The sequence below is a fragment of the Ovis canadensis genome, chromosome 23, assembly GCF_042477335.2.
Source record: "Ovis canadensis isolate MfBH-ARS-UI-01 breed Bighorn chromosome 23, ARS-UI_OviCan_v2, whole genome shotgun sequence".
Lineage (NCBI taxonomy): Eukaryota > Metazoa > Chordata > Mammalia > Artiodactyla > Bovidae > Ovis > Ovis canadensis.
In genome coordinates, this window is record NC_091267.1 from 6315407 (window position 1) to 6385399 (window position 69993).

Sequence of the window (69993 nt, forward strand, 5' to 3'; positions counted from 1 at the left end):
AGGCAGTGCAGGGAAAACATGTCCTCTGGAATGGACTGACATATCTGGGGGACTCTTGGAATGGTGGCACGACGCTGGAGTCCTCTCGCCTTTCCTGTGGAGAGCGCCTCCTCTTGAGATGCGACGGGAACGCCAGGAATTCTTTCCCTACGAAACAGGGAAACGATCCCTCATCTCGAGCTAGGAGGCGGAAACGGGGCTCCCCTGGATGTGTGCGGGACCCTCGTGCTTCCTCTCGAGTGGAGACGGGTATGTCAGGGAACTTCTTGAGTTGCAGCAAGGGTGTGAAGGACCCTTTGGAAGTTCCAGTGGTTAGACGTGATTAGCCTCGAGAAGCCTCAGCGGAAATGGGCCTCATCTCGCCTGGAGGGCAAAACCTCCTGGATTTTCTCGAGTTGCGGCAGGTGCTCTCGACTTACGACGGGGACCTCAGGGACCCGCTCTGGTGGCCTCAGGAAAGGCCAGTCCCCATGCGAGTTCCTCGGGGGCCTCTCGGGATTCCTCTCCCGTCGATGCCGGGGCCTAAGACCTTGTGTGGAGTCGGGGCCGGAACCTGAGGATTCCTCTCCAGTGCTGACATGGATCTTGGGGTACTTCTGGAGTCTCCCTAGGGGAGTCAGTCCTCGTCTCGAATGCGGGCATGCACTTGCGCTTTCCTCCAGAGCGGTAGCAGCAGTGTCACGCAGTCCGCTTCGTGGATCAAAGGATCTATGGTTTTCCCTCGAGTCTTTTCCACGAGGCTTTCCCACGAGGCTTTCCCACAGGGCTGTCCCACGTGCACACGTGGTGTGAGTCGATCCTGGGCTTGAACGTCAAGGCAGTGCAGGGAAAACAGGTTCCTCTGGAATGGACTGACACATCTGGGGGACTCTTGGAATGGTGGCACGACGCTGGAGTTCCTCTCGCCTTTCCTGTGGAGAGCGCCTCCTCTTGAGATGCGACGGGAACGCCGTGAATTCTTTCCCTACGAAACAGGGAAAGGATCCCTCATCTCGAGCTAGGAGTCGGAAACGGAGCTCCCCTGGATGTGGGCGGGAAACCACGTGCTTCCTCTCGAGTGGAGACGGGTATGTCGGGGAACTTCTTGAGTTGCAGCAAGAGTGTGAAGGACCCTTTGGAATTTCCAGTGTTTAGATGTGATTGGCCTCGAGAAGCCTCAGCGGAAATGGGCCTAATCTCGCCTGGAAGGCAAAACCTAATGGATTTTCTCGAGTTGCGGCAGGTGCTCTCGACTTACGACGGGGACCTCAGGGACCCGCTCTGGTGGCCTCAGGAAAGGCCAGTCCCCATGCGAGTTCCTCGGGGGCCTCTCGGGATTCCTCTCCCGTCGATGCCGGGGCCTAAGACCTTGTGTGGAGTCGGGGCCGGAACCTGAGGATTCCTCTCCAGTGCTGACATGGATCTTGGGGTACTTCTGGAGTCTCCCTAGGGGAGTCAGTCCTCGTCTCGAATGCGGGCATGCACTTGCGCTTTCCTCCAGAGCGGTAGCAGCAGTGTCACGCAGTCCGCAGCGTGGATCAAAGGATCTATTGTTTTCCCTCGTGTCTTTCGCACGAGGCTTTCCCACGAGGCTTTCCCACAGGCCTGTCCCACGTGCACACGTGGTGGGAGTGGATCCTCGGCTTGAACGTCAAGGCAGTGCAGGAAAACATGTTCCTCTGGAATGGACTGACACATCTGGGGGACTCTTGGAATGGTGGCACGACCCTGGAGTTCCTCTCGCCTTTCCTGTGGAGAGCGCCTCCTCTTGAGATGCGACGGGAACGCCGGGAATTCTTTCCCTACGAAACAGGGAAAGGATCCCTCATCTCGAGCTAGGAGGCGGAAATGGGGCTCCCCTGGATGTGTGCGGGTCCCCACGTGCTTCCTCTCGAGTGGAGACGGGTATGTCGGGGAACTTCTTGAGTTGTAGCAAGGGTGTGAAGGACCCTTTGGAAGTTCCAGTGGTTAGATGTGATTAGCCTCGAGAAGCCTCAGCGGAAATGGGCCTCACTTCGCCTGGAGGGCAAAACCTCCTGGATTTTCTCGAGTTGCGGCATGTGCTCTCGACTTACGACGGGGACCTCGGGGACCCGCTCTGGTGACCTCAGGAAAGGCCAGTCCCCATGCGAGTTCCTCGGGGGCCTCTCGGGATTCCTCTCCCATCGATGCCGGGGCCTAAGACCTTGTGTGGAGTCGGGGCCGGAACCTGAGGATTCCTCTCCAGTGCTGACATGGATCTTGGGGTACTTCTGGAGTCTCCCCAGGGGAGTCAGTCCTCGTCTCGAATGCGGGCATGCACTTGCGCTTTCCTCCAGAGCGGTAGCAGCAGTGTCACGCAGTCCGCCGCGTGGATCAAAGGATCTATGGTTTTCCCTCGAGTCTTTCCCACGAGGCTTTCCCACGAGGTTTTCCCACAGGGCTGTCCCACGTGCACACGTGGTGGGAGTGGATCCTCGGCTTGAACGTCAAGGCAGTGCAGGGAAAACAGGTTCCTCTGGAATGGACTGACACATCTGGGGGACTCTTGGAATGGTGGCACGACCCTGGAGTTCCTCTCGCCTTTCCTGTGGAGAGCGCCTCCTCTTGAGATGCGACGGGAACGCCGGGAATTCTTTCCCTACGAAACAGGGAAAGGATACCTCATCTCGAGCTAGGAGGCGAAAACGGGGCTCCCCTGGATGTGTGCGGGACCCCACGTGCTTCCTCTCGAGTGGAGACGGGTATGTCGGGGAACTTCTTGAGTTGCAGCAAGGGTGTGAAGGACCCTTTGGAAGTTCCAGTGGTTAGACGTGATTCGCCTCGAGAAGCCTCATCGGAAATGGGCGTCATCTCGCCTGGAGGGCAAAACCTCCTGGATTTTCTCGAGTTGCGGCAGGTGCTCTCGAGTTACGACGGGGACCTCAGGGACCCGCTCTGGTGGCCTCAGGAAAGGCCAGTCCCCATGCGAGTTCCTCGGGGGCCTCTCGGGATACCTCTCCCGTCGATGCCGGGGCCTAAGACCTTGTGTGGAGTCGGGGCCGGAACCTGAGGATTCCTCTCCAGTGCTGACATGGATCTTGGGGTACTTCTGGAGTCTCCCCAGGGGAGTCAGTCCTCGTCTCGAATGCGGGCATGCACTTGCGCTTTCCTCCAGAGCGGTAGCAGCAGTGTCACGCAGTCCGCGGCGTGGATCAAAGGATCTATGGTTTTCCCACGAGTCTTTCCCACGAGGCTTTCCCACGAGGCTTTCCCACAGGGCTGTCCCACGTGCACACGTGGTGGGAGTCGATCCTCGGCTTGAACGTCAAGGCAGTGCAGGGAAAACAGGTTCCTCTGGAATGGACTGACACATCTGGGGGACTCTTGGAATGGTGGCACGAACCTGGAGTTCCTCTCGCCTTTCCTGTGCAGAGCGCCTCCTCTTGAGATGCGACGGGAATGCCGGGAATTCTTTCCCTACGAAACAGGGAAAGGATCCCTCATCTCGAGCTAGGAGGCGGAAAGGGGGCTCCCCTGGATGTGTGCGCGACCCCACGTGCTTCCTCTCGAGTGGAGACGGGTATGTCGGGGAACTTCTTGAGTTGCAGCAAGGCTGTGAAGGACCCTTTGGAAGTTCCAGTAGTTAGACGTGATTCGCCTCGAGAAGCCTCAGCGGAAATGGGCCTCATCTCGCCTGGATGGCAAAACCTCCTGGATTTTCTCGAGTTGCGGCAGGTGCTCTCGACTTACGACGGGGACCTCGGGGACCCGCTCTGGTGGCCTCAGGAAAGACCAGTCCCCATGCGAATTCCTCGGGGGCCTCTCGGGATTACTCTCCCGTCGATGCCGGGGCCTAAGACCTTGTGTGGAGTCGGGGCCGGAACCTGAGGATTCCTCTCCAGTGCTGACATGGATCTTGGGGTACTTCTGGAGTCTCCCCAGGGGAGTCAGTCCTCGTCTCGAATGCGGGCATGCACTTGCGCTTTCCTCCAGAGCGGTAGCAGCAGTGTCACGCAGTCCGCCGCGTGGATCAAAGGATCTATGGTTTTCCCTCGAGTCTTTCCCACGAGGCTTTCCCACGAGGCTTTCCCACAGGGCTGTCCCACGTGCACACGTGGTGGGAGTGGATCCTCGGCTTCAACGTCAAGGCAGTGCAGGGAAAACAGGTTCCTCTGGAATGGACTGACACATCAGGGGGACACTTGGAATGGTGGCATGACCCTGGAGTTCCTCTCGCCTTTCCTGTGGAGAGCGCCTCCTCTTGAGATGCGACGGGAACGCCGGGAATTCTTTCCCTTCGAAACAGGGAAAGGATCCCTCATCTCGAGCTAGGAGGCGGAAACGGGGCTCCCCTGGATGTGTGCGGGACACCATGTGCTTCCTCTCGAGTGGAGACGGGTATGTCGGGGAACTTCTTGAGTTGCAGCAAGGGTGTGAAGCACCCTTTGGAAGTTCCAGTGGTTAGACGTGATTAGCCTCGAGAAGCCTCAGCGGAAATGGGCCTCATCTCGCCTGGAGACAAAACCTCCTGGATTTTCCCGAGTTGCGGCAGGTGCTCTCGACTTACGACCGGGACCTCAGGGACCCGCTCTGGTGGCCTCAGGAAAGGCCAGTCCCCATGTGAGTTCCTCGGGGGCCTCTCGGGATACCTCTCCCGTCGATGCCGGGGCCTAAGACCTTGTGTGGAGTCGGGGCCGGGACCTGAGGATTCCTCTCCAGTGCTGACATGGATCTTGGGGTACTTCTGAAGTCTCCCCAGGGGAGTCAGTCCTCGTCTCGAATGCGGGCATGCACTTGCGATTTCCTCCAGAGCGGTAGCAGCAGTGTCACGCAGTCCGCCGCGTGGATCAAAGGATCTATTGTTTTCCCTCGTGTCTTTCCCACGAGGCTTTCCCACGAGGCTTTCCCACAGGGCTGTCCCACGTGCACACGTGGTGGGAGTGGATCCTCGGCTTGAACGTCAAGGCAGTGCAGGGAAAACAGGTTCCTCTGGAATGGACTGACACATCTGGGGGACTCTTGGAATGGTGGCACGACCCTGGAGTTCCTCTCGCCTTTCCTGTGGAGAGCGCCTCCTCTTGAGATGCGACGGGAACGCCGGGAATTCTTTCCCTACGAAACAGGGAAAGGATCCCTCATCTCGAGCTAGGAGGCGGAAACGGGGCTCCCCTGGATGTGTGCGGGACCCCACGTGCTTCCTCCCGAGTGGAGACGGGTATTTCGGGGAACTTCTTGAGTTGCAGCAAGGGTGTGAAGGACCCTTTGGAAGTTCCAGTTGTTAGACGTGATTAGCCTCGAGAAGCCTCAGCGGAAATGGGCCTCATCTCGCCTGGAGGGCAAAACCTCCTGGATTTTCTCGAGTTACGGCAGGTGCTCTCGACTTACGACGGGGACCTCAGGGACCCGCTCTGGTGGCCTCAGGAAAGGCCAGTCCCCATGCGAAATCCTCGGGGGCCTCTCGGGATTACTCTCCCGTCGATGCCGGGGCCTAAGACCTTGTGTGGAGTCGGGGCCGGAAACTGAGGATTCCTCTCCAGTGCTGACATGGATCTTGGGGTACTTCTGGAGTCTCCCCAGGTGAGTCAGTCCTCGTCTCGAATGCGGGCATGCACTTGCGCTTTCCTCCAGAGCGGTAGCAGCAGTGTCACGCAGTCCGCCGCGTGGATCAAAGGATCTATGGTTTTCCCTCGAGTTTTCCCACGAAGCTTTCCCACGAGGCTTTCCCACAGGGCTGTCCCACGTGCACACGTGGTGAGAGTCGATCCTCGGCTTGAACGTCAAGGCAGTGCAGGGAAAACAGGTTCCTCTGGAATGGACTGACACATCTGGGGGACTCTTGGAATGGTGGCATGACCCTGGAGTTCTTCTCGGCTTTCCTGTGGAGAGCGCCTCCTCTTGAGATGCGACGGGAACGCCGGGAATTCTTTCCCTACGAAACAGGGAAAGGATCCCTCATCTCGAGCTAGGAGGCGGAAACGGGGCTCCCCTGGATGTGTGCGGGACCCCACGTGCTTCCTCTCGAGTGGAGACGGGTATGTCGGGGAACTTCTTGAGTTGCAGCAAGGGTGTGAAGGACCCTTTGGAAGTTCCAGTGGTTAGACGTGATTAGCCTCGAGAAGCCTCAGCGGAAATGGGCCTCATCTCGCCTGGAGGGCAAAACCTCCTGGATTTTCTCGAGTTGCGGCAGGTGCTCTCGACTTACGACGGGGACCTCAGGGACCCGCTCTGGTGGCCTCAGGAAAGGCCAGTCCCCATGCGAGTTCCTCGGGGGCCTCTCGGGATCCCTCTCCCGACGATGCCGGGGCCTAAGACCTTGTGTGGAGTCGGGGCCGGAACCTGAGGATTCCTCTCCAGTGCTGACATGGATCTTGGGGTACTTCTGGAGTCTCCCCAGGGGAGTCAGTCCTCGTCTCGAATGCGGGCATGCACTTGCGCTTTCCTCCAGAGCGGTAGCAGCAGTGTCACGCAGTCCGCGGCGTGGATCAAAGGATCTATGGTTTTCCCTCGAGTCTTTCCCACGAGGCTTTCCCACGAGGCTTTCCCACAGGGCTGTCCCACGTGCACAAGTGGTGGGAGTGGATCCTCGGCTTGAACGTCAAGGCAGTGCAGGGAAAACAGGTTCCTCTTGAATGGACTGACACATCTGGGGGACTCTTGGAATGGTGGCACGACCCTGGAGTTCCTCTCGCCTTTCCTGTGGAGAGCGCCTCCTCTTGAGATGCGACGGGAACGCCGGGAATTCTTTCCCTACGAAACAGGGAAAGGATCCCTCATCTCGAGCTAGGAGGCGGAAACGGGGCTCCCCTGGATGTGTGCGGGACCCCACGTGCTTCCTCTCGAGTGGAGACGGGTATGTCGGGGAACTTCTTGAGTTGCAGCAAGGGTGTGAAGGACCCTTTGGAAGTTCCAGTGGTTAGACATGATTCACCTCGAGAAGCCTCAGCGGAAATGGGCCTCATCTCGCCTGGAGGGCAAAACCTCCTGGATTTTCTCGAGTTGCGGCAGGTGCTCTCGAGTTACGACGGGGACCTCAGGGACCCGCTCTGGTGGCCTCAGGAAAGGCCAGTCCCCATGCGAGTTCCTCGGGGGCCTCTCGGGATACCTCTCCCGTCGATGCCGGGGCCTAAGACCTTGTGTGGAGTCGGGGCCGGAACCTGAGGATTCCTCTCCAGTGCTGACATGGATCTTGGGGTACTTCTGGAGTCTCCCCAGGGGAGTCAGTCCTCGTCTCGAATGCGGGCATGCACTTGCGCTTTCCTCCAGAGCGGTAGCAGCAGTGTCACGCAGTCCGCGGCGTGGATCAAAGGATCTATGGTTTTCCCTCGAGTCTTTCCCACGAGGCTTTCCCACGAGGCTTTCCCACAGGGCTGTCCCACGTGCACACGTGGTGGGAGTGGATCCTCGGCTTGAACGTCAAGGCAGTGCAGGGAAAACAGGTTCCTCTGGAATGGACTGACACATCTGGGGGACACTTGGAATGGTGGCACGACCCTGGAGTTCCTCTCGCCTTTCCTGTGGAGAGCGCCTCCTCTTGAGATGCGACGGGAACGCCGGGAATTCTTTCCCTTCGAAACAGGGAAAGGATCCCTCATCTCGAGCTTGGAGGCGGAAACGGGGCTCCCCTGGATGTGTGCGGGACTCCATGTGCTTCCTCTCGAGTGGAGACGGGTATGTCGGGGAACTTCTTGAGTTGCAGCAAGGGTGTGAAGCACCCTTTGGAAGTTCCAGTGGTTAGACGTGATTAGCCTCGAGAAGCCTCAGCGGAAATGGGCCTCATCTCGCCTGGAGGGCAAAACCTAATGGATTTTCCCGAGTTGCGGCAGGTGCTCTCGACTTACGACGGGGACCTCAGGGACCCGCTCTGGTGGCCTCAGGAAAGGCCAGTCCCCATGCGAGTTCCTCGGGGGCCTCTCGGGATACCTCTCCCGTCGATGCCGGGGCCTAAGACCTTGTGTGGAGTCGGGGCCGGAACCTGAGGTTTCCTCTCCAGTGCTGACATGGATCTTGGGGTACTTCTGAAGTCTCCCCAGGGGAGTCAGTCCTCGTCTCGAATGCGGGCATGCACTTGCGCTTTCCTCCAGAGCGGTAGCAGCAGTGTAACGCAGTCCGCCGCGTGGATCAAAGGATCTATGGTTTTCCCTCGAGTCTTTCCCACGAGTCTTTCCCACGAGGCTTTCCCACAGGGCTGTCCCACGAGCACACGTGGTGGGAGTCGATCCTCGGCTTGAACGTCAAGGCAGTGCAGGGTAAACAGGTTCCTCTGGAATGGACTGACACATATGGGGTCTCTTGGGATGGTGGCACGACCGTGGAGTTCCTCTCGCCTTTCCTGTGGGAGCGCCTCCTCTTGAGATGCGACGGGAACGCCGGGAATTCTTTCCCTCCGAAACAGGGAAAGGATCCCTCATCTCGAGCTAGGAGGTGGAAACGGGGCTACCCTGGATGTGTGCGGGACCCTCGTGCTTCCTCTCGAGTGGAGACGGGTATGTCGGGGAACTTCTAGAGTTGCAGCAAGGGTGTGAAGGACCTTTTGGAAGTTCCAGTGGTTAGATGTGATTAGCCTCGTGAAGCCTCAGCGGAAATGGGCTTCATCTCGCCTGGAGGGCAAAATCTCCTGGATTTTCTCGAGTTGTGGCAGGTGCTCTCGACTTACGACGGGGACCTCAGGGACCCGCTCTGGTGGCCTCAGGAAAGGCCAGTCCCCATGCGAGTTCCTCGGGGGCCTCTCGGTATTCCTCTCCCGTCGATACCGGGGCCTAAGACCTTGTGTGGAGTCGGGGCCGGGACCTGAGGATTCCTCTCCAGTGCTGACATGGATCTTGGGGTACTTCTGGAGTCTCCCCAGGGGAGTCAGTCCTCGTCTCGAATGCGGGCATGCACTTGCGCTTTCCTCCAGAGCGGTAGCAGCAGTGTCACGCAGTCCGCCGCGTGGATCAAAGGATCTATGGTTTTCCCTCGAGTCTTTCCCACGAGGCTTTCCCACGAGGCTTTCCACAGGGCTGTCCCACGTGCACACGTGGTGGGACTCGATCCTCGGCTTGAACGTCAAGGCAGTGCAGGGAAAACATGTCCTCTGGAATGGACTGACATATCTGGGAGACTCTTTGAATGGTGGCACGACGCTGGAGTCCTCTCGCCTTTCCTGTGAAGAGCGCCTCCTCTTGAGATGCGACGGGAACGCCGGGAATTCTTTCCCTACGAAACAGGGAAAGGATCCCTCATCTCGAGCTAGGAGGCGGAAACGGGGCTCCCCTGGATGTGTGCGGGACCCTCGTGCTTCCTCTCGAGTGGAGACGGGTATGTCGGGGAACTTCTTGAGTTGCAGCAAGGGTGTGAAGGACCCTTTGGAAGTACCAGTGTTTAGCCGTGATTAGCCTCGAGAAGCCTCAGCGGAAATGGGCCTCATCTCGCCTGGAGGGCAAAACCTCCTGGATTTTCTCGAGTTGCGGCAGGTGCTCTCGACTTACGACGGGGACCTCAGAGACCCGCTCTGGTGGCCTCAGGAAAGGCCAGTCCCCATGCGAGTTCCTCGGGGGCCTCTCGGCATTCCTCTCCCGTCGATGCCGGGGCCTAAGACCTTGTGTGGAGTCGGTGCCGGAACCTGAGGTTTCCTCTCCAGTGCTGACATGGATCTTGGGGTACTTCTGGAGTCTCCCTAGGGGAGTCAGTCCTCGTCTCGAATGCGGGCATGCACTTGCGATTTCCTCCAGAGCGGTAGCAGCAGTGTCACCCAGTCCGCCGCGTGGATCAAAGGATCTATGGTTTTCCCTCGAGTCTTTCCCACGAGGCTTTCCCACGAGGCTTTCCCACAGGGCTGTCCCACGTGCACACGTGGTGGGAGTGGATCCTCGGCTTGAACGTCAAGGCAGTGCAGGGAAAACATGTTCCTCTGGAATGGACTGACACATCTGGGGGACTCTTGGAATGGTGTCACGACCCTGGAGTTCCTCTCGCCTTTCCTGTGGAGAGCGCCTCCTCTTGAGATGCGACGGGAACGCCGGGAATTCTTTCCCTACGAAACAGGGAAAGGATCCCTCATCTCGAGCTAGGAGGCGGAAACGGGGCTCCCCTGGATGTGTGCGGGACCCCACGTGCTTCCTCTCGAGTGGAGACGGGTATGTCGGGGAACTTCTTGTGTTGCAGCAAGGGTGTGAAGGACCCTTTGGAAGTTCCAGTGGTTAGACATGATTCACCTCGAGAAGCCTCAGCGGAAATGGGCCTCATCTCGCCTGGAGGGCAAAACCTCCTGGATTTTCTCGAGTTGGGGCAGGTGCTCTCGACTTACGACGGGGACCTCAGGGACCCGCTCTGGTGGCCTCAGGAAAGGCCAGTCCCCATGCGAATTCCTCGGGGGCCTCTCGGGATTACTCTCCCGTCGATGCCGGGGCCTAAGACCTTGTGTGGAGTCGTGGCCGGAACCTGAGGATTCCTCTCCAGTGCTGACATGGATCTTGGGGTATTTCTGGAGTCTACCCAGGGGAGTCAGTCCTCGTCTCGAATGCGGGCATGCATTTGCGCTTTCCTCCAAAGCGGTAGCAGCAGTGTCACGCAGTCCGCCGCGTGGATCAAAGGATCTAAGGTTTTCCCTCGAGTCTTTCCCACGAGGCTTTCCCACAGGGCTGTCCCACGTGCACACGTGGTGGGAGTGGATCCTCGGCTTGAACGTCAAGGCAGTGCAGGGAAAACAGGTTCCTCTGGAATAGACTGACACATCTGGGGGACACTTGGAATGGTGGCACGACCCTGGAGTTCCTCTCGCCTTTCCTGTGGAGAGCGCCTCCTCTTGAGATGCGACGGGAAAGCCGGGAATTCTTTCCCTACGAAACAGGGAAAGGATCCCTCATCTCGAGCTAGGAGGCGGAAACGGGGCTCCCCTGGATGTGTGCGGGACCCCACGTGCTTCCTCTCGAGTGGAGACGGGTATGTCGGGGAACTTCTTGAGTTGCAGCAAGGGTGTGAAGCACCCTTTGGAAGTTCCAGTGGTTAGACGTGATTGGCCTCGAGAAGCCTCAGCGGAAATGGGCCTCATCTCGCCTGGAGGGCAAAAGCTCCTGGATTTTCCCGAGTTGCGGCAGGTGCTCTCGACTTACGACGGGGACCTCAGGGACCCGCTCTGGTGGCCTCAGGAAAGGCCAGTCCCCATGCGAGTTCCTAGGGGGCCTCTTGGGATACCTCTCCCGTCGATGCCGGGGCCTAAGACCTTGTGTGGAGTCGGGGCCGGAACCTGAGGATTCCTCTCCCGTGCTGACATGGATCTTGGGGTACTTCTGGAGTCTCCCCAGGGGAGTCAGTCCTCGTCTCGAATGCGGGCATGCACTTGCGCTTTCCTCCAGAGCGGTAGCAGCAGTGTCACGCAGTCCGCCGCGTGGATCAAAGGATCTATGGTTTTCCCTCGAGTCTTTCCCACGAGGCTTTCCCACGAGGCTTTCCACAGGGCTGTCCCACGTGCACACGTGGTAGGACTCGATCCTCGGCTTGAACGTCAAGGCAGTGCAGGGAAAACATGTCCTCTGGAATGGACTGACATATCTGGGGGACTCTTTGAATGGTGGCACGACGCTGGAGTCCTCTCGCCTTTCCTGTGGAGAGCGCCTCCTCTTGAGATGCGACGGGAACGCCGGGAATTCTTTCCCTACGAAACAGGGAAAGGATCCCTCATCTCGAGCTAGGAGGCGGAAACGGGGCTCCCCTGGATGTGTGCGGGACCCTCGTGCTTCCTCTCGAGTGGAGACGTGTATGTCGGGGAACTTCTTGAGTTGCAGCAAGGGTGTGAAGGACCCTTTGGAAGTTCCAGTGGTTAGACGTGATTAGCCTCGAGAAGCCTCAGCGGAAATGGGCCTCATCTCGCCTGGAGGGCAAAACCTCCTGGATTTTCTCGAGTTGCGGCAGGTGCTCTCGACTTACGACGGGGACCTCAGGGACCCGCTCTGGTGGCCTCAGGAAAGGCCAGTCCCCATGCGAGTTCCTCGGGGGCCTCTCGGCATTCCTCTCCCGTCGATGCCGGGGCCTAAGACCTTGTGTGGAGTCGGTGCCGGAACCTGAGGATTCCTCTCCAGTGCTGACATGGATCTTGGGGTACTTCTGGAGTCTCCCTAGGGGAGTCAGTCCTCGTCTCGAATGCGGGCATGCACTTGCGATTTCCTCCAGAGCGGTAGCAGCAGTGTCACGCAGTCCGCCGCATGGATCAAAGGATCTATTGTTTTCCCTCGTGTCTTTCCCACGAGGCTTTCCCACGAGGCTTTCCCACAGGGCTGTCCCACGTGCACACGTGGTGGGAGTGGATCCTCGGTTTGAACGTCAAGGCAGTGCAGGGAAAACAGGTTCCTCTGGAATGGACTGACACATCTGGGGGACTCTTGGAATCTTGGCACGACCCTGGAGTTCCTCTCGCCTTTCCTGTGGAGAGCGCCTCCTCTTGAGATGCGAAGGGAACGCCGGGAATTCTTTCCCTACGAAACAGGGAAAGGATCCCTCATCTCGAGCTAGGAGGCGGAAACGGGGCTCCCCTGGATGTGTGCGGGACCCCACGTGCTTCCTCTCGAGTGGAGACGGGTATGTCGGGGAACTTCTTGAGTTGCAGCAAGGGTGTGAAGGACCCTTTGGAAGTTCCACCGGTTAGACGTGATTAGCCTCGAGAAACCTCAGCGGAAATGGGCCTCATCTCGCCTGGAGGGCAAAACCTCCTGGATTTTCTCGAGTTACGGCAGGTGCTCTCGACTTACGACGGGGACCTCAGGGACCCGCTCTGGTGGCCTCAGGAAAGGCCAGTCCCCATGCGAGTTCCTCGGGGGCCTCTCGGGATTACTCTCCCGTCGATGCCGGGGCCTAAGACCTTGTGTGGAGTCGGGGCCGGAAACTGAGGATTCCTCTCCAGTGCTGACATGGATCTTGGGGTACTTCTGGAGTCTCCCCAGGGGAGTCAGTCCTCGTCTCGAATGCGGGCATGCACTTGCGCTTTCCTCCAGAGCGGTAGCAGCAGTGTCACGCAGTCCGCCGCGTGGATCAAAGGATCTATGGTTTTCCCTCGAGTTTTGCCACGAGGCTTTCCCACGAGGCTCTCCCACAGGGCTGTCCCACGTGCACACGTGGTGGGAGTGGATCCTCGGCTTGAACGTCAAGGCAGTGCAGGGAAAACAGGTTCCTCTGGAATGGACTGACACATATGGGGTCTCTTGGGATGGTGGCACGACCCTGGAGTTCCTCTCGCCTTTCCTGTGGGAGCACCTCCTCTTGAGATGCGACGGGAACGCCGGGAATTCTTTCCCTCCGAAACAGGGAAAGGATCCCTCATCTCGAGCTAGGAGGTGGAAACGGGGCTACCCTGGATGTGTGCGGGACCCTCGTGCTTCCTCTCGAGTGGAGACGGGTATGTCGGGGAACTTCTAGAGTTGCAGCAAGGGTGTGAAGGACCTTTTGGAAGTTCCAGTGGTTAGATGTGATTAGCCTCGAGAAGCCTCAGCGGAAATGGGCTTCATCTCGCCTGGAGGGCAAAATCTCCTGGATTTTCTCGAGTTGTGGCAGGTGCTCTCGACTTACGACGGGGACCTCAGGGACCCGCTCTGGTGACCTCAGGAATGGCCAGTCCCCATGCGAGTTCCTCGGGGGCCTCTCGGTATTCCTCTCCCGTCGATACCGGGGCCTAAGACCTTGTGTGGAGTCGGGGCCGGGACCTGAGGATTCCTCTCCAGTGCTGACATGGATCTTGGGGTACTTCTGGAGTCTCCCCAGGGGAGTCAGTCCTCGTCTCGAATGCGGGCATGCACTTGCGCTTTCCTCCAGAGCGGTAGCAGCAGTGTCACGCACTCCGCCTCGTGGATCAAAGGATCTATGGTTTTCCCTCGAGTCTTTCCCACGAGGCTTTCCCACGAGGCTTTCCACAGGGCTGTCCCACGTGCACACGTGGTGGGACTCGATCCTCGGCTTGAACGTCAAGGCAGTGCAGGGAAAACATGTCCTCTGGAATGGACTGACATATCTGGGGGACTCTTTGAATGGTGGCACGACGCTGGAGTCCTCTCGCCTTTCCTGTGGAGAGCGCCTCCTCTTGAGATGCGACGGGAACGCCGGGAATTCTTTCCCTACGAAACAGGGAAAGGATCCCTCATCTCGAGCTGGGAGGCGGAAACGGGGATCCCCTGGATGTGTGCGGGACCCTCGTGCTTCCTCTCGAGTGGAGACGTGTATGTCGGGGAACTTCTTGAGTTGCAGCAAGGGTGTGAAGGACCCTTTGGAAGTTCCAGTGGTTAGACGTGATTAGCCTCGAGAAGCCTCAGCGGAAATGGGCCTCATCTCGCCTGGAGGGCAAAACCTCCTGGATTTTCTCGAGTTGCGGCAGGTGCTCTCGACTTACGACGGGGACCTCAGGGACCCGCTCTGGTGGCCTCAGGAAAGGCCAGTCCCCATGCGAGTTCCTCGGGGGCCTCTCGGCATTCCTCTCCCGTCGATGCCGGGGCCTAATACCTTGTGTGGAGTCGGTGCCGGAACCTGAGGATTCCTCTCCAGTGCTGACATGGATCTTGGGGTACTTCTGGAGTCTCCCTAGGGGAGTCAGTCCTCGTCTCGAATGCGGGCATGCACTTGCGATTTCCTCCAGAGCGGTAGCAGCAGTGTCACGCAGTCCGCCGCTTGGATCAAAGGATCTATTGTTTTCCCTCGTGTCTTTCCCACGAGGCTTTCCCACGAGGCTTACCCACAGGGCTGTCCCACGTGCACACGTGGTGGGAGTGGATCCTCGGTTTGAACGTCAAGGCAGTGCAGGGAAAACAGGTTCCTCTGGAATGGACTGACACATCTGGGGGACTCTTGGAATGGTGGCACGACCCTGGAGTTCCTCTCTCCTTTCCTGTGGAGAGCGCCTCCTCTTGAGATGCGAAGGGAACGCCGGGAATTCTTTCCCTACGAAACAGGGAAAGGATCCCTCATCTCGAGCTAGGAGGCGGAAACGGGGCTCCCCTGGATGTGTGCGGGACCCCACGTGCTTCCTCTCGAGTGGAGACGGGTATGTCGGGGAACTTCTTGAGTTGCAGCAAGGGTGTGAAGGACCCTTTGGAAGTTCCAGTGGTTAGACGTGATTAGCCTCGAGAAACCTCAGCGGAAATGGGCCTCATCTCGCCTGGAGGGCAAAACCTCCTGGATTTTCTCGAGTTACGGCAGGTGCTCTCGACTTACGACGGGGACCTCAGGGACCCGCTCTGGTGGCCTCAGGAAAGGCCAGTCCCCATGCGAATTCCTCGGGGGCCTCTCGGGATTACTCACCCGTCGATGCCGGGGCCTAAGACCTTGTGTGGAGTCGGGGCCGGAAACTGAGGATTCCTCTCCAGTGCTGACATGGATCTTGGGGTACTTCTGGAGTCTCCCCAGGGGAGTCAGTCCTCGTCTCGAATGCGGGCATGCACTTGCGCTTTCCTCCAGAGCGGTAGCAGCAGTGTCACGCAGTCCGCCGCGTGGATCAAAGGATCTATGGTTTTCCCTCGAGTTTTGCCACGAGGCTTTCCCACGAGGCTTTCCCACAGGGCTGTCCCACGTGCACACGTGGTGGGAGTGGATCCTCGGCTTGAACGTCAAGGCAGTGCAGGGAAAACAGGTTCCTCTGGAATGGACTGACACATCTGGGGGACTCTTGGAATGGTGGCACGACCCTGGAGTTCCTCTCGCCTTTCCTGTGGAGAGCGCCTCCTCTTGAGATGCGACGGGAACGCCGGGAATTCTTTCCCTACGAAACAGGGAAAGGATCCCTCATCTCGAGCTAGGAGGCGGAAACGGGGCTCCCCTGGATGTGTGCGGGACCCCACGTGCTTCCTCTCGAGTGGAGACGGGTATGTCGGGGAACTTCTTGAGTTGCAGCAAGGGTGTGAAGGACCCTTTGGAAGTTCCAGTGGTTAGACGTGATTAGCCTCGAGAAGCCTCAGCGGAAATGGGCCTCATCTCGCCTGGAGGGCAAAACCTCCTGGATTTTCTCGAGTTGCGGCAGGTGCTCTCGACTTACGACGGGGACCTCAGGGACCCGCTCTGGTGGCCTCAGGAAAGGCCAGTCCCCATGCGAGTTCCTCGGGGGCCTCTCGGGATCCCTCTCCCGTCGATGCCGGGGCCTAAGACCTTGTGTGGAGTCGGGGCCGGAACCTGAGGATTCCTCTCCAGTGCTGACATGGATCTTGGGGTATTTCTGGAGTCTCCCCAGGGGAGTCAGTCCTCGTCTCGAATGCGGGCATGCACTTGCGCTTTCCTCCAGAGCGGTAGCAGCAGTGTCACGCAGTCCGCCGCGTGGATCAAAGGATCTATGGTTTTCCCTCGAGTCTTTCCCACGAGGCTTTCCCACGAGGCTTTCCCACAGGGCTGTCCCACGTGCACACGTGGTGGGAGTGGATCCTCGGCTTGAACGTCAAGGCAGTGCAGGGAAAACAGGTTCCTCTGGAATGGACTGACACATCTGGGGGACACTTGGAATGGTGGCACGACCCTGGAGTTCCTCTCGCCTTTCCTGTGGAGAGCGCCTCCTCTTGAGATGCGACGGGAACGCCGGGAATACTTTCCCTACGAAACCGGGAAAGGATCCCTCATCTCGAGCTAGGAGGCGGAAACGGGGCTCCCCTGGATGTGTGCGGGACACCACGTGCTTCCTCTCGAGTGGAGACGGGTATGTCGGGGAACTTCTTGAGTTGCAGCAAGGGAGTGAAGCACCCTTTGGAAGTTCCAGTGGTTAGACGTGATTAGCCTCGAGAAGCCTCAGCGGAAATGGGCCTCATCTCGCCTGGAGGGCAAAACCTCCTGGATTTTCCCGAGTTGCGGCAGGTGCTCTCGACTTACGACGGGGACCTCAGGGACCCGCTCTGGTGGCCTCAGGAAAGGCCAGTCCCCATGCGAGTTCCTCGGGGGCCTCTTGGGATTCCTCTCCCGTCGATGCCGGGGCCTAAGACCTTGTGTGGAGTCGGGGCCGGAACCTGAGGATTCCTCTCCCGTGCTGACATGGATCTTGGGGTACTTCTGGAGTCTCCCCAGGGGAGTCAGTCCTCGTCTCGAATGCGGGCATGCACTTGCGCTTTCCTCCAGAACGGTAGCAGCAGTGTCACGCAGTCCGCCGCGTGGATCAAAGGATCTATGGTTTTCCCTCGAGTCTTTCCCACGAGGCTTTCCCACGAGGCTTTCCCACAGGGCTGTCCCACGTGCACACGTGGTGGGAGTGGATCCTCGGCTTGAACGTCAAGGCAGTGCAGGGAAAACATGTTCCTCTGGAATGGACTGACACATCTCGGGGACTCTTGGAATTGTGGCACGACCCTGGAGTTCCTCTCGCCTTTCCTGTGGAGAGCGCCTCCTCTTGAGATGCGACGGGAACGCCGGGAATTCTTTCCCTACGAAACAGGGGAAGGATCCCTCATCTCGAGCTAGGAGGCGGAAACGGGGCTCCCCTGGATGTGTGCGGGACCCCACGTGCTTCCTCTCGAGTGGAGACGGGTATGTCGGGGAACTTCTTGAGTTGCAGCAAGGGTGTGAAGGACCCTTTGGAAGTTCCAGCGGTTAGATGTGATTAGCCTCGAGAAGCCTCAGCGGAAATGGGCCTCATCTCGCCTGGAGGGCAAAACCTCCTGGATTTTCTTGAGTTGCGGCAGGTGCTCTCGACTTACGATGGGGACCTCAGGGACCCGCTCTGGTGGCCTCAGGAAAGGCCAGTCCCCATGCGAGTTCCTAGGGGGCCTCTCGGCATTCCTCTCCCGTCGATGCCGGGGCCTAAGACCTTGTGTGGAGTCGGGGCCGGAACCTGAGGATTCCTCTCCAGTGCTGACATGGATCTTGGGGTACTTCTGGAGTCTCCCCAGGGGAGTCAGTCCTCGTCTCGAATGCGGGCATGCACTTGCGCTTTCCTCCAGAGCGGTAGCAGGAGTGTCACGCAGTCCGCCGCGTGGATCAAAGGATCTATGTTTTTCCCTCGAGTCTTTCCCACGAGGCTTTCCCACGGGGCTTTCCCACAGGGCTGTCCCACGTGCACACGTGGTGGGAGTGTATCCTCGGCTTGAACGTCAAGGCAGTGCAGGGAAAACAGGTTCCTCTGGAATGGACTGACACATCTGGGGGACTCTTGGAATGGTGGCACGACCCTGGAGTTCCTCTCGCCTTTCCTGTGGAGAGCGCCTCCTCTTGAGATGCGACGGGAACGCCGGGAATTCTTTCCCTACGAAACAGGGAAAGGATCCCTCATCTCGAGCTAGGAGGCGGAAACGGGGCTCCCCTGGATGTGTGCGGGACCCCACGTGCTTCCTCTCGAGTGGAGACGGGTATGTCGGGGAACTTCTTGAGTTGCAGCAAGGGTGTGAAGGACCCTTTGGAAGTTCCAGTGGTTAGACGTGATTAGCCTCGAGAAGCCTCAGCGGAAATGGGCCTCATCTCGCCTGGAGGGCAAAACCTCCTGGATTTTCTCGAGTTGCGGCAGGTGCTCTCGACTTACGACGGTGACCTCAGGGACCCGCTCTGGTGGCCTCAGGAAAGGCCAGTCCCCATGCGAATTCCTCGGGGGCCTCTCGGGATCACTCTCCCTTCGATGCCGGGGCCTAAGACCTTGTGTGGAGTCGGGGCCGGAACCTGAGGATTCCTCTCCAGTGCTGACATGGACCTTGGGGTACTTCTGGAGTCTCCCCAGGGGAGTCAGTCCTCGTCTCGAATGCGGGCATGCACTTGCGCTTTCCTCCAGAGCGGTAGCAGCAGTGTCACGCAGTCCGCCGCGTGGATCAATGGATCTATGTTTTTCCCTCGAGTCTTTCCCACGAGGCTTTCCCACGAGGCTTTCCCACAGGGCTTTCCCACGTGCACACGTGGTGGGAGTGGATCCTCGGCTTGAACGTCAAGGCAGTGCAGGGACAACAGGTTCCTCTGGAATGGACTGACACATCTGGGGGACTCTTGGAATGGTGGCACGACCCTGGAGTTCCTCTCGCCTTTCCTGTGGAGAGCGCCTCCTCTTGAGATGCGACGGGAACGCCGGGAATTCTTTCCCTACGAAACAGGGAAAGGATCCCTCATCTCGAGCTAGGAGGCGGAAACGGGGCTCCCCTGGATGTGTGCGGGACCCCACGTGCTTCCTCTCGAGTGGAGACGGGTATGTCGGGGAACTTCTTGAGTTGCAGCAAGGGTGTGAAGGACCCTTTGGAAGTTCCAGTGGTTAGACGTGATTAGCCTCGAGAAGCCTCAGCGGAAATGGGCCTCATCTCGCCTGGAGGGCAAAACCTCCTGGATTTTCTCGAGTTGCGGCAGGTGCTCTCGACTTACGACGGGGACCTCAGGGACCCGCTCTGGTGGCCTCAGGAAAGGCCAGTCCCCATGCGAGTTCCTCGGGGGCCTCTCGGGATTCCTCTCCCGTCGATGCCGGGGCCTAAGACCTTGTGTGGAGTCGGGGCCGGAACCTGAGGATTCCTCTCCAGTGCTGACATGGATCTTGGGGTACTTCTGGAGTCTCCCCAGGGGAGTCAGTCCTCGTCTCGAATGCGGGCATGCACTTGCGCTTTCCTCCAGAGCGGTAGCAGCAGTGTCACGCAGTCCGCCGCGTGGATCAAAGGATCTATGGTTTTCCCTCGAGTCTTTCCCACGAGGCTTTCCCACGAGACTTTCCCACAGGGCTGTCCCACGTGCACACGTGGTGGGAGTAGATCCTCGGCTTGAACGTCAAGGCAGTGCAGGGAAAACATGTTCCTCTGGAATGGACTGACACATCTGGGGGACTCTTGGAATGGTGGCACGACCCTGGAGTTCCTCTCGCCTTTCCTGTGGAGAGCGCCTCCTCTTGAGATGCGACGGGAACGCCGGGAATTCTTTCCCTACGAAACAGGGGAAGGATCCCTCATCTCGAGCTAGGAGGCGGAAACGGGGCTCCCCTGGATGTGTGCGGGACCCCACGTGCTTCCTCTCGAGTGAAGACGGGTATGTCGGGGAACTTCTTGAGTTGCAGCAAGGGTGTGAAGCACCCTTTGGAAGTTCCAGTGGTTAGACATGATTCGCCTCGAGAAGCCTCAGCGGAAATGGGCCTCATCTCGCCTGGAGGGCAAAACCTCCTGGATTTTCTCGAGTTGTGGCAGGTGCTCTCGACTTACGACGGGGACCTCAGGGACCCGCTCTGGTGGCCTCAGGAAAGGCCAGTCCCCATGCGAATTCCTCGGGGGCCTCTCGGGATTACTCTCCCATCGATGCCGGGGCCTAAGACCTTGTGTGGAGTCGGGGCCGGAACCTGAGGATTCCTCTCCAGTGCTGACATGGATCTTGGGGTACTTCTGGAGTCTCCCCAGGGGAGTCAGTCGTCGTCTCGAATGCGGGCATGCACTTGCGCTTTCCTCCAGAGCGGTAGCAGCAGTGTCACGCAGTCCGCCGCGTGGATCAAAGGATCTATCGTTTTCCCTCGAGTCTTTCCCACGAGGCTTTCCCACGAGGCTTTCCCACAGGGCTGTCCCACGTGCACACGTGGTGGGAGTGGATCCTCGGCTTGAACGTCAAGGCAGTGCAGGGAAAACAGGTTCCTCTGGAATGGACTGACACATCTGGGGGACACTTGGAATGGTGGCACGACCCTGGAGTTCCTCTCGCCTTTCCTGTGGAGAGCGCCTCCTCTTGAGATGCGACGGGAACGCCGGGAATTCTTTCCCTACGAAACAGGGAAAGGATCCCTCATCTCGAGCTAGGAGGCGGAAACGGGGCTCCCCTGGATGTGTGCGGGACCCCACGTGCTTCCTCTCGCGTGGAGACTAGTATGTCGGGGAACTTCTTGAGTTGCAGCAAGGGTGTGAAGGACCCTTTGGAAGTTCCAGTGGTTAGACTTGATTCGCCGCGAGAAGCCTCAGCAGAAATGGGCCTCATCTCGCCTGGAGGGCAAAACCTCCTGGATTTTCTCGAGTTGCGGCAGGTGCTCTCGACTTACGACGGGGACCTCAGGGACCCGCACTGGTGGCCTCAGGAAAGGCCAGTCCCCATGCGAGTTCCTCGGGGGCCTCTCGGGATTCCTCTCCCGTCGATGCCGGGGCCTAAGACCTTGTGTGGAGTCGGGGCCGGAACCTGAGGATTCCTCTCCAGTGCTGACATGGATCTTGGGGTACTTCTGGAGTCTCCCCAGGGGAGTCAGTCCTCGTCTCGAATGCGGGCATGCACTTGCGCTTTCCTCCAGAGCGGTAGCAGCAGTGTCACGCAGTCCGCCGCGTGGATCAAAGGATCTATGGTTTTCCCTCGAGTCTTTCCCACGAGGCTTTCCCACGAGGCTTTCCCACAGGGCTGTCCCACGTGCACACGTGGTGGGATTGGATGCTCGGCTTGAACGTCAAGGCAGTGCAGGGAAAACAGGTTCCTCTGGAATGGACTGACACATCTGGGGGACTCTTGGAATGGTGGCACGACCCTGGAGTTCCTCTCGCCTTTCCTGTGGAGAGCGCCTCCTCTTGAGATGCGACGGGAACGCCGGGAATTCTTTCCCTACGAAACAAGGAAAGGATCCCTCATCTCGAGCTAGGAGGCGGAAACGGGGCTCCCCTGGATGTGTGTGGGACCCCACGTGCTTCCTCTCGAGTGGAGACTGGTATGTCGGGGAACTTCTTGAGTTGCAGCAAGGGTGTGAAGGACCCTTTGGAAGTTCCAGCGGTTAGATGTGATTAGCCTCGAGAAGCCTCAGCGGAAATGGGCCTCATCTCGCCTGGAGGGCAAAACCTCCTGGATTTTCTTGAGTTGCGGCAGGTGCTCTCGACTTACGATGGGGACCTCAGGGACCCGCTCTGGTGGCCTCAGGAAAGGCCAGTCCCCATGCGAGTTCCTCGGGGGCCTCTCGGCATTCCTCTCCCGTCGATGCCGGGGCCTAAGACCTTGTGTGGAGTCGGGGCCGGAACCTGAGGATTCCTCTCCAGTGCTGACATGGATCTTGGGGTACTTCTGGAGTCTCCCCAGGGGAGTCAGTCCTCGTCTCGAATGCGGGCATGCACTTGCGCTTTCCTCCAGAGCGGTAGCAGGAGTGTCACGCAGTCCGCCGCGTGGATCAAAGGATCTATGTTTTTCCCTCGAGTATTTCCCACGAGGCTTTCCCACGGGGCTTTCCCACAGGGCTGTCCCACGTGCACACGTGGTGGGAGTGTATCCTCGGCTTGAACGTCAAGGCAGTGCAGGGAAAACAGGTTCCTCTGGAATGGACTGACACATCTGGGGGACTCTTGGAATGGTGGCACGACCCTGGAGTTCCTCTCGCCTTTCCTGTGGAGAGCGCCTCCTCTTGAGATGCGACGGGAACGCCGGGAATTCTTTCCCTACGAAACAGGGAAAGGATCCCTCATCTCGAGCTAGGAGGCGGAAACGGGGCTCCCCTGGATGTGTGCGGGACCCCACGTGCTTCCTCTCGAGTGGAGACGGGTATGTCGGGGAACTTCTTGAGTTGCAGCAAGGGTGTGAAGGACCCTTTGGAAGTTCCAGTGGTTAGACGTGATTAGCCTCGAGAAGCCTCAGCGGAAATGGGCCTCATCTCGCCTGGAGGGCAAAACCTCCTGGATTTTCTCGAGTTGCGGCAGGTGCTCTCGACTTACGACGGTGACCTCAGGGACCCGCTCTGGTGGCCTCAGGAAAGGCCAGTCCCCATGCGAATTCCTCGGGGGCCTCTCGGGATTACTCTCCCTTCGATGCCGGGGCCTAAGACCTTGTGTGGAGTCGGGGCCGGAACCTGAGGATTCCTCTCCAGTGCTGACATGGACCTTGGGGTACTTCTGGAGTCTCCCCAGGGGAGTCAGTCCTCGTCTCGAATGCGGGCATGCACTTGCGCTTTCCTCCAGAGCGGTAGCAGCAGTGTCACGCAGTCCGCCGCGTGGATCAATGGATCTATGTTTTTCCCTCGAGTCTTTCCCACGAGGCTTTCCCACGAGGCTTTCCCACAGGGCTTTCCCACGTGCACACGTGGTGGGAGTGGATCCTCGGCTTGAACGTCAAGGCAGTGCAGGGACAACAGGTTCCTCTGGAATGGAGTGACACATCTGGGGGACTCTTGGAATGGTGGCACGACCCTGGAGTTCCTCTCGCCTTTCCTGTGGAGAGCGCCTCCTCTTGAGATGCGACGGGAACGCCGGGAATTCTTTCCCTACGAAACAGGGAAAGGATCCCTCATCTCGAGCTAGGAGGCGGAAACGGGGCTCCCCTGGATGTGTGCGGGAACCCACGTGCTTCCTCTCGAGTGGAGACGGGTATGTCGGGGAACTTCTTGAGTTGCAGCAAGGGTGTGAAGGACCCTTTGGAAGTTCCAGTGGTTAGACGTGATTAGCCTCGAGAAGCGTCAGCGGAAATGGGCCTCATCTCGCCTGGAGGGCAAAACCTCCTGGATTTTCTCGAGTTGCGGCAGGTGCTCTCGACTTACGACGGGGACCTCAGGGACCCGCTCTGGTGGCCTCAGGAAAGGCCAGTCCCCATGCGAGTTCCTCGGGGGCCTCTCGGCATTCCTCTCCCGTCGATGCCGGGGCCTAAGACCTTGTGTGGAGTCGGGGCCGGAACCTGAGGATTCCTCTCCAGTGCTGACATGGATCTTGGGGTACTTCTGGAGTCTCCCCAGGGGAGTCAGTCCTCGTCTCGAATGCGGGCATGCACTTGCGCTTTCCTCCAGAGCGGTAGCAGCAGTGTCACGCAGTCCGCCGCGTGGATCAAAGGATCTATGGTTTTCCCTCGAGTCTTTCCCACGAGGCTTTCCCACGAGGCTTTCCCACAGGGCTGTCCCACGTCCACACGTGGTGGGAGTGGATCCTCGGCTTGAACGTCAAGGCAGTGCAGGGAAAACAGGTTCCTCTGGAATGGACTGACACATCTGGGGGACTCTTGGAATGGTGTCACGACCCTGGAGTTCCTCTCGCCTTTCCTGTAGAGAGCGCCTCCTCTTGAGATGCGACGGGAACGCCGGGAATTCTTTCCCTACGAAACAGGGAAAGGATCCCTCATCTCGAGCTAGGAGGCGGAAACGGGGCTCCCCTGGATGTGTGCGGGACCCCACGTGCTTCCTCTCGCGTGGAGACTAGTATGTCGGGGAACTTCTTGAGTTGCAGCAAGGGTGTGAAGGACCCTTTGGAAGTTCCAGTGGTTAGACGTGATTCTCCGCGAGAAGCCTCAGCGGAAATGGGCCTCATCTCGCCTGGAGTGCAAAACCTCCTGGATTTTCTCGAGTTGCGGCAGGTGCTCTCGACTTACGACGGGGACCTCAGGGACCCGATCTGGTGGCCTCAGGAAAGGCCAGTCCCCATGCGAGTTCCTCGGGGGCCTCTCGGGATTCCTCTCCCGTCGATGCCGGGGCCTAAGACCTTGTGTGGAGTCGGGGCCGGAACCTGAGGATTCCTCTCCAGTGCTGACATGGATCTTGGGGTACTTCTGGAGTCTCCCCAGGGGAGTCAGTCCTCGTCTCGAATGCGGGCATGCACTTGCGCTTTCCTCCAGAGCGGTAGCAGCAGTGTCACGCAGTCCGCCGCGTGGATCAAAGGATCTATGGTTTTCCCTCGAGTCTTTCCCACGAGGCTTTCCCACGAGGCTTTCCCACAGGGCTGTCCCACGTGCACACGTGGTGGGATTGGATGCTCGGCTTGAACGTCAAGGCAGTGCAGGGAAAACAGGTTCCTCTGGAATGGACTGACACATCTGGGGGACTCTTGGAATGGTGGCACGACCCTGGAGTTCCTCTCGCCTTTCCTGTGGAGAGCGCCTCCTCTTGAGATGCGGCGGGAACGCCGGGAATTCTTTCCCTACGAAACAAGGAAAGGATCCCTCATCTCGAGCTAGGAGGCGGAAACGGGGCTCCCCTGGATGTGTGTGGGACCCCACGTGCTTCTTCTCGAGTGGAGACGGGTATGTCGGGGAACTTCTTGAGTTGCAGCAAGGGTGTGAAGGACCCTTTGGAAGTTCCAGCGGTTAGATGTGATTAGCCTCGAGAAGCCTCAGCGGAAATGGGCCTCATCTCGCCTGGAGGGCAAAACCTCCTGGATTTTCTTGAGTTGCGGCAGGTGCTCTCGACTTACGATGGGGACCTCAGGGACCCGCTCTGGTGGCCTCAGGAAAGGCCAGTCCCCATGCGAGTTCCTCGGGGGCCTCTCGGCATTCCTCTCCCGTCGATGCCGGGGCCTAAGACCTTGTGTGGAGTCGGGGCCGGAACCTGAGGATTCCTCTCCAGTGCTGACATGGATCTTGGGGTACTTCTGGAGTCTCCCCAGGGGAGTCAGTCGTCGTCTCGAATGCGGGCATGCACTTGCGCTTTCCTCCAGAGCGGTAGCAGCAGTGTCACGCAGTCCGCCGCGTGGATCAAAGGATCTATGGTTTTCCCTCGAGTCTTTCCCACGAGGCTTTCCCACGAGGCTTTCCCACAGGGCTGTCCCACGTGCACACGTGGTGGGAGTGGATCCTCGGCTTGAACGTCAAGGCAGTGCAGGGAAAACAGGTTCCTCTGGAATGGACTGACACATCTGGGGGACTCTTGGAATGGTGGCACGACCCTGGAGTTCCTCTCGCCTTTCCTGTGGAGAGCGCCTCCTCTTGAGATGCGACGGGAACGCCGGGAATTCTTTCCCTACGAAACAGGGGAAGGATCCCTCATCTCGAGCTAGGAGGCGGAAACGGGGCTCCCCTGGATGTGTGCGGGACCCCACGTGCTTCCTCTCGAGTGGAGACGGGTATGTCGGGGAACTTCTTGAGTTGCAGCAAGGGTGTGAAGCACCCTTTGGAAGTTCCAGTGGTTAGACATGATTCGCCTCGAGAAGCCTCAGCGGAAATGGGCCTCATCTCGCCTGGAGGGCAAAACCTCCTGGATTTTCCCGAGTTGCGGCAGGTGCTCTCGACTTACGACGGGGACCTCAGGGACCCGCTCTGGTGGCCTCAGGAAAGGCCAGTCCCCATGCGAGTTCCTCGGGGGCCTCTTGGGATTCCTCTCCCGTCGATGCCGGGGCCTAAGACCTTGTGTGGAGTCGGGGCCGGAACCTGAGGATTCCTCTCCCGTGCTGACATGGATCTTGGGGTACTTCTGGAGTCTCCCCAGGGGAGTCAGTCCTCGTCTCGAATGCGGGCATGCACTTGCGCTTTCCTCCAGAACGGTAGCAGCAGTGTCACGCAGTCCGCCGCGTGGATCAAAGGATCTATGGTTTTCCCTCGAGTCTTTCCCACGAGGCTTTCCCACGAGGCTTTCCCACAGGGCTGTCCCACGTGCACACGTGGTGGGAGTAGATCCTCGGCTTGAACGTCAAGGCAGTGCAGGGAAAACATGTTCCTCTGGAATGGACTGACACATCTGGGGGACTCTTGGAATGGTGGCACGACCCTGGAGTTCCTCTCGCCTTTCCTGTGGAGAGCGCCTCCTCTTGAGATGCGACAGGAACGCCGGGAATTCTTTCCCTACGAAACAGGGGAAGGATCCCTCATCTCGAGCTAGGAGGCGGAAACGGGGCTCCCCTGGTGTGTGCGGGACCCCACGTGCTTCCTCTCGAGTGGAGACGGGTATGTCGGGGAACTTCTTGAGTTGCAGCAAGGGTGTGAAGCACCCTTTGGAAGTTCCAGTGGTTAGACATGATTCGCCTCGAGAAGCCTAAGCGGAAATGGGCCTCATCTCGCCTGGAGGGCAAAACCTCCTGGATTTTCTCGAGTTGCGGCAGGTGCTCTCGACTTACGACGGGGACCTCAGGGACCCGCTCTGGTGGCCTCAGGAAAGGCCAGTCCCCATGCGAATTCCTCGGGGGCCTCTCGGGATTACTCTCCCATCGATGCCGGGGCCTAAGACCTTGTGTGGAGTCGGGGCCGGAACCTGAGGATTCCTCTCCAGTGCTGACATGGATCTTGGGGTACTTCTGGAGTCTCCCCAGGGGAGTCAGTCGTCGTCTCGAATGCGGGCATGCACTTGCGCTTTCCTCCAGAGCGGTAGCAGCAGTGTCACGCAGTCCGCCGCGTGGATCAAAGGATCTATCGTTTTCCCTCGAGTCTTTCCCACGAGGCTTTCCCACGAGGCTTTCCCACAGGGCTGTCCCACGTGCACACGTGGTGGGAGTGGATCCTCGGCTTGAACGTCAAGGCAGTGCAGGGAAAACAGGTTCCTCTGGAATGGACTGACATATCTGGGGGACACTTGGAATGGTGGCACGACCCTGGAGTTCCTCTCGCCTTTCCTGTGGAGAGCGCCTCCTCTTGAGATGCGACGGGAACGCCGGGAATTCTTTCCCTACGAAACAGGGAAAGGATCCCTCATCTCGAGCTAGGAGGCGGAAACGGGGCTCCCCTGGATGTGTGCGGGACCCCACGTGCTTCCTCTCGCGTGGAGACTAGTATGTCGGGGAACTTCTTGATTTGCAGCAAGGGTGTGAAGGACCCTTTGGAAGTTCCAGTGGTTAGACTTGATTCGCCGCGAGAAGCCTCAGCGGAAATGGGCCTCATCTCGCCTGGAGGGCAAAACCTCCTGGATTTTCTCGAGTTGCGGCAGGTGCTCTCGACTTACGACGGGGACCTCAGGGACCCGCTCTGGTGGCCTCAGGAAAGGCCAGTCCCCATGCGAGTTCCTCGGGGGCCTCTCGGGATTCCTCTCCCGTCGATGCCGGGGCCTAAGACCTTGTGTGGAGTCGGGGCCGGAACCTGAGGATTCCTCTCCAGTGCTGACATGGATCTTGGGGTACTTCTGGAGTCTCCCCAGGGGAGTCAGTCCTCGTCTCGAATGCGGGCATGCACTTGCGCTTTCCTCCAGAGCGGTAGCAGCAGTGTCACGCAGTCCGCCGCGTGGATCAAAGGATCTATGGTTTTCCCTCGAGTCTTTCCCACGAGGCTTTCCCACGAGGCTTTCCCACAGGGCTGTCCCACGTGCACACGTAGTGGGATTGGATGCTCGGCTTGAACGTCAAGGCAGTGCAGGGAAAACAGGTTCCTCTGGAATGGACTGACACATCTGGGGGACTCTTGGAATGGTGGCACGACCCTGGAGTTCCTCTCGCCTTTCCTGTGGAGAGCGCCTCCTCTTGAGATGCGACGGGAACGCCGGGAATTCTTTCCCTACGAAACAAGGAAAGGATCCCTCATCTCGAGCTAGGAGGCGGAAACGGGGCTCCCCTGGATGTGTGTGGGACCCCACGTGCTTCCTCTCGAGTGGAGACGGGTATGTCGGGGAACTTCTTGAGTTGCAGCAAGGGTGTGAAGGACCCTTTGGAAGTTCCAGCGGTTAGATGTGATTAGCCTCGAGAAGCCTCAGCGGAAATGGGCCTCATCTCGCCTGGAGGGCAAAACCTCCTGGATTTTCTTGAGTTGCGGCAGGTGCTCTCGACTTACGATGGGGAATTCAGGGACCCGCTCTGGTGGCCTCAGGAAAGGCCAGTCCCCATGCGAGTTCCTCGGGGGCCTCTCGGCATTCCTCTCCCGTCGATGCCGGGGCCTAAGACCTTGTGTGGAGTCGGGGCCGGAACCTGAGGATTCCTCTCCAGTGCTGACATGGATCTTGGGGTACTTCTGGAGTCTCCCCAGGGGAGTCAGTCCTCGTCTCGAATGCGGGCATGCACTTGCGCTTTCCTCCAGAGCGGTAGCAGGAGTGTCACGCAGTCCGCCGCGTGGATCAAAGGATCTATGTTTTTCCCTCGAGTCTTTCCCACGAGGCTTTCCCACGGGGCTTTCCCACAGGGCTGTCCCACGTGCACACGTGGTGGGAGTGTATCCTCGGCTTGAACGTCAAGGCAGTGCAGGGAAAACAGGTTCCTCTGGAATGGACTGACACATCTGGGGGACTCTTGGAATGGTGGCACGACCCTGGAGTTCCTCTCGCCTTTCCTGTGGAGAGCGCCTCCTCTTGAGATGCAACGGGAACGCCGGGAATTCTTTCCCTACGAAACAGGGAAAGGATCCCTCATCTCGAGCTAGGAGGCGGAAACGGGGCTCCCCTGGATGTGTGCGGGACCCCACGTGCTTCCTCTCGAGTGGAGACGGGTATGTCGGGGAACTTCTTGAGTTGCAGCAAGGGTGTGAAGGACCCTTTGGAAGTTCCAGTGGTTAGACGTGATTAGCCTCGAGAAGCCTCAGCGGAAATGGGCCTCATCTCGCCTGGAGGGCAAAACCTCCTGGATTTTCTCGAGTTGCGGCAGGTGCTCTCGACTTACGACGGTGACCTCAGGGACCCGCTCTGGTGGCCTCAGGAAAGGCCAGTCCCCATGCGAATTCCTCGGGGGCCTCTCGGGATTACTCTCCCTTCGATGCCGGGGCCTAAGACCTTGTGTGGAGTCGGGGCCGGAACCTGAGGATTCCTCTCCAGTGCTGACATGGACCTTGGGGTACTTCTGGAGTCTCCCCAGGGGAGTCAGTCCTCGTCTCGAATGCGGGCATGCACTTGCGCTTTCCTCCAGAGCGGTAGCAGCAGTGTCACGCAGTCCGCCGCGTGGATCAATGGATCTATGTTTTTCCCTCGAGTCTTTCCCACGAGGCTTTCCCACGAGGCTTTCCCACAGGGCTTTCCCACGTACACACGTGGTGGGAGTGGATCCTCGGCTTGAACGTCAAGGCAGTGCAGGGACAACAGGTTCCTCTGGAATGGACTGACACATCTGGGGGACTCTTGGAATGGTGGCACGACCCTGGAGTTCCTCTCGCCTTTCCTGTGGAGAGCGCCTCCTCTTGAGATGCGACGGGAACGCCGGGAATTCTTTCCCTACGAAACAAGGAAAGGATCCCTCATCTCGAGCTAGGAGGCGGAAACGGGGCTCCCCTGGATGTGTGCGGGACCCCACGTGCTTCCTCTCGAGTGGAGACGGGTATGTCGGGGAACTTCTTGAGTTGCAGCAAGGGTGTGAAGGACCCTTTGGAAGTTCCAGTGGTTAGACGTGATTAGCCTCGAGAAGCCTCAGCGGAAATGGGCCTCATCTCGCCTGGAGGGCAAAACCTCCTGGATTTTCTCGAGTTGCGGCAGGTGCTCTCGACTTACGACGGGGACCTCAGGGACCCGCTCTGGTGGCCTCAGGAAAGGCCAGTCCCCATGCGAGTTCCTCGGGGGCCTCTCGGGATTCCTCTCCCGTCGATGCCGGGGCCTAAGACCTTGTGTGGAGTCGGGGCCGGAACCTGAGGATTCCTCTCCAGTGCTGACATGGATCTTGGGGTACTTCTGGAGTCTCCCCAGGGGAGTCAGTCCTCGTCTCGAATGCGGGCATGCACTTGCGCTTTCCTCCAAAGCGGTAGCAGCAGTGTCACGCAGTCCGCCGCGTGGATCAAAGGATCTATGGTTTTCCCTCGAGTCTTTCCCACGAGGCTTTCCCACGAGACTTTCCCACAGGGCTGTCCCACGTGCACACGTGGTGGGAGTGGATCCTCGGCTTGAACGTCAAGGCAGTGCAGGGAAAAAAGGTTCCTCTGGAATGGACTGACACATCTGGGGGACTCTTGGAATGGTGGCACGACCCTGGAGTTCCTCTCGCCTTTCCTGTGGAGAGCGCCTCCTCTTGAGATGCGACGGGAACGCCGGGAATTCTTTCCCTACGAAACAGGGAAAGGATCCCTCATCTCGAGCTAGGAGGCGGAAACGGGGCTCCCCTGGATGTGTGCGGGACCCCACGTGCTTCCTCTCGAGTGGAGACGGGTATGTCGGGGAACTTCTTGAGTTGCAGCAAGGGTGTGAAGGACCCTTTGGAAGTTCCAGTGGTTAGACGTGATTCGCCTCGAGAAGCCTCAGCGGAAATGGGCCTCATCTCGCCTGGAGGGCAAAACCTCCTGGATTTTCTCGAGTTGCGGCAGGTGCTCTCGACTTACGACGGGGACCTCAGGGACCCGCTCTGGTGGCCTCAGGAAAGGCCAGTCCCCATGCGAGTTCCTCGGGGGCCTCTCGGGATTCCTCTCCCGTCGATGCCGGGGCCTAAGAGCTTGTGTGGAGTCGGGGCCGGAACCTGAGGATTCCTCTCCAGTGCTGACATGGATCTTGGGGTACTTCTGGAGTCTCCCCAGGGGAGTCAGTCCTCGTCTCGAATGCGGGCATGCACTTGCGCTTTCCTCCAGAGCGGTAGCAGCAGTGTCACGCAGTCCGCCGCGTGGATCAAAGGATCTATGGTTTTCCCTCGAGTCTTTCCCACGAGGCTTTCCCACGAGGCTTTCCCACAGGGCTGTCCCACGTGCACACGTGGTGGGATTGGATGCTCGGCTTGAACGTCAAGGCAGTGCAGGGAAAACAGGTTCCTCTGGAATGGACTGACACATCTGGGGGACTCTTGGAATGGTGGCACGACCCTGGAGTTCCTCTCGCCTTTCCTGTGGAGAGCGCCTCCTCTTGAGATGCGACGGGAACGCCGGGAATTCTTTCCCTACGAAACAAGGAAAGGATCCCTCATCTCGAGCTAGGAGGCGGAAACGGGGCTCCCCTGGATGTGTGTGGGAACCCACGTGCTTCCTCTCGAGTGGAGACTGGTATGTCGGGGAACTTCTTGAGTTGCAGCAAGGGTGTGAAGGACCCTTTGGAAGTTCCAGTGGTTAGATGTGTTTAGCCTCGAGAAGCCTCAGCGGAAATGGGCCTCATCTCGCCTGGAGGGCAAAACCTCCTGGATTTTCTCGAGTTGCGGCAGGTGCTCTCGACTTACGATGGGGACCTCAGGGACCCGCTCTGGTGGCCTCAGGAAAGGCCAGTCCCCATGCGAGTTCCTCGGGGGCCTCTCGGCATTCCTCTCTCGTCGATGCCGGGGCCTAAGACCTTGTGTGGAGTCGGGGCCGGAACCTGAGGATTCCTCTCCAGTGCTGACATGGATCTTGGGGTACTTCTGGAGTCTCCCCAGGGGAGTCAGTCCTCGTCTCGAATGCGGGCATGCACTTGCGCTTTCCTCCAGAGCGGTAGCAGGAGTGTCACGCAGTCCACCCCGTGGATCAAAGGATCTATGTTTTTCCCTCGAGTCTTTCCCACGAGGCTTTCCCACGGGGCTTTCCCACAGGGCTGTCCCACGTGCACACGTGGTGGGAGTGGATCCTCGGCTTGAACGTCAAGGCAGTGCAGGGACAACAGGTTCCTCTGGAATGGACTGACACATCTGGGGGACTCTTGGAATGGTGGCACGACCCTGGAGTTCCTCTCGCCTTTCCTGTGGAGAGCGCCTCCTCTTGAGATGCGACGGGAACGCCGGGAATTCTTTCCCTACGAAACAGGGAAAGGATCCCTCATCTCGAGCTAGGAGGCGGAAACGGGGCTCCCCTGGATGTGTGCGGGACCCCACGTGCTTCCTCTCGAGTGGAGACGGGTATGTCGGGGAACTTCTTGAGTTGCAGCAAGGGTGTGAAGGACCCTTTGGAAGTTCCAGTGGTTAGACGTGATTAGCCTCGAGAAGCCTCAGCGGAAATGGGCCTCATCTCGCCTGGAGGGCAAAACCTCCTGGATTTTCTCGAGTTGCGGCAGGTGCTCTCGACTTACGACGGGGACCTCAGGGACCCGCTCTGGTGGCCTCAGGAAAGGCCAGTCCCCATGCGAGTTCCTCGGGGGTCTCTCGGGATTCCTCTCCCGTCGATGCCGGGGCCTAAGACCTTGTGTGGAGTCGGGGCCGGAACCTGAGGATTCCTCTCCAGTGCTGACATGGATCTTGGGGTACTTCTGGAGTCTCCCCAGGGGAGTCAGTCCTCGTCTCGAATGCGGGCATGCACTTGCGCTTTCCTCCAGAGCGGTAGCAGCAGTGTCACGCAGTCCGCCGCGTGGATCAAAGGATCTATGGTTTTCCCTCGAGTCTTTCCCACGAGGCTTTCCCACGAGACTTTCCCACAGGGCTGTCCCACGTGCACACGTGGTGGGAGTGGATCCTCGGCTTGAACGTCAAGGCAGTGCAGGGAAAAAAGGTTCCTCTGGAATGGACTGACACATCTGGGGGACTCTTGGAATGGTGGCACGACCCTGGAGTTCCTCTCGCCTTTCCTGTGGAGAGCGCCTCCTCTTGAGATGCGACGGGAACGCCGGGAATTCTTTCCCTACGAAACAGGGAAAGGATCCCTCATCTCGAGCTAGGAGGCGGAAACGGGGCTCCCCTGGATGTGTGCGGGACCCCACGTGCTTCCTCTCGAGTGGAGACTGGTATGTCGGGGAACTTCTTGAGTTGCAGCAAGGGTGTGAAGGACCCATTGGAAGTTCCAGTGGTTAGACGTGATTCGCCTCGAGAAGCCTCAGCGGAAATGGGCCTCATCTCGCCTGGAGGGCAAAACCTCCTGGATTTTCTCGAGTTGCGGCAGGTGCTCTCGACTTACGACGGGGACCACAGGGACCCGCTCTGGTGGCCTCAGGAAAGGCCAGTCCCCATGCGAGTTCCTCGGGGGCCTCTCGGGATTCCTCTCCCGTCGATGCCGGGGCCTAAGAGCTTGTGTGGAGTCGGGGCCGGAACCTGAGGATTCCTCTCCAGTGCTGACATGGATCTTGGGGTACTTCTGGAGTCTCCCCAGGGGAGTCAGTCCTCGTCTCGAATGCGGGCATGCACTTGCGCTTTCCTCCAGAGCGGTAGCAGCAGTGCCACGCAGTCCGCCGCGTGGATCAAAGGATCTATGGTTTTCCCTCGAGTCTTTCCCACGAGGCTTTCCCACGAGGCTTTCCCACAGGGCTGTCCCACGTGCACACGTGGTGGGATTGTATGCTCGGCTTGAACGTCAAGGCAGTGCAGGGAAAACAGGTTCCTCTGGAATGGACTGACACATCTGGGGGACTCTTGGAATGGTGGCACGACCCTGGAGTTCCTCTCGCCTTTCCTGTGGAGAGCGCCTCCTCTTGAGATGCGACGGGAACGCCGGGAATTCTTTCCCTACGAAACAAGGAAAGGATCCCTCATCTCGAGCTAGGAGGCGGAAACGGGGCTCCCCTGGATGTGTGTGGGAACCCACGTGCTTCCTCTTGAGTGGAGACTGGTATGTCGGGGAACTTCTTGAGTTGCAGCAAGGGTGTGAAGGACCCTTTGGAAGTTCCAGCGGTTAGATGTGTTTAGCCTCGAGAAGCCTCAGCGGAAATGGGCCTCATCTCGCCTGGAGGGCAAAACCTCCTGGATTTTCTCGAGTTGCGGCAGGTGCTCTCGACTTACGATGGGGACCTCAGGGACCCGCTCTGGTGGCCTCAGGAAAGGCCAGTCCCCATGCGAGTTCCTCGGGGGCCTCTCGGCATTCCTCTCCCGTCGATGCCGGGGCCTAAGACCTTGTGTGGAGTCGGGGCCGGAACCTGAGGATTCCTCTCCAGTGCTGACATGGATCTTGGGGTACTTCTGGAGTCTCCCCAGGGGAGTCAGTAATCGTCTCGAATGCGGGCATGCACTTGCGCTTTCCTCCAGAGCGGTAGCAGGAGTGTCACGCAGTCCACCCCGTGGATCAAAGGATCTATGTTTTTCCCTCGAGTCTTTCCCACGAGGCTTTCCCACGGGGCTTTCCCACAGGGCTGTCCCACGTGCACACTTGGTGGGAGTGGATCCTCGGCTTGAACGTCAAGGCAGTGCAGGGAAAACAGGTTCCTCTGGAATGGACTGACACATCTGGGGGACTCTTGGAATGGTGGCACGACCCTGGAGTTCCTCTCGCATTTCCTGTGGAGAGCGCCTCCTCTTGAGATGCGACGGGAACGCCGGGAATTCTTTCCCTACGAAACAGGGAAAGATCCCTCATCTCGAGCTAGGAGGCGGAAACGGGGCTCCCCTGGATGTGTGCGGGACCCCACGTGCTTCCTCTAGAGTGGAGACGGGTATGTCGTGGAACTTCTTGAGTTGCAGCAAGGGTGTGAAGGACCCTTTGGAAGTTCCAGTGGTTAGACGTGATTAGCCTCGAGAAGCCTCAGCGGAAATGGGCCTCATCTCGCCTGGAGGGCAAAACCTCCTGGATTTTCTCGAGTTGCGGCAGGTGATCTCGACTTACGACGGGGACCTCAGGGACCCGCTCTGGTGGCCTCAGGAAAGGCCAGTCCCCATGCGAATTCCTCGGGGGCCTCTCGGGATTACTCTCCCTTCGATGCCGGGGCCTAAGACCTTGTGTGGAGTCGGGGCCGGAACCTGAGGATTCCTCTCCAGGGCTGACATGGACCTTGGGGTACTTCTGGAGTCTCCCCAGGGGAGTCAGTCCTCGTCTCGAATGCGGGCATGCACTTGCGCTTTCCTCCAGAGCGGTAGCAGCAGTGTCACGCAGTCCGCCGCGTGGATCAATGGATCTATGTTTTTCCTTCGAGTCTTTCCCACGAGGCTTTCCCACGAGGCTTTCCCACAGGGCTTTCCCACGTGCACACGTGGTGGGAGTGGATCCTCGGCTTGAACGTCAAGGCAGTGCAGGGACAACAGGTTCCTCTGGAATGGACTGACACATCTGGGGGACTCTTGGAATGGTGGCACGACCCTGGAGTTCCTCTCGCCTTTCCTGTGGAGAGCGCCTCCTCTTGAGATGCGACGGGAACGCCGGGAATTCTTTCCCTACGAAACAGGGAAAGGATCCCTCATCTCGAGCTAGGAGGCGGAAACGGGGCTCCCCTGGATGTGTGCGGGACCCCACGTGCTTCCTCTCGAGTGGAGACGGGTATGTCGGGGAACTTCTTGAGTTGCAGCAAGGGTGTGAAGGACCCTTTGGAAGTTCCAGTGGTTAGACGTGATTAGCCTCCAGAAGCCTCAGCGGAAATGGGCCTCATCTCGCCTGGAGGGCAAAACCTCCTGGATTTTCTCGAGTTGCGGCAGGTGCTCTCGACTTACGACGGGGACCTCAGGGACCCGCTCTGGTGGCCTCAGGAAAGGCCAGTCCCCATGCGAGTTCCTCGGGGGCCTCTCGGGATTCCTCTCCCGTCGATGCCGGGGCCTAAGACCTTGTGTGGAGTCGGGGCCGGAACCTGAGGATTCCTCTCCAGTGCTGACATGGATCTTGGGGTACTTCTGGAGTCTCCCCAGGGGAGTCAGTCCTCGTCTCGAATGCGGGCATGCACTTGCGCTTTCCTCCAGAGCGGTAGCAGCAGTGTCACGCAGTCCGCCGCGTGGATCAAAGGATCTATGGTTTTCCCTCGAGTCTTTCCCACGAGGCTTTCCCACGAGGCTTTCCCACGAGGCTTTCCCACAGGGCTGTCCCACGTGCACACGTGGTGGGATTGTATGCTCGGCTTGAACGTCAAGGCAGTGCAGGGAAAACAGGTTCCTCTGGAATGGACTGACACATCTGGGGGACTCTTGGAATGGTGGCACGACCCTGGAGTTCCTCTCGCCTTTCCTGTGGAGAGCGCCTCCTCTTGAGATGCGACGGGAACGCCGGGAATTCTTTCCCTACGAAACAGGGAAAGGATCCCTCATCTCGAGCTAGGAGGCGGAAACGGGGCTCCCCTGGATGTGTGCGGGACCCCACGTGCTTCCTCTCGAGTGGAGACGGGTATGTCGGGGAACTTCTTGAGTTGCAGCAAGGGTGTGAAGGACCCTTTGGAAGTTCCAGTGGTTAGACATGATTCGCCTCGAGAAACCTCTGCGGAAATGGGCCTCATCTCGCCTGGAGGGCAAAACCTCCTGGATTTTCTCGAGTTGCGGCAGGTGCTCTCGACTTACGACGGGGACCTCAGGGACCCGCTCTGGTGGCCTCAGGAAAGGCCAGTCCCCATGCGAATTCCTCGGGGGCCTCTCGGGATTACTCTCCCATCGATGCCGGGGCCTAAGACCTTGTGTGGAGTCGGGGCCGGAACCTGAGGATTCCTCTCCAGTGCTGACATGGATCTTGGGGTACTTCTGGAGTCTCCCCAGGGGAGTCAGTCCTCGTCTCGAATGCGGGCATGCACTTGCGCTTTCCTCCAAAGCGGTAGCAGCAGTGTCACGCAGTCCGCCGCGTGGATCAAAGGATCTATGGTTTTCCCTCGAGTCTTTCCCACGAGGCTTTCCCACGAGGCTTTCCCACAGGGCTGTCCCACGTGCACACGTGGTGGGAGTGGATCCTCGGCTTGAACGTCAAGGCAGTGCAGGGAAAACAGGTTCCTCTGGAATGGACTGACACATCTGGGGGACACTTGGAATGGTGGCACGACCCTGGAGTTCCTCTCGCCTTTCCTGTGGAGAGCGCCTCCTCCTGAGATGCGACGGGAAAGCCGGGAATTCTTTCCCTACGAAACAGGGAAAGGATCCCTCATCTCGAGCTAGGAGGCGGAAACGGGGCTCCCCTGGATGTGTGCGGGACACCACGTGCTTCCTCTCGAGTGGAGACGGGTATGTCGGGGAACTTCTTGAGTTGCAGCAAGGGTGTGAAGCACCCTTTGAAAGTTCCAGTGGTTAGACGTGATTAGCCTCGAGAAGCCTCAGCGGAAATGGGCCTCATCTCGCCTGGAAGGCAAAACCTCCTGGATTTTCCCGAGTTGCGGCAGGTGCTCTCGACTTACGAAGGGGACCTCAGGGACCCGCTCTGGTGGCCTCAGGAAAGGCCAGTCCCCATGCGAGTTCCTCGGGGGCCTCTTGGGATTCCTCTCCCATCGATGCCGGGGCCTAAGACCTTGTGTGGAGTCGGGGCCGGAACCTGAGGATTCCTCTCCCGTGCTGACATGGATCTTGGGGTACTTCTGGAGTCTCCCCAGGGGAGTCAGTCCTCGTCTCGAAAGCGGGCATGCACTTGCGCTTTCCTCCAGAACGGTAGCAGCAGTGTCACGCAGTCCGCCGCGTGGATCAAAGGATCTATGGTTTTCCCTCGAGTCTTTCCCACGAGGCTTTCCCACGAGGCTTTCCCACGAGGCTTTCCCACAGGGCTGTCCCACGTGCACACGTGGTGGGATTGTATGCTCGGCTTGAACGTCAAGGCAGTGCAGGGAAAACAGGTTCCTCTGGAATGGACTGACACATCTGGGGGACTCTTGGAATGGTGGCACGACCCTGGAGTTCCTCTCGCCTTTCCTGTGGAGAGCGCCTCCTCTTGAGATGCGACGGGAACGCCGGGAATTCTTTCCCTACGAAACAGGGAAAGGATCCCTCATCTCGAGCTAGGAGGCGGAAACGGGGCTCCCCTGGATGTGTGCGGGACCCCACGTGCTTCCTCTCGAGTGGAGACGGGTATGTCGGGGAACTTCTGGAGTTGCAGCAAGGGTGTGAAGGACCCTTTGGAAGTTCCAGTGGTTAGACATGATTCGCCTCGAGAAACCTCTGCGGAAATGGGCCTCATCTCGCCTGGAGGGCAAAACCTCCTGGATTTTCTCGAGTTGCGGCAGGTGCTCTCGACTTACGACGGGGACCTCAGGGACCCGCTCTGGTGGCCTCAGGAAAGGCCAGTCCCCATGCGAATTCCTCGGGGGCCTCTCGGGATTACTCTCCCATCGATGCCGGGGCCTAAGACCTTGTGTGGAGTCGGGGCCGGAACCTGAGGATTCCTCTCCAGTGCTGACATGGATCTTGGGGTACTTCTGGAGTCTCCCCAGGGGAGTCAGTCCTCGTCTCGAATGCGGGCATGCACTTGCGCTTTCCTCCAAAGCGGTAGCAGCAGTGTCACGCAGTCCGCCGCGTGGATCAAAGGATCTATGGTTTTCCCTCGAGTCTTTCCCACGAGGCTTTCCCACGAGGCTTTCCCACAGGGCTGTCCCACGTGCACACGTGGTGGGAGTGGATCCTCGGCTTGAACGTCTAGGCAGTGCAGGGAAAACAGGTTCCTCTGGAATGGACTGACACATCTGGGGGACACTTGGAATGGTGGCACGACCCTGGAGTTCCTCTCGCCTTTCCTGTGGAGAGCGCCTCCTCTTGAGATGCGACGGGAAAGCCGGGAATTCTTTCCCTACGAAACAGGGAAAGGATCCCTCATCTCGAGCTAGGAGGCGGAAACGGGGCTCCCCTGGATGTGTGCGGGACACCACGTGCTTCCTCTCGAGTGGAGACGGGTATGTCGGGGAACTTCTTGAGTTGCAGCAAGGGTGTGAAGCACCCTTTGAAAGTTCCAGTGGTTAGACGTGATTAGCCTCGAGAAGCCTCAGCGGAAATGGGCCTCATCTCGCCTGGAAGGCAAAACCTCCTGGATTTTCCCGAGTTGCGGCAGGTGCTCTCGACTTACGAAGGGGACCTCAGGGACCCGCTCTGGTGGCCTCAGGAAAGGCCAGTCCCCATGCGAGTTCCTCGGGGGCCTCTTGGGATTCCTCTCCCATCGATGCCGGGGCCTAAGACCTTGTGTGGAGTCGGGGCCGGAACCTGAGGATTCCTCTCCCGTGCTGACATGGATCTTGGGGTACTTCTGGAGTCTCCCCAGGGGAGTCAGTCCTCGTCTCGAAAGCGGGCATGCACTTGCGCTTTCCTCCAGAACGGTAGCAGCAGTGTCACGCAGTCCGCCGAGTGGATCAAATGATCTATGGTTTTCCCTCGAGTCTTTCCCACGAGGCTTTCCCACGAGGCTTTCCCACAGGGCTGTCCCACGTGCACACGTGGTGGGAGTGGATCCTCGGCTTGAACGTCAAGGCAGTGCAGGGAAAACATGTTCCTCTGGAATGGACTGACACATCTGGGGGACTCTTGGAATGGTGGCACGACCCTGGAGTTCCTCTCGCCTTTCCTGTGGAGAGCGCCTCCTCTTGAGATGCGACGGGAACGCCGGGAATTCTTTCCCTACGAAACAGGGGAAGGATCCCTCATCTCGAGCTAGGAGGCGGAAACGGGGCTCCCCTGGATGTGTGCGGGACCCCACGTGCTTCCTCTCGAGTGGAGACGGGTATGTCGGGGAACTTCTTGAGTTGCAGCAAGGGTGTGAAGCACCCTTTGGAAGTTCCAGTGGTTAGACATGATTCGCCTCGAGAAGCCTCAGCGGAAATGGGCCTCATCTCGCCTGGAGGGCAAAACCTCCTGGATTTTCTCGAGTTGCGGCAGGTGCTCTCGACTTACGACGGGGACCTCAGGGACCCGCTCTGGTGGCCTCAGGAAAGACCAGTCCCCATGCGAATTCCTCGGGGGCCTCTCGGGATTCCTCTCCCGTCGATGCCGGGGCCTAAGACCTTGTGTGGAGTCGGGGCCGGAACCTGAGGATTCCTCTCCAGTGCTGACATGGATCTTGGGGTACTTCTGGAGTCTCCCCAGGGGAGTCAGTCCTCGTCTCGAATGCGGGCATGCACTTGCGCTTTCCTCCAGAGCGGTAGCAGCAGTGTCACGCAGTCCGCCGCGTGGATCAAAGGATCTATGGTTTTCCCTCGAGTCTTTCCCACGAGGCTTTCCCACGAGGCTTTCCCACAGGGCTGTCCCACGTGCACACGTGGTGGGAGTCGATCCTCGGCTTGAACGTCAAGGCAGTGCAGGGAAAACAGGTTCCTCTGGAAAGGACTGACACATCTGGGGGACACTTGGAATGGTGGCACGACCCTGGAGTTCCTCTCGCCTTTCCTGTGGAGAGCGCCTCCTCTTGAGATGCGACGGGAACGCCGGGAATTCTTTCCCTACGAAACAGGGAAAGGATCCCTCATCTCGAGCTAGGAGGCGGAAACGGGGCTCCCCTGGATGTGTGCGGGACCCCACGTGCTTCCTCTCGAGTGGAGACGGGTATGTCGGGGAACTTCTTGAGTTGCAGCATGGGTGTGAAGCACCCTTTGGAAGTTCCAGTGGTTAAACGTGATTCGCCTCGAGAAGCCTCAGCGGAAATGGGCCTCATCTCGCCTGGAGGGCAAAACCTCCTGGATTTTCCCGAGTTGCGGCAGGTGCTCTCGACTTACGACGGGGACTTCAGGGACCCGCTCTGGTGGCCTCAGGAAAGGCCAGTCCCCATGCGAGTTCCTCGGGGGCCTCTCGGGATTCCTCTCCCGTCGATGCCGGGGCCTAAGACCTTGTGTGGAGTCGGGGCCGGAACCTGAGGATTCCTCTCCAGTGCTGACATGGATCTTGGGGTATTTCTGGAGTCTCCCCAGGGGAGTCAGTCCTCGACTCGAATGCGGGCATGCACTTGCGCTTTCCTCCAGAGCGGTAGCAGCAGTGTCACGCAGTCCGCCGCGTGGATCAAAGGATCTATGGTTTTCCCTCGAGTCTTTCCCACGAGGCTTTCCCACGAGGCTTTCCCACAGGGCTGTCCCACGTGCACACGTGGTGGGAATGGATTCTCGGCTTGAACGTCAAGGCAGTGCAGGGAAAACAGGTTCCTCTGGAATGGACTGACACATCTGGGGGACTCTTGGAATGGTGGCACGACCCTGGAGTTCCTCTCGCCTTTCCTGTGCAGAGCGCCTCCTCTTGAGATGCGACGGGAACGCCGGGAATTCTTTCCCTACGAAACAGGGAAAGGATCCCTCATCTCGAGCTAGGAGGCGGAAACGGGGCTTCCCTGGATGTGTGCGGGACCCCACGTGCTTCCTCTCGAGTGGAGACGGGTATGTCGGGGAACTTCTTGAGTTGCAGCAAGGGTGTGAAGGACCCTTTGGAAGTTCCAGTGGTTACACGTGATTCGCCACGAGAAGCCTCAGCGGAAATGTGCCTCATCTCGCCTGGAGGGCAAAACCTCCTGGATTTTCTTGAGTTGCGGCAGGTGCTCTCGACTTACGACGGGGACCTCAGGGACCCGCTCTGGTGGCCTCAGGAAAGGCCAGTCCCCATGCGAGTTCCTCGGGGGCCTCTCGGGATTCCTCTCCCGTCGATGCCGGGGCCTAAGACCTTGTGTGGAGTCGGGGCCGGAACCTGAGGATTCCTCTCCAGTGGTGACATGGATCTTGGGGTACTTCTGGAGTCTCCCCAGGGGAGTCAGTCCTCGTCTCGAATGCGGGCATACACTTGCGCTTTCCTCCAGAGCGGTAGCAGCAGTGTCACGCAGTCCGCCACGTGGATCAAAGGATCTATGGTTTTCCCTCGAGTCTTTCCCACGAGGCTTTCCCACGAGGCTTTCCCACAGGGCTGTCCCACGTGCACACGTGGTGGGATTGGATGCTCGGCTTGAACGTCAAGGCAGTGCAGGGAAAACAGGTTCCTCTGGAATGGACTGACACATCTGGGGGACTCTTGGAATGGTGGCACGACCCTGGAGTTCCTCTCGCCTTTCCTGTGGAGAGCGCCTCCTCTTGAGATGCGACGGGAACGCCGGGAATTCTTTCCCTACGAAACAAGGAAAGGATCCCTCATCTCGAGCTAGGAGGCGGAAACGGGGCTCCCCTGGATGTGTGCGGGACCCCACGTGCTTCCTCTCGAGTGGAGACGGGTATGTCGGGGAACTTCTTGAGTTGCAGAAAGGGTGTGAAGGACCCTTTGGAAGTTCCAGCGGTTAGATGTGATTAGCCTCGAGAAGCCTCAGCGGAAATGGGCCTCATCTCGCCTGGAGGGCAAAACCTCCTGGATTTTCTCGAGTTGCGACATGTGCTCTCGACTTACGACGGGGACCTCGGGGACCCGCTCTGGTGGCCTCAGGAAAGGCCAGTTCCCATGCGAGTTCCTCGGGGGCCTCTCGGGATTCCTCTCCCATCGATGCCGGGGCCTAAGACCTTGTGTGGAGTCGGTGCCGGAACCTGAGGATTCCTCTCCAGTGCTGACATGGATCTTGGGGTACTTCTGGAGTCTCCCCAGGGGAGTCAGTCCTCGTCTCGAATGCGGCATGCATTTGCGCTTTCCTCCAGAGCGGTAGCAGCAGTGTCACGCAGTCCACCGCGTGGATCAAAGGATCTATGGTTTTCCCTCGAGTCTTTCGCACGAGGCTTTCCCACGAGGCTTTCCCACAGGGCTGTCCCACGTGCACACGTGTTGGGAGTGGATCCTCGGCTTGAACACAAGGCAGTGCAGGGAAAACAGGTTCCTCTGGAATGGACTGACACATCTGGGGTACTCTTGGAATGGTGGCACGACCCTGGAGTTCCTCTCGCCTTTCCTGTGAAGAGCGCCTCCTCTTGAGATGCGACGGGAACGCCGGGAATTCTTTCCCTACGAAACAGGGAAAGGATCCCTCATCTCGAGCTAGGAGGCGGAAACGGGGCTCCCCTGGATGTTTGCGGGACCCCACGTGCTTCCTCTCTAGTGGAGACGGGTATGTCGGGGAACATCTTGAGTTGCAGCAAGGGTGTGAAGGACCCTTTGGAAGTTCCAGTGGTTAGAAGTGCTTAGCCTCCAGAAGCCTCTATGGAAATGGGCCTCATCTCGCCTGGAGGGCAAAACCTCCTGGATTTTCTCGAGTTGCGGCAGGTACTCTCGACTTACGTCGAGGACCTCACGGACCCGCTCTGGTGGCCTCAGGAAAGGCCAGTCCCCATGCGAGTTCCTCGGGGGCCTCTCGGGATTCCTCTCCCGTCGAAGCCGTGGCCTAAGACCTTGTGTGGAGTCGGGGCCGGAAACTGAGGATTCCTCTCCAGTGATGACATGGATCTTGGGGTACTTCTGGAGTCTCCCCAGGGGAGTCAGTCCTCGTCTCGAATGCGGGCATGCACTTGCGCTTTCCTCCAGAGCGGTAACAGCAGTGTCACGCAGTCCGCCGCGTGGATCAAAGGATCTATGGTTTTCCCTCGAGTCTTTCCCACGAGGATTTCCCACGAGGCTTTCCCACAGGGCTGTCCCACGTGCACACGTGGTGGGAGTCGATCCTCGGCTTGAACGTCAAGGCAGTGCAGGGAAAACAGGTTCCTCTGGAATGGACTGACACATCTGGGGGACTCCTGGAATGGTGGCACGACCCTGGAGTTTCTCTCGCCTTTCCTGTGGAGAGCGCCTCCTCTTGAGATGCGACGGGAACGCCGGGAATTCTTTCCCTACGAAACAGGGAAAGGATCCCTCATCTCGAGCTAGGAGGCGGAAACGGGGCTCCCCTGGATGTGTGCGTGACCCCACGTGCTTCCTCCCGAGTGGAGACGGCTATGTCGGGGAACTTCTTGAGTTGCAGCAATGGTGTGAAGGACCCTTTGGAAGTTCCAGTGGTTAAATGTGATTAGCCTCGAGAAGCCTCAGCGGAAATGGGCCTCATCTCGCCTGGAGTGCAAAGCCTCCTGTATTTTCTCGAGTTGCGGCAGGTGCTCTCGACTTATGACAGGGACCTCGGGGACCCGCTCTGGTGGCCTCAGGAAAGACCAGTCCCCATGCGAGTTCCTCGGGGGCCTCTCGGGATTCCTCTCCCGTCGATGCCGGGGCCTAAGTCCTTGTGTGGTCTCGGGGCCGGAACCTGAGGATTCCTCTCCAGTTCTGACATGGATCTTGGGGTACTTCTGAAATCCCCCCAGGGGAGTCAGTCCTCGTCTCGAAAGCGGGCATGCACTTGAGCTTTCCTCCAGAACGGTAGCAGCAGTGTCCCGCAGTCCTACTCGTGGATCAAAGGATCTATGGTTTTCCCTCGAGTCTTTCCCACGAGGCTTTCCCACGAGGCTTTCCCACAGGGCTGTCCCACGAGCACACGTGGTGGGAGTCGATCCTCGGCTTGAACGTCAAGGCAGTGCAGGGAAAACAGGTTCCTCTGGAAAGGACAGACACTTCTGGGGTCTCTTGGAATGGTCGCACGACCCTGGAGTTCCTCTCGCCTTTTCTGTGGGAGCGCCTCCTCTTGAGATGCGACGGGAACGCCGGGAATTCTTTCCCTTAGAAACAGGGAAAGGATCACTCATCTCGAGCTAGGAGGCGGAAACGGGGCTCCCCTGGATGTCTGCGGGACCCCACGTGCTTCCTCTCGAGTGGAGACGGGTATGTCGCGGAACTTCTTGAGTTGCAGCAAGGGTGTGAAAGACCCTTTGGAAGTTCCAGTATTTAGACGTGATTAGCCTCGAGAAGCCTCAGCGGAAATGGGCCTCATCTCGCCTGGAGGGCAAAACCTCCTGGATTTTCTCGAGTTGCGGCAGGTGTTCTCGAATTACGACGGGGACCTCAGGGACACGCTCTGGTCGCCTCAGGAAAGGCCAGTCCCCATGCGAGATCCTCGGGGGCCTCTCGGGATTCCTCTCCCGTCGATGCCGGGGCCGAAGACCTAGTGTGGAGTCAGGGCCGGAACCTGAGGATTCCTCTCCAGTGCTGACATGGATCTTGGGGTATATCTGGAGTCTCCCCAGGGGAGTCAGTCCTCGTCTCGAATGCGAACATGCACTTGTGCTTTCCTCCAGAGCGGTAGCAGCAGTGTCACTCCGTCCGCCGCGTGGATCAAAGGATCTATGGTTTTCCCTCGAGTCTTTCCCACGAGGCTTTCCCACGAGGCTTTCCCACAGGGCTGTCCCACGTGCACACGTGGTGGGAGTCGATCCTCGGCTTGAACGTCAAGGCAGTGCAGGGAAAAGAGGTTCCTCTGGAATGGACTGACACATCTGGGGGACTCTTGGAATGGTGGCACGACCCTGGAGTTCCTCTCGCCTTTCCTGTGCAGAGCGCCTCCTCTTGAGATGCGACGGGAACTCCGGGAATTCTTTCCCTACGAAACAGGGAAAGGATCCCTCATCTCGAGCTAGGAGGCGGAAACGGGGCTCCCCTGGATGTGTTCGGGACCCCACGTGCTTCCTCTCTAGTGGAGACGGGTATGTCGGGGAACTTCTTGAGTTGCAGCAAGGGTGTGAAGGACCCTTTGGAAGTTCCAGTGGTTAGACGTGATTAGCATCCAGAAGCCTCAACGGAAATGGGCCTCATCTCGCCTGGAGGGCAAAACCTCCTGGATTTTCTCGAGTTGCGGCAGGTACTCTCGACTTACGACGAGGACCTCAGGGACCCGCTCTGGTGGCCTCAGGAAAGGCCAACCCCATGCGAGTTCCTCGGGGGCCTCTCGGGATTCCTCTCCCGCCGATGACGGGGCCTACGACCTTGTGTGGAGTCGGGGTCCGAACGTGAGGATTTCTCTCCAGTGCTGACATGGATCTTGGGGTACTCTGGAGTCTCCCCAGGGGAGTCAGTCCTCGTCTCGAATGCGGGCATGCACTTGCGCTTTCCTCCAGAGCGGTAGCTGCAGTGTCACGCAGTCCGCCGCGTGCATCAAAGGATCTATGGTTTTCCCTCGAGTCTTTCCCACGAGGCTTTCCCACGAGGCTTTCCCACAGGGCTGTCTAACGTGCAAACGTGGTGGGAGTCGATCCTCGGCTTGAACGTCAAGGCAGTGCAGGGCAAACAGGTTCCTCTGGAATGGACTGACACATCTGGGGGACTCTTGGAATGGTGGCACGACCCTTCAGTTCCTCTCGCCTTTCCTGTGGAGAGCGCCTCCTCTTGAGATGCGACGGGAACGCCGGGAATTCTTTCCCTACGAAACAGGGAAAGGATCCCTCATCTCGAGGTGGGAGGCGGAAACGGGGCTTCCCTGGATGTGTGCGGGACCCTTGTGCTTCCTCTCGAGAGGAGACGGGTATGTCGGGGAACTTCTTGAGTTGTAGCAAGGGTGTGAAGGACCCTTTGGAAATTCCAGTGGTTAGATGTGATTAGCCTCGAGAAGCCTCAGCGGAAATGGGCCTCATCTCGCCTGGAGGTGAAAACCTCCTGGATTTTCTCGAGTTGCAGCAGGTGCTCTCGACTTACGATGTGGACCACAGGGACCCGCTGTGGTGGCCTCAGGAAAGCCCAGTCCCCATGCAAGTTTTTCGGGGGCCTCTGGGGATTCCTCTCCCGTCGATGCCAGGGCCGAAGACCTTGTGTGGAGTCGGGGCCGGAACCTGAGGATTCCTCTCCAGTGCTGACATGGATCTTGGGGTACTTCTGGAGTCTCCCCAGGGGAGTCAGTCCTCGTCTCGAATGCGGGCATGCACTTGCGCTTTCCTCCAGAGCGGTAGCTGCAGTGTCACGCAGTCCGCCGCGTGGATCAAAGGATCTATGGTTTTCCCTCGAGTCTTTCCCACGAGGCTTTCCGACGTGGCATTCCCACAGGGCTGTCCCACGTGCACACGTGGTGGGAGTCGATCCTCGGCTTGAACGTCAAGGCAGTGCAGGGAAAACAGGTTCCTCTGGAATGGACTGACACATCTGGGGGACTCCTGGAATGGTGGCACGACCCTGGAGTTTCTCTCGCCTTTCCTGTGGAGAGCGCCTCCTCTTGAGATGCGACGGGAACGCCGGGAATTCTTTCCCTACGAAACAGGGAATGGATCCCTCATCTCGAGCTAGGAGGCGGAAACGGGGCTCCCCTGGATGTGTGCGTGACCCCACGTGCTTCCTCCCGAGTGGAGACGGCTATGTCGGGGAACTTCTTGAGTTGCAGCAATGGTGTGAAGGACCCTTTGGAAGTTCCAGTGGTTAAATGTGATTAGCCTCGAGAAGCCTCAGCGGAAATGGGCCTCATCTCGCCTGGAATGCAAAGCCTCCTGTATTTTCTCGAGTTGCGGCAGGTGCTCTCGACTTACGACGGGGACCTCGGGGACCCGCTCTGGTGGCCTCAGGAAAGGCCAGTCCCCATGCGAGTTCCTCGGGGGCCTCTCGGGATTCCTCTCCCGTCGATGCCGGGGCCTAAGACCTTGTGTGGGCTCGGGGCCGGAACCTGAGGATTCCTCTCCAGTTCTGACATGGATCTTGGGGTACTTCCGGAGTCTCCCCAGGGGAGTCAGTCCTCGTCTCGAATGCGGGCATGCACTTGAGCTTTCCTCCAGAGCGGTAGTAACAGTGTCCCGCAGTCCTCCTCGTGGATCAAAGGATCTATGGTTTTCCCTCGAGTCTTTCCCACGAGGCTTTCCCACGAGGCTTTCCCACAGGGCTGTCCCACGAGCACACGTGGTGGGAGTCGATCCTCGGCTTGAACCTCAAGGCAGTGCAGGGAAAACAGGTTCCTCTGGAATGGACTGACACATCTGCGGGACTCTTTGAATGGTGTCACGACCCTGGAGTTCTTCTCGCCTTTACTGTGGAGAGCGCCTCCTCTTGAGATGCGACGGGAACGCCGGAATTCTTTCCCTATGAAACAGGGAAAGGATCCCTCATCTCGAGCTAGGAGGCGGAAACGGGGCTCCCCTGGATGTGTGCGGGACCCCACGTGCTTCCTCTCGAGTGGAGACGGGTATGTCGGGGAACTTCTTGAGTTGCAGCCAGGGTGTGAAGGACCCTTTGGAAGTTCCAGTGGTTAGATGTGATTAGCCTCGAGAAGCCTCAGCGGAAATGGGCCTCATCTCGCCTGGAGGGCAAAACCTCCTGGATTTTCTCGAGTTGCGGCAGGTGCTCTCGACATACGACGGGGACCTCAGGGACCCGCTCTGGTGACCTCAGGAAAGGCCAGTCCCCATGCGAGTTCCTCGGGGGCCTCTCGGGATTCCTCTCCCGTCAATGCCGGGGCCTAAGAACTTGTGTGGAGTCGGGGCCGGAACCTGAGGATTCCTCTCCAGTGCTGACATGGATCTTGGGGTACTTCTGGAGTCTCCCCAGGGGAGTCAGTCCTCGTCTCGAATGCGGGCATGCACTTGCGCTTTCCTCCAGAGCGGTAGCAGCAGTGTCACGCAGTCCGCCGCGTGGATCAAAGGATCTATGGTTTTCCCTCGAGTCTTTCCCACGAGGCTTTCCACAGGGCTGTCCCACGTGCACACGTGGTGGGACTCGATCCTCGACTTGAACGTCAAGGTAGTGCAGGGAAAACACGTTCCTCTGGAATGGACTGACATATCTGGGGGACTCTTGGAATGGTGGCACGACCCTGGAGTTCCTCTCACCTTTCCTGTGGAGAGCGCCTCCTCTTGAGATGCGACGGGAACGCCGGGAATTCGTTCTCTACGAAACAGGGAAAGGATCCCTCATCTCGAGCTAGGAGGCGGAAATGGGGCTCCCCTGGATGTTTGCGGGACCCCACGTGCTTCCTCTCGAGTGGAGACGGCTATGTCGGGGAAGTTCTTGAGTTGCAGCAAGGGTGTGAAGGACCCTTTGGAAGTTCCAGTGGTTAGATGTGATTGGCCTCGAGAAGCCTCAGCGGAAATGGGCCTTATCTCGCCTGGAGGGCAAAACCTCCTGGATTTTCTCGAGTTGCGGCAGGTGCTCTTGACTTACGACGGGGACCTCAGGGACCCGCTCTGGTGGCCTCAGGAAAGGCCAGTCCCCATGCGAGTTCCTCGCGGGCCTCTCGGGATTCCTCTCCCGTCGATGCCGGGGCCTAAGACCTTGTGTGGAGTCGGGTCCGGAACCTGAGGATTCCTCTCCAGTGCTGACATGGATCTTGGGGTACTTCTGGAGTCTCCCCAGGGGAGTCAGTCCTCGTCTCGAATGCGGGCATGCACTTGCGCTTTCCTCCAGAGCGGTAGCAGCAGTGTCACGCAGTCCACCGCGTGGATCAAAGGATCTATGGTTTTCCCTCGAGTCTTTCCCACGAGGCTTTCCCACGAGGCTTTCCCACAGGGCTGTCCCACGTGCACAGGTGGTGGGAGTCGATCCTCGGCTTGAACGTCAAGGCAGTGCAGGGAAAACAGGTTCCTCTGTAATGGACTGACACATCTGGGGGACTCTTGGAATGGTGGCACGACCCTGGAGTTCCTCTCGCCTCTCCTGTGGAGAGCGCCTCCTCTTGAGATGCGACGGGAACGCCGGGAATTCTTTCCCTAAGAAACAGGGAAAGGATCCCTCATCTCGAGCTAGGAGGCGGAAACGGGGCTCCCCTGGATGTGTGCAGGACCCCACTTGCTTCCTCTCGAGTGGAGACGGGTATGTCGGGGAACTTCTTGAGTTGCAGCAAGGGTGTGAAGGACCCTTTGGAAGTTCCAGTGGTTAGATGTGATTAGCCTCGAGAAGCCTCAGCGGAAATGGGCCTCATCTCGCCTGGAGGGCAAAACCTCCTAGATTTCCTCGAGTTGCGGTAAGTGCTCTCGACTTAAGACGGGGACCTCGGGGACCCGCTCTGGTGGCCTCTGGAAAGGCCAGTCCCCATGCGAGTTCCTCGGGGGCCTCTCGGGATTCCTCTCCCATCGATGCCGGGGCCTAAGACCTTGTGTGGAGTCGGGGCCGGAACCTGAGGATTCCTCTCCAGTGCTGACATGGATCTTGGGGTACTTCTGGAGTCTCCCCAGGGGAGTCAGTCCTCGTCTCGAATGCGGGCATGCACTTGCGCTTTCCTCCAGAGCGGTAGCAGCAGTGTCACGCAGTCCGCCGCATGGATCAAAGTATCTATGGTTTTCCCTCGAGTCTTTCCCACGAGGCTTTCCCACGAGGCTTTCCCACAGGGCTGTCCCTCGTGCACACGTGGTGGGAGTGGATCCTCGGCTTGAACGTCAAGGCAGTGCAGGGAAAACAGGTTCCTCTGGAATGGACTGACACATCTGGGGGACTCTTGGAATGGTGGCACGACCCTGGAGTTCCTCTCGCCTTTGCTGTGGAGAGCGCCTCCTCTTGAGATGCGACGGGAACGCCGGGAATTCTTTCCCTACGAAACAGGGAAAGGATCCCTCATCTCGAGCTAGGAGGCGGAATAGGGGCTCCCCTGGATGTGTGCGGGACCCCACGTGCTTCCTCTCGAGTGGAGACGGGTATGTCGGGGAACTTCTTGAGTTGCAGCAAGGGTGTGAAGGACCCTTTGGAAGTTCCAGTGGTTAGATGTGATTGGCCTCGAGAAGCTTCAGCGGAAATCGGCCTCATCTCGCCTGGAGGGCAAAACTTCCTGGATTTTCTCGAGTTGAGGCAGGTGCTCTCGACTTACGACGGGGACCTCAGGGACCCGCTCTGGTGGCCTCAGGAAAGGCCAGTCCCCATGCGAGTTCCTCGGGGGCCTCTCGGGATTCCTCTCCCGTCGATGCCGGCGCCGAAGACCTAGTGTGGAGTTGGGGCCGGAACCTGAGGATTCCTCTCCAGTGCTGACATGGATCTTGGGGTACTTCTGGAGTCTCCCCAGGGGAGTCAGTCCTCGTCTCGAATGCGAACATGCACTTGTGCTTTCCTCCAGAGCGGTAGCAGCAGTGTCACTCAGTCCGCCGCGTGGATCAAAGGATCTATGGTTTTCCCTCGAGTCTTTCCCACGAGGCTTTCCCACGAGGCTTTCCCACAGGGCTGTCCCACGAGCACACGTGGTGGGAGTCGATCCTTGGCTTGAACGTCAAGGCAGTGCAGGGAAAACAGGTTCCTCTGGAATGGACTGACACATCTGGGGGACTCTTGGAATGGTCGCACGACCCTGGAGTTCCTCTCGCCTTTTCTGTGGGAGCGCCTCCTCTTGAGATGCGACGGGAACGCCGGGAATTCTTTCCCTACGAAACAGGGAAAGGATCCCTCATCTCGAGCTAGGAGGCGGAAACGGGGCTCCCCTGGATGTGTTCGGGACCCCACGTGCTTCCTCTCTAGTGGAGACGGGTATGTCGGGGAACTTCTTGAGTTGCAGCAAGGGTGTGAAGGACCCTTTGGAAGTTCCAGTGGTTAGACTTGATTAGCATCCAGAAGCCTCAACGGAAATGGGCCTCATCTCGCCTGGAGGGCAAAACCTCCTGGATTTTCTTGAGTTGCGGCAGGTACTCTCGACTTACGACGAGGACCTCAGGGACCCGCTCTGGTGGCCTCAGGAAAGGCCAGTCCCCATGCGAGTTCCTCGGGGGCCTCTCGGGATTCCTCTCCCGTCGATGCTGTGGCCTAAGACCTTGTGTGGAGTCGGGGCCGGAAACTGAGGATTCCTCTCCAGTGATGACATGGATTTTGGGGTACTTCTGGAGTCTCCCCAGGGGAGTCAGTCCTCGTCTCGAATGCGGGCATGCACTTGCACTTTCCTCCAGAGCGGTAGCAGCAGTGTCACGCAGTCCGCCGCGTGCATCAAAGGATCTATGGTTTTCCCTCGAGTCTTTCCCACGAGGCTTTCCCACGAGGCTTTCCCACAGGGCTGTCCCACGTGCACACGTGGTGGGAGTCGATCCTCGGCTTGAACGTCACGGCAGTGCCGGGAAAACAGGTTCCTCTGGAATGGACTGACACTTCTGGGGGTCTCTTGGAATGGTGGCACGACCCTGGAGTTCCTCTCGCCTTTCCTGTGGAGAGCGCCTCCTCTTGAGATGCGACGGGAAAGCCGGGAATTCTTTCCCTACGAAACAGGGAAAGGATCCCGCATCTCGAGCTAGGAGGCGGAAACGGGGCTCCCCTGGATGTGTGCGGGACCCTCGTGCTTCCTCTCGAGTGGAGACGGGTATGTAGGGGAACTTCTTGTGTTGCAGCAAGGTTGTGAAGGACCCTTTGGAAGTTCCAGTGGTTAAATGTGATTAGCCTCTAGAAGCCTCAGCGGAAATGGGCCTCATCTCGCCTGGAGGGCAAAACCTCCTGGATTTTCTCGAGTTGCGACATGTGCTCTCGACTTACGACGGGGACCTCGGGGACCCGCTCTGGTGGCCTCAGGAAAGGCCAGTCCCCATGCGAGTTCCTCGGGGGCCTCTCGGGATTCCTCTCCCATCGATGCCGGGGCCTAAGACCTTGTGTGGAGTCGGTGCCGGGACCTGAGGATTCCTCTCCAGTGCTGACATGGATCTTGGGGTACTTCTGGAGTCTCCCCAGGGGAGTCAGTCCTCGTCTCGAATGCGGCATGCACTTGCGCTTACCTCCAGAGCGGTAGCAGCAGTGTCACGCAGTCCACCGCGTGGATCAAAGGATCTATGGTTTTCCCTCGAGTCTTTCCCACGAGGCTTTCCCACGAGGCTTTCCCACAGGGCTGTCCCACGTGCACACGTGGTGGGAGTGGATCCTCGGCTTCAACGTCAAGGCAGTGCAGGGAAAACAGGTTCCTCTGGAATGGACTGACACATCTGGGGGACTCTTGGAATGGTGGCACGACCCTGGAGTTCCTCTCGCCTTTCCTGTGAAGAGCGCCTCCTCTTGAGATGCGACGGGAACGCCGGGAATTCTTTCCCTACGAAACAGGGAAAGGATCCCTCATCTCGAGCTAGGAGGCGGAAACGGGGCTCCCCTGGATGTGTGCGGGACCCTCGTGCTTCCTCTCGAGTGGAGACGGGTATGTAGGGGAACTTCTTGTGTTGCAGCAAGGTTGTGAAGGACCCTTTGGAAGTTCCAGTGCTTAAATGTGATTAGCCTCGAGAAGCCTCAGCGGAAATGGGCCTCATCTCGCCTGGAGTGCAAAGCCTCCTGTATTTTCTCGAGTTGCGGCAGGTGCTCTCGACTTACGACGGGGACCTCGGGGACCCGCTCTGGTGGCCTCAGGAAAGGCCAGTCCCCATGCGAGTTCCTCGGGGGCCTCTCGGGATTCCTCTCCCGTCGATGCCGGGGCCTAAGACCTTGTGTGGGCTCGGGGCCGGAACCTGAGGATTCCTCTCCAGTTCTGACATGGATCTTGGGGTACTTCTGAAATCCCCCCAGGGGAGTCAGTCCTCGTCTCGAATGCGGGCATGCACTTGAGCTTTCCTCCAGAGCGGTAGTAACAGTGTCCCGCAGTCCTCCTCGTGGATCAAAGGATCTATGGTTTTCCCTCGAGTCTTTCCCACGAGGCTTTCCCACGAGGCTTTCCCACAGTGCTGTCCCACGAGCACACGTGGTGGGAGTCGATCCTCGGCTTGAACGTCAAGGCAGTGCAGGGAAAACAGGTTCCTCTGGAATGGACAGACACATCTGGGGTCTCTTGGAATGGTCGCACGACCCTGGAGTTCCTCTCGCCTTTTCTGTGGGAGCGCCTCCTCTTGAGATGCGACGGGAACGCCGGGAATTCTTTCCCTTAGAAACAGGGAAAGGATCACTCATCTCGAGCTAGGAGGCGGAAACGGGGCTCCCCTGGATGTCTGCGGGACCCCACGTGCTTCCTCTCGAGTGGAGACGGGTATGTCGCGGAACTTCTTGAGTTGCAGCAAGGGTGTGAAGGACCCTTTGGAAGTTCCAGTATTTAGACGTGATTAGCCTCGAGAAGCCTCAGCGGAAATGGGCCTCATCTCGCCTGGAGGGCAAAACCTCCTGGATTTTCTCGAGTTGCGGCAGGTGTTCTCGAATTACGACGGGGACCTCAGGGACACGCTCTGGTCGCCTCAGGAAAGGCCAGTCCCCATGCGAGATCCTCGGGGGCCTCTCGGGATTCCTCTCCCGTCGATGCCGGGGCCGAAGACCTAGTGTGGAGTCAGGGCCGGAACCTGAGGATTCCTCTCCAGTGCTGACATGGATCTTGGGGTATATCTGGAGTCTCCCCAGGGGAGTCAGTCCTCGTCTCGAATGCGAACATGCACTTGTGCTTTCCTCCAGAGCGGTAGCAGCAGTGTCACTCAGTCCGCCGCGTGGATCAAAGGATCTATGGTTTTCCCTCGAGTCTTTCCCACGAGGCTTTCCCACGAGGCTTTCCCACAGGGCTGTCCCACGTGCACACGTGGTGGGAGTCGATCCTCGGCTTGAACGTCAAGGCAGTGCAGGGAAAACAGGTTCCTCTGGAATGGACTGACACATCTGGGGGACTCTTGGAATGGTGGCACGACCCTGGAGTTCCTCTCGCCTTTCCTGTGCAGAGCGCCTCCTCTTGAGATGCGACGGGAACGCCGGGAATTCTTTCCCTACGAAACAGGGAAAGGATCCCTCATCTCGAGCTAGGAGGCGGAAACGGGGCTCCCCTGGATGTGTTCGGGACCCCACGTGCTTCCTCTCTAGTGGAGACGGGTATGTCGGGGAACTTCTTGAGTTGCAGCAAGGGTGTGAAGGACCCTTTGGAAGTTCCAGTGGTTAGACGTGATTAGCATCCAGAAGCCTCAACGGAAATGGGCCTCATCTCGCCTGGAGGGCAAAACCTCCTGGATTTTCTCGAGTTCCGGCAGGTACTCTCGACTTACGACGAGGACCTCAGGGACCCGCTCTGGTGGCCTCAGGAAAGGCCAACCCCATGCGAGTTCCTCGGGGGCCTCTCGGGATTCCTCTCCCGCCGATGACGGGGCCTACGACCTTGTGTGGAGTCGGGGTCCGAACGTGAGGATTTCTCTCCAGTGCTGACATGGATCTTGGGGTACTCTGGAGTCTCCCCAGGGGAGTCAGTCCTCGTCTCGAATGCGGGCATGCACTTGCGCTTTCCTCCAGAGCGGTAGCTGCAGTGTCACGCAGTCCGCCGCGTGCATCAAAGGATCTATGGTTTTCCCTCGAGTCTTTCCCATGAGGCTTTCCCACGAGGCTTTCCCACAGGGCTGTCTAACGTGCAAACGTGGTGGGAGTCGATCCTCGGCTTGAACGTCAAGGCAGTGCAGGGCAAACAGGTTCCTCTGGAATGGACTGACACATCTGGGGGACTCTTGCAATGGTGGCACGACCCTGGAGTTCCTCTCGCCTTTCCTGTGGAGAGCGCCTCCTCTTGAGATGCGACGGGAACGCCGGGAATTCTTTCCCTACGAAACAGGGAAAGGATCCCTCATCTCGAGGTGGGAGGCGGAAACGGGGCTTCCCTGGATGTGTGCGGGACCCTTGTGCTTCCTCTCGAGGGGAGACGGGTATGTCGGGGAACTTCTTGAGTTGTAGCAAGGGTGTGAAGTACCCTTTGGAAATTCCAGTGGTTAGATGTGATTAGCCTCGAGAAGCCTCAGCGGAAATGGGCCTCATCTCGCCTGGAGGTGAAAACCTCCTGGATTTTCTCGAGTTGCAGCAGGTGCTCTCGACTTACGAAGTGGACCACAGGGACCCGCTCTGGTGGCCTCAGGAAAGCCCAGTCCCCATGCAAGTTTTTCGGGGGCCTCTGGGGATTCCTCTCCCGTCGATGCCAGGGCCTAAGACCTTGTGTGGAGTCGGGGCCGGAACCTGAGGATTCCTCTCCAGTGCTGACATGGATCTTGGGGTACTTCTGGAGTCTCCCCAGGGGAGTCAGTCCTCGTCTCGAATGCGGGCATGCACTTGCGCTTTCCTCCAGAGCGGTAGCTGCAGTGTCACGCAGTCCGCCGCGTGGATCAAAGGATCTATGGTTTTCCCTCGAGTCTTTCCCACGAGGCTTTCCCACGTGGCATTCCCACAGGGCTGTCCCACGTGCACACGTGGTGGGAGTCGATCCTCGGCTTGAACGTCAAGGCAGTGCAGGGAAAACAGGTTCCTGTGGAATGGACTGACACATCTGGGGGACTCCTGGAATGGTGGCACGACCCTGGAGTTTCTCTCGCCTTTCCTGTGGAGAGCGCCTCCTCTTGAGATGCGACGGGAACGCCGGGAATTCTTTCCCTACGAAACAGGGAAAGGATCCCTCATCTCGAGCTAGGAGGCGGAAACGGGGCTCCCCTGGATGTGTGCGTGACCCCACGTGCTTCCTCCCGAGTGGAGACGGCTATGTCGGGGAACTTCTTGAGTTGCAGCAATGGTGTGAAGGACCCTTTGGAAGTTCCAGTGGTTAAATGTGATTAGCCTCGAGAAGCCTCAGCGGAAATGGGCCTCATCTCGCCTGGAATGCAAAGCCTCCTGTATTTTCTCGAGTTGCGGCAGGTGCTCTCGACTTACGACGGGGACCTCGGGGACCCGCTCTGGTGGCCTCAGGAAAGGCCAGTCCCCATGCGAGTTCCTCGGGGGCGTCTCGGGATTCCTCTCCCGTCGATGTCGGGGCCTAAGACCTTGTGTGGGCTCTGGGCCGGAACCTGAGGATTCCTCTCCAGTTCTGACATGGATCTTGGGGTACTTCTGGAGTCTCCCCAGGGGAGTCAGTCCTCGTCTCGAATGCGGGCATGCACTTGAGCTTTCCTCCAGAGCGGTAGTAACAGTGTCCCGCAGTCCTCCTCGTGGATCAAAGGATCTATGGTTTTCCCTCGAGTCTTTCCCACGAGGCTTTCCCACGAGGCTTTCCCACAGGGCTGTCCCACGAGCACACGTGGTGGGAGTCGATCCTCGACTTGAACGTCAAGGCAGTGCAGGGAAAACAGGTTCCTCTGGAATGGACAGACACATCTGGGGTCTCTTGGAATGGTCGCACGACCCTGGAGTTCCTCTCGCCTTTTCTGTGGGAGCGCCTCCTCTTGAGATGCGACGGGAACGCCGGGAATTCTTTCCCTTAGAAACAGGGAAAGGATCACTCATCTCGAGCTAGGAGGCGGAAACGGGGCTCCCCTGGATGTCTGCGGGACCCCACGTGCTTCCTCTCGAGTGGAGACGGGTATGTCGCGGAACTTCTTGAGTTGCAGCAAGGGTGTGAAGGACCCTTTGGAAGTTCAAGTATTTAGACGTGATTAGCCTCGAGAAGCCTCAGCGGAAATGGGCCTCATCTCGCCTGGAGGGCAAAACCTCCTGGATTTTCTCGAGTTGCGGCAGGTGTTCTCGAATTACGACGGGGACCTCAGGGACACGCTCTGGTCGCCTCAGGAAAGGCCAGTCCCCATGCGAGATCCTCGGGGGCCTCTCGGGATTCCTCTCCCGTCGATGCCTGGGCCGAAGACCTAGTGTGGAGTCAGGGCTGGAACCTGAGGATTCCTCTCCAGTGCTGACATGGATCTTGGGGTATATCTGGAGTCTCCCCAGGGGAGTCAGTCCTCGTCTCGAATGCGAACATGCACTTGTGCTTTCCTCCAGAGCGGTAGCAGCAGTGTCACTCAGTCCGCCGCGTGGATCAAAGGATCTATGGTTTTCCCTCGAGTCTTTCCCACGAGGCTTTCCCACGAGGCTTTCCCACAGGGCTGTCCCACGTGCACACGTGGTGGGAGTCGATCCTCGGCTTGAACGTCAAGACAGTGCAGGGAAAACAGGTTCCTCTGGAATGGACTGACACATCTGGGGGACTCTTGGAATGGTGGCACGACCCTGGAGTTCCTCTCGCCTTTCCTGTGCAGAGCACCTCCTCTTGAGATGCGACGGGAACGCCGGGAATTCTTTCCCTACGAAACAGGGAAAGGATCCCTCATCTCGAGCTAGGAGGCGGAAACGGGGCTTCCCTGGATGTGTTCGGGACCCCACGTGCTTCCTCTCTAGTGGAGACGGGTATGTCGGGGAACTTCTTGAGTTGCAGCAAGGGTGTGAAGGACCCTTTGGAAGTTCCAGTGGTTAGACGTGATTAGCATCCAGAAGCCTCAACGGAAATGGGCCTCATCTCGCCTGGAGGGCAAAACCTCCTGGATTTTCTCGAGTTGCGGCAGGTACTCTCGACTTACGACGAGGACCTCAGGGACCCGCTCTGGTGGCCTCAGGAAAGGCCAACCCCATGCGAGTTCCTCGGGGGCCTCTCGGGATTCCTCTCCCGTCGATGACGGGGCCTACGACCTTGTGTGGAGTCGGGGTCCGAACGTGAGGATTTCTCTCCAGTGCTGACATGGATCTTGGGGTACTCTGGAGTCTCCCCAGGGGAGTCAGTCCTCGTCTCGAATGCGGGCATGCACTTGCGCTTTCCTCCAGAGCGGTAGCTGCAGTGTCACGCAGTCCGCCGCGTGCATCAAAGGATCTATGGTTTTCCCTCGAGTCTTTCCCACGAGGCTTTCCCACGAGGCTTTCCCACAGGGCTGTCTAACGTGCAAACGTGGTGGGAGTCGATCCTCGGCTTGAACGTCAAGGCAGTGCAGGGCAAACAGGTTCCTCTGGAATGGACTGACACATCTGGGGGACTCTTGCAATGGTGGCACGACCCTGGAGTTCCTCTCGCCTTTCCTGTGGAGAGCGCCTCCTCTTGAGATGCGACGGGAACGCCGGGAATTCTTTCCCTACGAAACAGGGAAAGGATCCCTCATCTCGAGGTGGGAGGCGGAAACGGGGCTTCCCTGGATGTGTGCGGGACCCTTGTGCTTCCTCTCGAGGGGAGACGGGTATGTCGGGGAACTTCTTGAGTTGTAGCAAGGGTGTGAAGGACCCTTTGGAAATTCCAGTGGTTAGATGTGATTAGCCTCGAGAAGCCTCAGCGGAAATGGGCCTCATCTCGCCTGGAGGTGAAAACCTCCTGGATTTTCTAGAGTTGCAGCAGGTGCTCTCGACTTACAACGTGGACCACAGGGACCCGCTCTGGTGGCCTCAGGAAAGCCCAGTCCCCATGCAAGTTTTTCGGGGGCCTCTGGGGATTCCTCTCCCGTCGATGCCAGGGCCTAAGACCTTGTGTGGAGTCGGGGCCGGAACCTGAGGATTCCTCTCCAGTGCTGACATGGATCTTGGGGTACTTCTGGAGTCTCCCCAGGGGAGTCAGTCCTCGTCTCGAATGCGTGCATGCACTTGCACTTTCCTCCAGAGAGGTAGCAGCAGTGTCACGCAGTCCGCCGCGTGGTTCAAAGGATCTATGGTTTTCTCTCGAGACTTTCCCACGAGGCTTTCCCACGAGGCTTTCCCACAGGGCTGTCCCACGTGCACACGTGGTGGGAGTGGATCCTCGGCTTGAACGTCAAGGCAGTGCAGGGAAAACAGGTTCCTCTGGAATGGACTGACACATCTGGGGGACTCTTGGAATGGTGTCTCGACTCTGGAGTTCCTCTCGCCTTTCCTGTAGAGAGCGCCTCCTCTTGAGATGCGACGGGAACGCCGGGAATTCTTTCCCTACAAAACAGGGAAAGGATCCCTCATCTCGAGCTAGGAGGCGGAAACGGGGCTCCCCTGGATGTGTGCGGGACCCCACGTGCTTCCTCTCGAGTGGAGACGGGTATGTCGGGGAACTTCTTGAGTTGCAGCAAGGGTGTGAAGGACCCTTTGGAAGTTCCAGTGGTTAGATGTGATTGGCCTCGAGAAGCCTCAGCGGAAATGGGCCTCATCTCGCCTGGAGGGCAAAACCTCCTGGATTTTCTCGAGTTGCGGCAGGTGCTCTCGACTTACGACGGGGACCTCAGGGACCCGCTCTGGTGGCCTCAGGAAAGGCCAGTCCCCATGCGAGTTCCTCGGGGGCCTCTCGGGATTCCTCTCCCGTCGATGCCGGGGCCTAAGACCTTGTGTGGAGTCGGGGCCGGAACCTGAGGATTCCTCTCCAGTGCTGACATGGATCTTGGGGTACTTCTGGAGTCTCCCCAGGGGAGTCAGTCCTCGTCTCGAATGCGGGCATGCACTTGCGCTTTCATCCAGAGCGGTAGCAGCAGTGTCACGCAGTCCGCCGCGTGGATCAAAGGATCTATGGTTTTCCCTCGAGTCTTTCCCACGAGGCTTTCCCACGAGGCTTTCCCACAGGGCTGTCCCACGTGCACACGTAGTGGGATTGGATGCTCGGCTTGAACGTCAAGGCAGTGCAGGGAAAACAGGTTCCTCTGGAATGGACTGACACATCTGGGGGACTCTTGGAATGGTGGCACGACCCTGGAGTTCCTCTCGCCTTTCCTGTGGAGAGCGCCTCCTCTTGAGATGCGACGGGAACGCCGGGAATTCTTTCCCTACGAAACAAGGAAAGGATCCCTCATCTCGAGCTAGGAGGCGGAAACGGGGCTCCCCTGGATGTGTGTGGGACCCCACGTGCTTCCTCTCGAGTGGAGACGGGTATCTCGGGGAACTTCTTGAGTTGCAGCAAGGGTGTGAAGGACCCTTTGGAAGTTCCAGCGGTTAGATGTGATTAGCCTCGAGAAGCCTCAGCGGAAATGGGCCTCATCTCGCCTGGAGGGCAAAACCTCCTGGATTTTCTTGAGTTGCGGCAGGTGCTCTCGACTTACGATGGGGACCTCAGGGACCCGCTCTGGTGGCCTCAGGAAAGGCCAGTCCCCATGCGAGTTCCTCGGGGGCCTCTCGGCATTCCTCTCCCGTCGATGCCGGGGCCTAAGACCTTGTGTGGAGTCGGGGCCGGAACCTGAGGATTCCTCTCCAGTGCTGACATGGATCTTGGGGTACTTCTGGAGTCTCCCCAGGGGAGTCAGTCCTCGTCTCGAATGCGGGCATGCACTTGCGCTTTCCTCCAGAGCGGTAGCAGGAGTGTCACGCAGTCCGCCGCGTGGATCAAAGGATCTATGTTTTTCCCTCGAGTCTTTCCCACGAGGCTTTCCCACGGGGCTTTCCCACAGGGCTGTCCCACGTGCACACGTGGTGGGAGTGTATCCTCGGCTTGAACGTCAAGGCAGTGCAGGGAAAACAGGTTCCTCTGGAATGGACTGACACATCTGGGGGACTCTTGGAATGGTGGCACGACCCTGGAGTTCCTCTCGCCTTTCCTGTGGAGAGCGCCTCCTCTTGAGATGCAACGGGAACGCCGGGAATTCTTTCCCTACGAAACAGGGAAAGGATCCCTCATCTCGAGCTAGGAGGCGGAAACGGGGCTCCCCTGGATGTGTGCGGGACCCCACGTGCTTCCTCTCGAGTGGAGACGGGTATGTCGGGGAACTTCTTGAGTTGCAGCAAGGGTGTGAAGGACCCTTTGGAAGTTCCAGTGGTTAGACGTGATTAGCCTCGAGAAGCCTCAGCGGAAATGGGCCTCATCTCGCCTGGAGGGCAAAACCTCCTGGATTTTCTCGAGTTGCGGCAGGTGCTCTCGACTTACGACGGTGACCTCAGGGACCCGCTCTGGTGGCCTCAGGAAAGGCCAGTCCCCATGCGAATTCCTCGGGGGCCTCTCGGGATTACTCTCCCTTCGATGCCGGGGCCTAAGACCTTGTGTGGAGTCGGGGCCGGAACCTGAGGATTCCTCTCCAGTGCTGACATGGACCTTGGGGTACTTCTGGAGTCTCCCCAGGGGAGTCAGTCCTCGTCTCGAATGCGGGCATGCACTTGCGCTTTCCTCCAGAGCGGTAGCAGCAGTGTCACGCAGTCCGCCGCGTGGATCAATGGATCTATGTTTTTCCCTCGAGTCTTTCCCACGAGGCTTTCCCACGAGGCTTTCCCACAGGGCTTTCCCACGTACACACGTGGTGGGAGTGGATCCTCGGCTTGAACGTCAAGGCAGTGCAGGGACAACAGGTTCCTCTGGAATGGACTGACACATCTGGGGGACTCTTGGAATGGTGGCACGACCCTGGAGTTCCTCTCGCCTTTCCTGTGGAGAGCGCCTCCTCTTGAGATGCGACGGGAACGCCGGGAATTCTTTCCCTACGAAACAAGGAAAGGATCCCTCATCTCGAGCTAGGAGGCGGAAACGGGGCTCCCCTGGATGTGTGCGGGACCCCACGTGCTTCCTCTCGAGTGGAGACGGGTATGTCGGGGAACTTCTTGAGTTGCAGCAAGGGTGTGAAGGACCCTTTGGAAGTTCCAGTGGTTAGACGTGATTAGCCTCGAGAAGCCTCAGCGGAAATGGGCCTCATCTCGCCTGGAGGGCAAAACCTCCTGGATTTTCTCGAGTTGCGGCAGGTGCTCTCGACTTACGACGGGGACCTCAGGGACCCGCTCTGGTGGCCTCAGGAAAGGCCAGTCCCCATGCGAGTTCCTCGGGGGCCTCTCGGGATTCCTCTCCCGTCGATGCCGGGGCCTAAGACCTTGTGTGGAGTCGGGGCCGGAACCTGAGGATTCCTCTCCAGTGCTGACATGGATCTTGGGGTACTTCTGGAGTCTCCCCAGGGGAGTCAGTCCTCGTCTCGAATGCGGGCATGCACTTGCGCTTTCCTCCAAAGCGGTAGCAGCAGTGTCACGCAGTCCGCCGCGTGGATCAAAGGATCTATGGTTTTCCCTCGAGTCTTTCCCACGAGGCTTTCCCACGAGACTTTCCCACAGGGCTGTCCCACGTGCACACGTGGTGGGAGTGGATCCTCGGCTTGAACGTCAAGGCAGTGCAGGGAAAAAAGGTTCCTCTGGAATGGACTGACACATCTGGGGGACTCTTGGAATGGTGGCACGACCCTGGAGTTCCTCTCGCCTTTCCTGTGGAGAGCGCCTCCTCTTGAGATGCGACGGGAACGCCGGGAATTCTTTCCCTACGAAACAGGGAAAGGATCCCTCATCTCGAGCTAGGAGGCGGAAACGGGGCTCCCCTGGATGTGTGCGGGACCCCACGTGCTTCCTCTCGAGTGGAGACGGGTATGTCGGGGAACTTCTTGAGTTGCAGCAAGGGTGTGAAGGACCCTTTGGAAGTTCCAGTGGTTAGACGTGATTCGCCTCGAGAAGCCTCAGCGGAAATGGGCCTCATCTCGCCTGGAGGGCAAAACCTCCTGGATTTTCTCGAGTTGCGGCAGGTGCTCTCGACTTACGACGGGGACCTCAGGGACCCGCTCTGGTGGCCTCAGGAAAGGCCAGTCCCCATGCGAGTTCCTCGGGGGCCTCTCGGGATTCCTCTCCCGTCGATGCCGGGGCCTAAGAGCTTGTGTGGAGTCGGGGCCGGAACCTGAGGATTCCTCTCCAGTGCTGACATGGATCTTGGGGTACTTCTGGAGTCTCCCCAGGGGAGTCAGTCCTCGTCTCGAATGCGGGCATGCACTTGCGCTTTCCTCCAGAGCGGTAGCAGCAGTGTCACGCAGTCCGCCGCGTGGATCAAAGGATCTATGGTTTTCCCTCGAGTCTTTCCCACGAGGCTTTCCCACGAGGCTTTCCCACAGGGCTGTCCCACGTGCACACGTGGTGGGATTGGATGCTCGGCTTGAACGTCAAGGCAGTGCAGGGAAAACAGGTTCCTCTGGAATGGACTGACACATCTGGGGGACTCTTGGAATGGTGGCACGACCCTGGAGTTCCTCTCGCCTTTCCTGTGGAGAGCGCCTCCTCTTGAGATGCGACGGGAACGCCGGGAATTCTTTCCCTACGAAACAAGGAAAGGATCCCTCATCTCGAGCTAGGAGGCGGAAACGGGGCTCCCCTGGATGTGTGTGGGAACCCACGTGCTTCCTCTCGAGTGGAGACTGGTATGTCGGGGAACTTCTTGAGTTGCAGCAAGGGTGTGAAGGACCCTTTGGAAGTTCCAGTGGTTAGATGTGTTTAGCCTCGAGAAGCCTCAGCGGAAATGGGCCTCATCTCGCCTGGAGGGCAAAACCTCCTGGATTTTCTCGAGTTGCGGCAGGTGCTCTCGACTTACGATGGGGACCTCAGGGACCCGCTCTGGTGGCCTCAGGAAAGGCCAGTCCCCATGCGAGTTCCTCGGGGGCCTCTCGGCATTCCTCTCTCGTCGATGCCGGGGCCTAAGACCTTGTGTGGAGTCGGGGCCGGAACCTGAGGATTCCTCTCCAGTGCTGACATGGATCTTGGGGTACTTCTGTAGTCTCCCCAGGGGAGTCAGTCCTCGTCTCGAATGCGGGCATGCACTTGCGCTTTCCTCCAGAGCGGTAGCAGGAGTGTCACGCAGTCCACCCCGTGGATCAAAGGATCTATGTTTTTCCCTCGAGTCTTTCCCACGAGGCTTTCCCACGGGGCTTTCCCACAGGGCTGTCCCACGTGCACACGTGGTGGGAGTGGATCCTCGGCTTGAACGTCAAGGCAGTGCAGGGACAACAGGTTCCTCTGGAATGGACTGACACATCTGGGGGACTCTTGGAATGGTGGCACGACCCTGGAGTTCCTCTCGCCTTTCCTGTGGAGAGCGCCTCCTCTTGAGATGCGACGGGAACGCCGGGAATTCTTTCCCTACGAAACAGGGAAAGGATCCCTCATCTCGAGCTAGGAGGCGGAAACGGGGCTCCCCTGGATGTGTGCGGGACCCCACGTGCTTCCTCTCGAGTGGAGACGGGTATGTCGGGGAACTTCTTGAGTTGCAGCAAGGGTGTGAAGGACCCTTTGGAAGTTCCAGTGGTTAGACGTGATTAGCCTCGAGAAGCCTCAGCGGAAATGGGCCTCATCTCGCCTGGAGGGCAAAACCTCCTGGATTTTCTCGAGTTGCGGCAGGTGCTCTCGACTTACGACGGGGACCTCAGGGACCCGCTCTGGTGGCCTCAGGAAAGGCCAGTCCCCATGCGAGTTCCTCGGGGGTCTCTCGGGATTCCTCTCCCGTCGATGCCGGGGCCTAAGACCTTGTGTGGAGTCGGGGCCGGAACCTGAGGATTCCTCTCCAGTGCTGACATGGATCTTGGGGTACTTCTGGAGTCTCCCCAGGGGAGTCAGTCCTCGTCTCGAATGCGGGCATGCACTTGCGCTTTCCTCCAGAGCGGTAGCAGCAGTGTCACGCAGTCCGCCGCGTGGATCAAAGGATCTATGGTTTTCCCTCGAGTCTTTCCCACGAGGCTTTCCCACGAGACTTTCCCACAGGGCTGTCCCACGTGCACACGTGGTGGGAGTGGATCCTCGGCTTGAACGTCAAGGCAGTGCAGGGAAAAAAGGTTCCTCTGGAATGGACTGACACATCTGGGGGACTCTTGGAATGGTGGCACGACCCTGGAGTTCCTCTCGCCTTTCCTGTGGAGAGCGCCTCCTCTTGAGATGCGACGGGAACGCCGGGAATTCTTTCCCTACGAAACAGGGAAAGGATCCCTCATCTCGAGCTAGGAGGCGGAAACGGGGCTCCCCTGGATGTGTGCGGGACCCCACGTGCTTCCTCTCGAGTGGAGACTGGTATGTCGGGGAACTTCTTGAGTTGCAGCAAGGGTGTGAAGGACCCATTGGAAGTTCCAGTGGTTAGACGTGATTCGCCTCGAGAAGCCTCAGCGGAAATGGGCCTCATCTCGCCTGGAGGGCAAAACCTCCTGGATTTTCTCGAGTTGCGGCAGGTGCTCTCGACTTACGACGGGGACCTCAGGGACCCGCTCTGGTGGCCTCAGGAAAGGCCAGTCCCCATGCGAGTTCCTCGGGGGCCTCTCGGGATTCCTCTCCCGTCGATGCCGGGGCCTAAGAGCTTGTGTGGAGTCGGGGCCGGAACCTGAGGATTCCTCTCCAGTGCTGACATGGATCTTGGGGTACTTCTGGAGTCTCCCCAGGGGAGTCAGTCCTCGTCTCGAATGCGGGCATGCACTTGCGCTTTCCTCCAGAGCGGTAGCAGCAGTGCCACGCAGTCCGCCGCGTGGATCAAAGGATCTATGGTTTTCCCTCGAGTCTTTCCCACGAGGCTTTCCCACGAGGCTTTCCCACAGGGCTGTCCCACGTGCACACGTGGTGGGATTGTATGCTCGGCTTGAACGTCAAGGCAGTGCAGGGAAAACAGGTTCCTCTGGAATGGACTGACACATCTGGGGGACTCTTGGAATGGTGGCACGACCCTGGAGTTCCTCTCGCCTTTCCTGTGGAGAGCGCCTCCTCTTGAGATGCGACGGGAACGCCGGGAATTCTTTCCCTACGAAACAAGGAAAGGATCCCTCATCTCGAGCTAGGAGGCGGAAACGGGGCTCCCCTGGATGTGTGTGGGAACCCACGTGCTTCCTCTTGAGTGGAGACTGGTATGTCGGGGAACTTCTTGAGTTGCAGCAAGGGTGTGAAGGACCCTTTGGAAGTTCCAGCGGTTAGATGTGTTTAGCCTCGAGAAGCCTCAGCGGAAATGGGCCTCATCTCGCCTGGAGGGCAAAACCTCCTGGATTTTCTCGAGTTGCGGCAGGTGCTCTCAACTTACGATGGGGACCTCAGGGACCCGCTCTGGTGGCCTCAGGAAAGGCCAGTCCCCATGCGAGTTCCTCGGGGGCCTCTCGGCATTCCTCTCCCGTCGATGCCGGGGCCTAAGACCTTGTGTGGAGTCGGGGCCGGAACCTGAGGATTCCTCTCCAGTGCTGACATGGATCTTGGGGTACTTCTGGAGTCTCCCCAGGGGAGTCAGTAATCGTCTCGAATGCGGGCATGCACTTGCGCTTTCCTCCAGAGCGGTAGCAGGAGTGTCACGCAGTCCACCCCGTGGATCAAAGGATCTATGTTTTTCCCTCGAGTCTTTCCCACGAGGCTTTCCCACGGGGCTTTCCCACAGGGCTGTCCCACGTGCACACTTGGTGGGAGTGGATCCTCGGCTTGAACGTCAAGGCAGTGCAGGGAAAACAGGTTCCTCTGGAATGGACTGACACATCTGGGGGACTCTTGGAATGGTGGCACGACCCTGGAGTTCCTCTCGCATTTCCTGTGGAGAGCGCCTCCTCTTGAGATGCGACGGGAACGCCGGGAATTCTTTCCCTACGAAACAGGGAAAGATCCCTCATCTCGAGCTAGGAGGCGGAAACGGGGCTCCCCTGGATGTGTGCGGGACCCCACGTGCTTCCTCTAGAGTGGAGACGGGTATGTCGTGGAACTTCTTGAGTTGCAGCAAGGGTGTGAAGGACCCTTTGGAAGTTCCAGTGGTTAGACGTGATTAGCCTCGAGAAGCCTCAGCGGAAATGGGCCTCATCTCGCCTGGAGGGCAAAACCTCCTGGATTTTCTCGAGTTGCGGCAGGTGATCTCGACTTACGACGGGGACCTCAGGGACCCGCTCTGGTGGCCTCAGGAAAGGCCAGTCCCCATGCGAATTCCTCGGGGGCCTCTCGGGATTACTCTCCCTTCGATGCCGGGGCCTAAGACCTTGTGTGGAGTCGGGGCCGGAACCTGAGGATTCCTCTCCAGGGCTGACATGGACCTTGGGGTACTTCTGGAGTCTCCCCAGGGGAGTCAGTCCTCGTCTCGAATGCGGGCATGCACTTGCGCTTTCCTCCAGAGCGGTAGCAGCAGTGTCACGCAGTCCGCCGCGTGGATCAATGGATCTATGTTTTTCCTTCGAGTCTTTCCCACGAGGCTTTCCCACGAGGCTTTCCCACAGGGCTTTCCCACGTGCACACGTGGTGGGAGTGGATCCTCGGCTTGAACGTCAAGGCAGTGCAGGGACAACAGGTTCCTCTGGAATGGACTGACACATCTGGGGGACTCTTGGAATGGTGGCACGACCCTGGAGTTCCTCTCGCCTTTCCTGTGGAGAGCGCCTCCTCTTGAGATGCGACGGGAACGCCGGGAATTCTTTCCCTACGAAACAGGGAAAGGATCCCTCATCTCGAGCTAGGAGGCGGAAACGGGGCTCCCCTGGATGTGTGCGGGACCCCACGTGCTTCCTCTCGAGTGGAGACGGGTATGTCGGGGAACTTCTTGAGTTGCAGCAAGGGTGTGAAGGACCCTTTGGAAGTTCCAGTGGTTAGACGTGATTAGCCTCCAGAAGCCTCAGCGGAAATGGGCCTCATCTCGCCTGGAGGGCAAAACCTCCTGGATTTTCTCGAGTTGCGGCAGGTGCTCTCGACTTACGACGGGGACCTCAGGGACCCGCTCTGGTGGCCTCAGGAAAGGCCAGTCCCCATGCGAGTTCCTCGGGGGCCTCTCGGGATTCCTCTCCCGTCGATGCCGGGGCCTAAGACCTTGTGTGGAGTCGGGGCCGGAACCTGAGGATTCCTCTCCAGTGCTGACATGGATCTTGGGGTACTTCTGGAGTCTCCCCAGGGGAGTCAGTCCTCGTCTCGAATGCGGGCATGCACTTGCGCTTTCCTCCAGAGCGGTAGCAGCAGTGTCACGCAGTCCGCCGCGTGGATCAAAGGATCTATGGTTTTCCCTCGAGTCTTTCCCACGAGGCTTTCCCACGAGGCTTTCCCACGAGGCTTTCCCACAGGGCTGTCCCACGTGCACACGTGGTGGGATTGTATGCTCGGCTTGAACGTCAAGGCAGTGCAGGGAAAACAGGTTCCTCTGGAATGGACTGACACATCTGGGGGACTCTTGGAATGGTGGCACGACCCTGGAGTTCCTCTCGCCTTTCCTGTGGAGAGCGCCTCCTCTTGAGATGCGACGGGAACGCCGGGAATTCTTTCCCTACGAAACAGGGAAAGGATCCCTCATCTCGAGCTAGGAGGCGGAAACGGGGCTCCCCTGGATGTGTGCGGGACCCCACGTGCTTCCTCTCGAGTGGAGACGGGTATGTCGGGGAACTTCTTGAGTTGCAGCAAGGGTGTGAAGGACCCTTTGGAAGTTCCAGTGGTTAGACATGATTCGCCTCGAGAAACCTCTGCGGAAATGGGCCTCATCTCGCCTGGAGGGCAAAACCTCCTGGATTTTCTCGAGTTGCGGCAGGTGCTCTCGACTTACGACGGGGACCTCAGGGACCCGCTCTGGTGGCCTCAGGAAAGGCCAGTCCCCATGCGAATTCCTCGGGGGCCTCTCGGGATTACTCTCCCATCGATGCCGGGGCCTAAGACCTTGTGTGGAGTCGGGGCCGGAACCTGAGGATTCCTCTCCAGTGCTGACATGGATCTTGGGGTACTTCTGGAGTCTCCCCAGGGGAGTCAGTCCTCGTCTCGAATGCGGGCATGCACTTGCGCTTTCCTCCAAAGCGGTAGCAGCAGTGTCACGCAGTCCGCCGCGTGGATCAAAGGATCTATGGTTTTCCCTCGAGTCTTTCCCACGAGGCTTTCCCACGAGGCTTTCCCACAGGGCTGTCCCACGTGCACACGTGGTGGGAGTGGATCCTCGGCTTGAACCTCAAGGCAGTGCAGGGAAAACAGGTTCCTCTGGAATGGACTGACACATCTGGGGGACACTTGGAATGGTGGCACGACCCTGGAGTTCCTCTCGCCTTTCCTGTGGAGAGCGCCTCCTCCTGAGATGCGACGGGAAAGCCGGGAATTCTTTCCCTACGAAACAGGGAAAGGATCCCTCATCTCGAGCTAGGAGGCGGAAACGGGGCTCCCCTGGATGTGTGCGGGACACCACGTGCTTCCTCTCGAGTGGAGACGGGTATGTCGGGGAACTTCTTGAGTTGCAGCAAGGGTGTGAAGCACCCTTTGAAAGTTCCAGTGGTTAGACGTGATTAGCCTCGAGAAGCCTCAGCGGAAATGGGCCTCATCTCGCCTGGAAGGCAAAACCTCCTGGATTTTCCCGAGTTGCGGCAGGTGCTCTCGACTTACGAAGGGGACCTCAGGGACCCGCTCTGGTGGCCTCAGGAAAGGCCAGTCCCCATGCGAGTTCCTCGGGGGCCTCTTGGGATTCCTCTCCCATCGATGCCGGGGCCTAAGACCTTGTGTGGAGTCGGGGCCGGAACCTGAGGATTCCTCTCCCGTGCTGACATGGATCTTGGGGTACTTCTGGAGTCTCCCCAGGGGAGTCAGTCCTCGTCTCGAAAGCGGGCATGCACTTGCGCTTTCCTCCAGAACGGTAGCAGCAGTGTCACGCAGTCCGCCGCGTGGATCAAAGGATCTATGGTTTTCCCTCGAGTCTTTCCCACGAGGCTTTCCCACGAGGCTTTCCCACGAGGCTTTCCCACAGGGCTGTCCCACGTGCACACGTGGTGGGATTGTATGCTCGGCTTGAACGTCAAGGCAGTGCAGGGAAAACAGGTTCCTCTGGAATGGACTGACACATCTGGGGGACTCTTGGAATGGTGGCACGACCCTGGAGTTCCTCTCGCCTTTCCTGTGGAGAGCGCCTCCTCTTGAGATGCGACGGGAACGCCGGGAATTCTTTCCCTACGAAACAGGGAAAGGATCCCTCATCTCGAGCTAGGAGGCGGAAACGGGGCTCCCCTGGATGTGTGCGGGACCCCACGTGCTTCCTCTCGAGTGGAGACGGGTATGTCGGGGAACTTCTTGAGTTGCAGCAAGGGTGTGAAGGACCCTTTGGAAGTTCCAGTGGTTAGACATGATTCGCCTCGAGAAACCTCTGCGGAAATGGGCCTCATCTCGCCTGGAGGGCAAAACCTCCTGGATTTTCTCGAGTTGCGGCAGGTGCTCTCGACTTACGACGGGGACCTCAGGGACCCGCTCTGGTGGCCTCAGGAAAGGCCAGTCCCCATGCGAATTCCTCGGG